At 42.9% G+C, this 65,666-nt stretch overlaps 1 long non-coding RNA gene across 1 annotated transcript; it reads left to right on the top strand.

Moving 5' to 3' along the window:
- The first annotated feature begins 30,477 nt into the window (after positions 1–30,477).
- Positions 30,478–36,810, top strand: LOC119325210. The gene is made up of 3 exons (XR_005157397.1): positions 30,478–30,606; positions 30,877–31,018; positions 36,749–36,810. It is a non-coding gene; the product is annotated as an uncharacterized LOC119325210 (long non-coding RNA).
- Positions 36,811–65,666: the final 28,856 nt, after the last annotated feature.

Below are 65,666 nucleotides of genomic sequence, written 5' to 3'. Positions count from 1 at the left end.
CGGAGCCGCCCCGCCACCGCCGCGCCTCGCCGCACCGTCGACGGGCTCCTCCGCCCCTCGCCGCGGCGCCCGTCGCCGGAGTCCGGTCGGGTCCGGATCTGGTCGGCCTGGACCAGATCCACCAAACCCCGGATCCAAACGCCTCCCCCGATCCACTCTGTCCCGGTACCGCGTTGTCCCGGTTTGATTTTTCCGGAGGGTTATATTTCTCTAAGTCCCCGTTTTCAGACATTTTCATGCCATGTTCATGCCATCATATCTCTGCATCCGTAGATCCGTTTTGCGCGTGTAATATGTCAAATTGTTCGCCTCAACGAGTACTTCATTTCATTCCATTGCATCATTCTCATTTCAGCTCATCTTGATGCCCGAAATGCTGTTGGAAGAGTGCATGTTGATGTTAACCTGCTGAAACTGTTATAACATGCCCATTTGTCATTTTTGCCATGTTTAATGTGTGCATCCTATGAGGTTGATGTCTACATGTGTTTTGATCTATGCCATGGCATCTTTCCAGTGGTGTATGCCATGTATTTTTGTGATCAATGTGGTGAATAGCACAAGCATGCAAACTAGGCTTCGTGATATTGCTGATTTTAGTCCATGTTCTGCTGTTATTTTGATGCCATGTAACCTTGATGCTACAGAGAGATCCATGCATATTTTGAGATACTTCAGTAAGGGTGTTTTGAACATATGGTTGTTGTCTATCCATCCCTGCCCTTGGTTGCAATTATGTAGTAGTCTAGCATGTCATTTGAGTGCTCTACTTTTGCTTCAAAATGTTTCCTGGCAGATTGTTTACTTGTTATTCAATTTAGCCAAGCTTGCTATAGTTGACCCTTGCATGCTATGGACTTGTTCTTGCCTTGGTTTGTTTCACAAACATGTCTTCTTGATGATGCTATGCTTATCTTGTCATGCAATGACTTGTGGTGAGTGAATCGAGCTTGTTAAGTAGTGTACTTGTTGTTGCTGTTTTGCTAGGCTGAATCTGTTATTTCGTGATGCTATATAAACATGTTGCTACTTATCATTCTATGCATAATCTGGAGATGTTCTAAAAACATGTTTTGATCTACATGTCTTGCTCTATCCATTCATGCCCCTGGTTGCATTTATAGCTTGTTGTAGATTGTTCATATCTTGCTCCAAAGTTGCTTGATAATGTTGCTATCAGCCTATTAACATTAAGTTCCATGTTTCCATGATTGTTTGCTAGTGATCCATGCACCCTATGACCTTGTTCTTGCCATGCTTAGCTTCAAAAACATGTCTTCTTACTGTTGTTTGCCTTGCCATTCCATGTATTTCTCTTTGGTGAGTGGTACAAGCTCACCAACATGCCTACTTATTGTTGTTCCTGCCATGTTTAAATCTGTAATATAACTTGTCATGTTTACATGGGTGCCATCATATTTTCTATGCCTTTTTTGGCTTATTGTCAGTAAGGGACTTTTGATCTATGCAATTAGTAGATTCATGCCATGCCTTTGTTTGCCATGATATGTTCCTGTAACATGTTGTTTGATAGCTCTAAACATTGCAACCTGATGTATTTTCTGATAAGTCTGAAACTGTTATTATTTGCAATCTTACCATGTCCTTTTGAGCATGTTCTAGTTGTTTCTGGAGATAGCTCAGTGTTCATGTTTTGTTATGCTTTACCTGTACTTCATGCCCATGCCTTTTTTTATTATGTTGGGATGTTGTAGCATGTTGTTATGATGCTTGTAAGATGCCTAGTTGCTGTTATGGACAGATTGTTGCTATGACTTGTATAGAGTGTATGTGTTACACCGTTGCTCCGTTTTGAGTGTGCTCTATATGAAACTTGCTTGATTTTGCATGTAGTTTTATATTATCATGTTGCATCCTTGCTTTGAGGTGTTTGCTTGATGTTTGGATGCATTTTGCATCAATGCCATGTTTAACTTGTTTTGCTCATATTTTCTAGACCGTAGCTCCGAATCTAATGAACTTTATATGTAACTTGACTAGAATTTTGTGTAGATCGTCTTGGTGCTCTTTAAAATTGCTGTTTAACAACTTGAACATAAGGTTTATTCAGTTCTGGACCCATTTCGAAATCTGCATATGAGGACTTCCCGGAATTGTTATATGATGTTTCCGGCCTCATTTAAACTTGCTCTGATGCGTTGTTCTTGTTTGCATCATCTCTTGCCATGAGTAGCTTCATGTAGCCTTTGTCATGCATCATGCTTGCTGTGCATCATGCCTTGTGCATGTGTGGTGTGTTTACCATGTTGTGTGCTTCTTTCGATAGTTCCCGTTTCGTTGCGATCGTGAGGATTCGTTCGTCTACGCTTGGTTCGTCTTCGTGGCTTCATCTTCTTCATGGACTCGTTCTTCTTCCTTGCGGGATTTCAGGCAAGATGACCGCTACCCTGGATCTCACTACTATCATTGCTATGCTAGTTGCTTCGTTCTATCGCTATGTTGCGCTACCTATTACCTGTTTATCAAGCCATCCCATATTGCCATGAGCCTCTAACCTTTGACAGCTTTCCTATGCAAACCGTTGTTTGGCTATGTTACCGCTTTTGCTCAGCCCCTCTTATAGCGTTGCTAGTTGCAGGTGAAGTTGAAGATTTCTCCATGGTGGACAGGGTTTTTGGTTGGGATATCACAATATGTCTTATATTATTAATGCATCTATATACTTGGTAAAGGGTGGAAGGCTCGGCCTTATGCCTGGTGTTTTGTTCCACTCTTGCCGCCCTAGTTTCCGTCATACCGGTGTTATGTTCCCGGATTTTGCGTTCCTAACGCGGTCGGGTGATTTATGGGACCCCCCTGACAGTTCGCTTTGAATAAAACTTGTCCAGCAAGGCCCAACCTTGGTTTTCCCATTTGCCTCACCGCCACCTACTTTTCCCTTGGGAGTCGCTCTCTCGAGGGTCATCTTTATTTTAGCCCCCCCCCCCCGGGCCAATGCTTGTCTAAGTGTTGGTCCAAACCGAGCGATGTCCGGCGCCCCCTGGGCAACCAGGGTCTATGCCAACCCGTCGTCTTGCTCATCCGGTGTGCCCAGAGAACGAGATATGTGCAGCTCCTATCGGGATTGTCGGTGCATCGGGCGGCTTTGCTAGTCTTGTTTTACCATTGTCGAAATGTCTTGTAAACCGGGATTCCGAGACTGATTGGGTCTTCCTGGGAGAAGGTCTATTCCTTCGTTGATCGCGAGAGCTTGTCATGGGCTAAGTTGGCACACCCCTGCAGGGTTTAAACTTTCGAGAGCCGTGCCCGCAGTTATGTGGCAGATGGGAATTTGTTAATGTCCGGTTGTAGATAACTTGACACCAGATCCGAATTAAAACGCATCAACCGCGTGTGTAGCCGTGATGGTCTCTTCTCGGCGGAGTTCGGGAAGTGAACACGGTTTCTGTGTTATGTTTGACGTAAGTAGGTGTTCAGGATCACCTCTTGATCATCGTTAGCTTCACGACCGTTCCATTTGCTCTCTTCTCGCTCTTATTTGCGTATGTTAGCCACCATATCTTGCTTAGCCGCTGCTGCAACCTCACCACTTTACCCCTTCCTTACCCATTTAAGCTTTGCTAGTCTTGATACCCATGGTAATGGGATTGCTGAGTCCTCGTGGCTCACAGATTACTACAACAACAGTTGCAGGTACAGGTTATGCGATGACCATGACGTGAGAGCGATGCTTGCTTGCGTTGAGTTTCTTCTTCTGCTTCTTCGATCAGGGGATAGGTTCCAGGTCGGCAGCCTGGGCTAGTAGGGTGGATATTGTTTGAGTTTCTGTTTATGATTCATCCGTAGTCGGATGTTGTTCTTGTATGTTGTGTTGTTGTATTCAGGTGACATTGTATGTTTTGTATGTATCCCCATCTATTATGTAATGTTGATGTAATGATATCCACCTTGGAAAAGCATTTCAATATGCGGGTCTATCCTTGGTGGGACCTTCGAGTTCCTTTTGGATAGGGTCGCATATTGGGCGTGACACCCCCCTCCACCATATTCCACCTCGGTCATATCGTCGCGGAGTTTAGGCGAAGCCCTGCGCCGGTAGAACATCATCATCGTCACCACGCCGTCGTGCTGACGGAACTCATCTCCGGAGCTTTGCTGGATCGGAGCCCGGAGATCATCATCGAGCTGAACGTGTGCTGAACTCGGAGGTGCCGTACGTTCGGTGCTTGGATCGGTCGGATTGTGAAGACGTACGACTACATCAACCGCATTATGCTAACGCTTCCGCTTACGGTCTACGAGGGTACGTGGACAACACTCTCCCCTCTCGTTGCTATGCCATCACCATGATCTTGCATGTGCGTAGGAATTTTTTTGAAATTACTACGTTCCCCAACAGTGGCATCTGAGCCTAGGTTTTATGCGTTGATGTTATATGCACGAGTAGAACACAAGTGATTTGTGGGCGATACAAGTCATACTGCTTACCAGCATGTCATACTTTGGTTCGGCGGTATTGTGAGATGAAGCGGCCCGGACCGACATTACGCGTACGCTTACGCGAGACTGGTTTCACCGTTACGAGCACTCGTGCTTAAAGGTGGCTGGCGGGTGTCTGTCTCTCTCACTTTAGCTGAATCGAGTGTGGCTATGCCCGGTCCTTGCGAAGGTTAAAACAGCACCAACTTGATGAACTATCGTTGTGGTTTTGATGCGTAGGTAAGAACGGTTCTTGCTAAAGCCCGTAGCAGCCACGTAAAATTTGCAACAACAAAGTAGAGGACGTCTAACTTGTTTTTGCAGGGCATGTTGTGATATGATATGGTCAAGACGTGATGCTATATTTTATTGTATGAGATGATCATGTTTTGTAACCGAAGTTATCGGCAACTGGTAGGAGCCATATGGTTGTCGCTTTATTGTATGAAATGCAAACGCCCTATAATTGCTTTACTTTATCACTAAGCGGTAGCGATAGTCGTAGAAGCAATAGATGGCGTAACGACAACGGTGCTACGATGGAGATCACGGTGTCGCGCCGGTGACGATGGTGATCACGACGGTGCTTCGAAGATGGAGATCACAAGCACAAGATGATGATGGCCATATCATATCACTTATATTGATTGCATGTGATGTTTATCCTTTATGCATCTTATCTTGCTTTGATTGACGGTAGCATTTTAAGATGATCTCTCACTAATAATCAAGAAGTGTTCTCCCTGAGTATGCACCGTTGCGAAAGTTCTTTGTGCTGAGACACCACGTGATGATCGGGTGTGATAGGCTCTACGTTCAAATACAACGGGTGCAAAATAGTTGCACACGCGGAATACTCAGGTCATACTTGATGAGCCTAGCATATACAGATATGGCCTCGGAACATGGAGACCGAAAGGTCAAACGTGAATCATATAGTAGATATGATCAACATAGTGATGTTCACCATTGAAACTACTCCATCTCACGTGATGATCGGACATGGTTTAGTTGATTTGGATCACGTAATCACTTAGATGACTAGAGAGATGTCTGTCTAAGTGGGAGTTCTTAAGTAATATGATTAATTGAACTTAAATTTATCATGAACTTAGTACCTGATAGTATTTTGCTTGTCTATGTTTGTTTGTAGATAGATGGCTCATGCTGTTGTTCCGTTGAATTTTAATGCGTTCCTTGAGAAAGCAAAGTCGAAAGATGATGGTAGCAATTACACGGACTGGGTCCGTAACCGGAGGATTATCCTCATTGCTGCATAGAAAAGTTACGTCCTGGAAGCACCGCTGGGTGCCAGGCCTGCTGCTGATGCAACTGACGACGTTAAGAACGTCTGGCAGAGCAAAGCTGATGACTACTCGATAGTTCAGTGTGCCATGCTTTACGTCTTAGAACCAGGTCTTCAACGATGTTTTGAACGTCATGGAGCATATGAGATGTTCCAGGAGTTGAAGTTAATATTTCAAGCAAATGCCCGGATTGAGAGATATGAAGTCTCCAATAAGTTCTATAGCTGCAAGATGGAGGAGAATAGTTCTGTTAGTGAACACATACTCAAAATGTCTGGGTATAATAATCACTTGATTCAACTGGGAGTTAATCTTCCTGATGATAGTGTCATTGACAGAATTCTTCAATCACTGCCACCAAGCTACAAGAGCTTCGTGATGAACTATAATATGCAAGGGATGAACAAGACTATTCCCGAGCTCTTCGCAATGCTAAAAGCTGCGGAGGTAGAAATCAAGAAGGAGCATCAAGTGTTGATGGTTAACAAGACCACCAGTTTCAAGAAAAAGGGCAAAGGGAAGAAGAAAGGGAACTTCAAAAAGAACGGCAAGCAAGTTGCTGCTCAAGAGAAAAAACCCAAGTCTGGACCTAAGCCTGAAACTGAGTGCTTCTACTGCAAGCAGACTGGACACTGGAAGCGGAACTGCCCCAAGTATTTGGCGGATAAGAAGGATGGAAAGTGAACAAAGGTATATGTGATATACATGTTATTGATGTGTACCTTACTAATGCTCGCAGTAGCACCTGGGTATTTGATACTGGTTCTGTTGCTAATATTTGCAACTCGAAACAGGGACTACGAATTAAGCAAAGATTGGCTAAGGACGAGGTGACGATGCGCGTGGGAAATGGTTCCAAAGTCGATGTGATCGCGGTCGGCACGCTACCTCTACATCTACCATCGGGATTAGTTTTAGACCTAAATAATTGTTATTTGGTGCTAGCGTTGAGCATGAACATTATATCTGGATCTTGTTTGATGCGAGACGGCTATTCATTTAAATCAGAGAATAATGGTTGTTCTATTTATATGAGTAATATCTTTTATGGTCATGCACCCTTGAAGAGTGGTCTATTTTTATTGAATCTCGATAGTAGTGATACACATATTCATAGTGTTGAAACCAAAAGATGCAGAGTTGATAACGATAGTGCAACTTATTTGTGGCACTGCCGTTTAGGTCATATCGGTGTAAAGCGCATGAAGAAACTCCATACTGATGGGCTTTTGGAATCACTTGATTATGAATCACTTGGTACTTGCGAACCGTGCCTCATGGGCAAGATGACTAAAACGCCATTCTCTGGAACTATGGAGCGAGCAACTGATTTGTTGGAAATCATACATACTGATGTTTGTAGTCCAATGAATGTTGAGGCTCGCAGCGGATATTGTTATTTTCTCACCTTCACAGATGATTTGAGCAGATATGGGTATATCTACTTAATGAAACACAAGTCTGAAACATTTGAAAAGTTCAAAGAATTTCAGAGTGAAGTGGAAAATCATCGTAACAAGAAAATAAAGTTTCTACGATCTGATCATGGAGGAGAATATTTGAGTTACGAGTTTGGTCTACACTTGAAACAATGCGGAATAGTTTTGCAACTCACGCCACCCGGAACACCACAACGAAATGGTGTGTCTGAACGTCGTAATCGTACTTTACTGGATATGGTGCGATCTATGATGTCTCTTACTGATTTACCGCTATCGTTTTGGGGTTATGCTTTAGAGACGGCCGCATTCACGTTAAATATGGCACCATCAAAATCCGTTGAGACGACGCCTTATGAACTGTGGTTTGGCAAGAAACCAAAGTTGTCGTTTCTTAAAGTTTGGGGCTGCGATGCTTATGTGAAGAAACTTCAACCAGATAAGCTCGAACCCAAATCGGAGAAATGCGTCTTCATAGGATACCCAAAAGAGACTATTGGGTACACCTTCTATCACAGATCTGAGGGCAAGATTTTCGTTGCTAAAATCGGATCCTTTCTAGAGAAGGGAGTTTCTCTTGAAAGAAGTGAGTGGGAGGAAAGTAGAACTTGATGAGATAACTGTATCTACTCCCTTATTGGAAAGTAGTTCATCACAAGAACCGGTTCCTGTGACAACTACACCAATTAGTGAGGAAGCTAATGATGATGATCATGAAACTTCAGATCAAGTTTCTACTGAACCTCGTAGGTCTACTAGAGTAAGATCCGCACCAGAGTGGTACGGTAATCCTATTCTGGTAGTCATGTTACTTGACCATGATGAACCTATGAACTATGAGGAAGCGATAATGAGCCCAGATTCCGCAAAATGGCTAGAGGCCATGAAATCTGAGATGGGATCCATGTATGAAAACAAAGTGTGGACTTTGGTTGACTTGCCCGATGATCGGCAAGCCATTGAGAATAAATGGATCTTTAAGAAGAAGACTGACGCTGATGGTAATATAACTGTCTATAAAGCTCGACTTGTTGCAAAAGGTTTTCGACAAGTTCAAGGGGTTGACTACGATGAGACTTTCTCACCCGTAGCGATGCTTAAGTCTGTCCGAATCATGTTAGCTATTGCTGCATTTCATGATTATGAAATTTGGCAAATGGATGTCAAGACTGCATTCTTGAATGGATTTCTAGAAGAAGAGTTGTATATGATGTAGCCGGAAGGTTTTGTTGATCCAAAAGGTGCTAACAAAGTGTGCAAGCTCCAGCGTTCCATTTATGGACTGGTGCAAGCATCTCGGAGTTGGAATAAACGTTTTGATAGTGTGATCAAAGCATATGGTTTTATACAGACTTTTGGAGAAGCCTGTATTTACAAGAAAGTGAGTGGGAGCTCTGTAGCATTTCTAATTTTATATGTAGATGACATATTATTAATTGGAAATGATATAGAATTTCTGGATAGCATAAAGGGATACTTGAATAAAAGTTTTTCAATGAAAGACCTCGGTGAAGCTGCTTACATATTGGGCATCAAGATCTATAGAGATAGATCAAGACGCTTAAAAGGACTTTCACAAAGCACATACCTTGATAAAATTTTGAAAAAGTTCAAAATGGATCAGGCAAAGAAAGGGTTCTTGCCCGTACTTCAAGCTGTGAAGTTGAATCAAACTCAATGCCCGACCACAGCAGAAGATAGAGAGAAAATGAAAGATGTTCCCTATGCTTCAGCCATAGGCTCTATCATGTATGCAATGCTGTGTACCAGACCTGACGTATGCTTAGCAATAAGCTTGGCAGGAAGGTACCAAAGTAATCCAGGAGTGGGTCACTGGACAGCGGTCAAGAACATCCTGAAATACCTGAAAAGGACTAAGGATATGTTTCTCGTATATGGAGGTGACAAAGAGCTAGTCGTAAATGGTTACGTCGATGCAAGCTTTGACACTGATCCAGACGATTCTAAATCGCAAAGCGGATACGTGTTTTTATTAAACGGTGGAGCTGTAAGTTGGTGCAGTTCTAAACAAAGCGTCGTGGCAGGATCTACATGTGAAGCAGAGTACATAGCTGCTTCGGAAGCAGCAAATGAAGGAGTCTGGATGAAGGAGTTCATTTCCGATCTAGGTGTCATACCTAGTGCATCGGGACCAATGAAGATCTTCTATGACAATACTGGTGCAATTACCTTGGCAAAGGAATCCATATTTCACAAGAGGACCAAGCACATCAAGAGACGCTTCAATTCCATTTGGGACCAAGTCCAAGTGGGAGACATAGAGATTTGCAACATACATACGGATCTGAATGTTGCAGACCCGTTGACTAAGCCTCTCTCACGAGCAAAACATGATCAGCACCAAGACTCCATGGGTGTTAGAATCATTACTATGTAATCTAGATTATTGACTCTAGTGCAAGTGGGAGACTGAAGGAAATATGCCCTAGAGGCAATAATAAAGTTATTATTTATTTCCTCATATCATGATAAATGTTTATTATTCATGCTAGAATTGTATTAACCAGAAACATGATACATGTGTGAATACATAGACAAACATATAGTCACTAGTATGCCTCTACTTGACTAGCTCATTAATCAAAGATGGTTATGTTTCCTAACCATAGACATGTGTTGTCATTTGATTAATGGGATCACATCATTAGGAGAATGATGTGATTGACATGACTCATTCCGTTAGCCTAGCACTTGATCGTTTAGTATATTGCTATTGCTTTCTTCATGACTTATACATGTTCCTGTAACTATGAGAATTATGCAACTCCCGTTTACCGGAGGAACACTTTGGGTACTACCAAACGTCACAACGTAACTGGGTAATTATAAGGAGTACTACAGGTGTCTCCAAAGGTACATGTTGAGTTGGCGTATTTCGAGATTAGGTTTTGTCACTCCGATTGTCGGAGAGGTATATCTGGGCCCTCTCGGTAATGCACATCACTATAAGCCTTGCAAGCAATGTGACCAATGCGTTGGTTACGGGATGATGCATTATGTAATGAGTAAAGAGACTTGCCGGTAACAAGATTGAACTAGGTATTGGATACCGATGATCGAATCTCGGGCAAGTAACATACCGATGACAAAGGGAACAACGTATGTTGTTATGCGGTTTGACCGATAAAGATCTTCGTAGAATATGTAGGAACCAATATGGGCATCCAGGTTCCACTATTTGTTATTGACCGATAATAGTTCTAGGTCATGTCTACATAGTTCTCGAACCCGTAGGGTCCGCACGCTTAACGTTACGATGACGGTTTTATTATGAGTTTATAAGTTTTGATGTACCAAAGTTTGTTCGGAGTCCCGGATGTGATCACGGACATGACGAGGAGTCTCGAAATGGTCAAGACATAAAGATTGATATATTGGACGACTATATTCAGACACCGGAAGTGTTCCGGGTGATTTCGGAGAAAACCGGAGTGCCGGAGGGTTACCGGAACCCCCCCGGGAGAGTAATGGGCCTTATGTGCCTTAGAGGGGAAGAGAGAGGGGCAGCCAGGGTGGGCCGCACGCCCCCTCTCCCTCTGGTCCGAATTGGACTAGGAGGGGGGGCGGCGCCCCCCTCTTTCCTTCCCCCTCTCCCCCTTCCTTCCCCCTCCTAGTAGGAGTAGGAAAGGAGGAGTCCTACTCCTACTAGGAGGAGGATTCCTCCTCCTTGGCGCGCCCTCCAAGGGCCGGCCGGCCTCCCCCCTTGCTCCTTTATATATGGGGGCGGGGGGCACCCCATAGACACACAAGTTGATCTACGGATCATTCCTTAGCCGTGTGCGGTACCCCCCTCCACCATATTCCACCTCGGTCATATCGTCGCGGAGTTTAGGCGAAGCCCAGCGCCGGTAGAACATCATCATCGTCACCACGCCGTTGTGCTGACGGAACTCATCTCCGGAGCTTTGCTGGATCGGAGCCTGGAGATCGTCATCGAGCTGAACGTGTGCTGAACTCGGAGGTGCCGTACGTTCGGTGCTTGGATCGGTCGGATCGTGAAGACGTACGACTACATCAACCGCGTTGTGCTAACGCTTCCGCTTACGGTCTACAAGGGTACGTGGACAACACTCTCCCCTCTTGTTGTTATGCCATCACCATGATCTTGCGTGTGCGTAGGAAATTTTTTGAAATTACTACGTTCCCCAACACCTACACGTCAGGGAAAGGAGTGGGACATGAACAACGTGGTAGAGGGTCTTCACTTCTTCCACTTCTAGGCCGGAGACCACACGTAGTACTAGTGGTAGGAACGATACAAAGTGCGACCCGGAGAGAATGACATGTCTAGTTGGAAGGCCTTGGGCAAGACTACTAGCAATGCATGCATGCGTGACCAAGACCAATAAAAAACTAGTACATGCACGCAACAATTTAATGGACACTGTAATCTAAACATGGGATGGGGAGCTCTAAATTTGAAATTGAAACTTATAATATGAAAAATTTCAAAACAAATGAACAGGAAGAGAGGGAGTATACCGTAGGACATCCCATACGAAACAAGTCCCCTGGTTGTCACCGCGAAGATGCGGTTAGAAAGGAGCACAACGTCTTCGTACTCGTACGACAACAAATCGGCCGCAGACAACATGGTCCACCTTTTCCGCCATGTGCAGGGTTCGTGAAAGCAATCGCGATGTTGAACACCACGATGAGAGTGTAATTTTGGTTGGTGGATGACCTTATCAGGGCTTCCGAGATTGCTATCAGCTTCAATCTCACCGTGGTTCCATCATACCAATTAAGGCGATGGCCCGTTTCATGGCTGATCCCAATGTTGGACAAAGCTTCTATGGGAATGGTGTCACCGTTGTAAATGTTGTGGAAATTGATGTTGGTACCCTCCCGTACATATGCAAGCCAATCTCCACTCGCACCAAGCCTAACCTATGAAACAGTGGGCAGCGGGGGAATTAGGAAATGGACACGGAAGTAGTATTTAGAATGCATTTACTATGTGATCAAACTCATCAATTACCTGCCCATCGGACAAAATCCGAGTGCCCCTCAACATCGGCATCTCAAGGGGCGTCAACTTGCAACTATGGCCACGCTGCGCTGGAGAGACCCCCAAGGAAACAACCTCATGTGTTTCACGTAACATCAAGATGCATTTGTATGAGTAGTTTATCTTGTGAGATAAAAGGATGAACGAGGGAAGGCCTTATTTGCAAATGTGGAGAGAGGTGTGGGTATCCTTTTGCAAAATTGCCATAGTTTTCTTGGAAGGTGGCAGGCACACCATCATCACCAACTTTGTTTTTTATAATATAAATACTAGTAAGATGCCCATGCGTTGCATGGAACATCAAAGATGCATTTGTATGACACTACAAAAAAAGACACATCCGTGACATTTTGAGCCGAACGATTTTTTTTCTGTCATACTTATGACACTTCTATGACGATAACTGTCACAAAACCCCGTATCATCATAGATGTGGTGGGCTCCTACTTCTTTGACAAAAAATCATGATAGAAAATGGGCTTTTCATCCTGGGCAGGACGGAGACGCAGCTGCATGACATTCTTTGGGTCATGCATGACGAAAAAACCGTGGTAGAAGCGAGGGCGAGGAAAATATCGGGGAGTTCCCGGTTACGGTGGGTGGTCTGGGGAAGAGCAATGCGCGTTTCTCTCGTACACGTACGCGCGTGGGTGCGAGGCGTTGGGATCTAACTGAACCTGAGCGAGGCATCACCTAATTGAACCCGAGCGATTGCACTGCAGGCTACGCGTTACTAAACCCGAGCGATTGAACGATTCCTTCGCTACTGCTGCTAACTGAAGCCGGTCGATGTTGCCTCTGGATGAACAGCAAGCGTTGTTGGGGGGTTTGGATGAACAATTCCCGGTGGGGGTTGGATGAACAGGACCCCATGGTGTTGCCGCTGGATGAACAGGACCCCAATCAATCGAGCCGGTTGGGCGTGGATGAACAGGACCACATGGAGGGCTGGATGAACAGGACCCCGTGGAGGGAAGGTTGAACAGTAGCCGGTGGAGGGCTGGTTGAACAGTACCCAGTGGAGGGCTGGATGAACAGTAGCACATGGAGAGGTGGTTGAACAGGACCCTGTGGAGAGGGCTGGTTGAACAGTAGCCGGTGGATGAGTGCGCGGTGGAGGCTGTATGAACATGAGACTGTGGATGAACAGTTGCAGGTGGAGGCTGGAGGAGGTCGACGGTGGATGAACAGTAGCCCGTGGAGGCTGGAGGAGGTCGACGGTGGAGATGAACAGTATCCCGTGGAGTCTTGTTTTGCGGTATGCCACACCCCTCCCGATGAACAGGACCCCCGTTTCGACCGTAGCACTCCAACACAAGTTCGTTTAATCCGTTTTGCGGTACGCCAAACCCATCCTGATCAATAAGACACCACTTCGACCGTAGGAGGTCCAACATAAGTCCGTTTCCTCCGTTTGCGGTACGCCAGACCCCTCCCGATGAACAAGATCCCGTTTCGACCGTGGCCGGTCATTCACAAGGCCGTTTCCTCCATTCTGCGGTACGCCAGGCCTCATTTCCATCGACTGTTCCGTCCAAGACCTCCCGATGAACATGACGACGCATTTCGTTCTAACGCAGCCGGTTGGCTCCTCATGAACACGACGATGCACTTTCTCCGTTCTGACCCAGCCATGTACACGAGCCCTAGCCATACGTATGCGCGAGTAGGCGTTCAAGACCCCGCCGTATGTACGTACGTGGCTGTATTTACTTTCTTGCACCCTGGCCGATGTACGTACGTGTACATGCTATGTGCGCGCCTCTACTACAACACGTGCGCACATCTATATTGATACGTGCGTGCCTCTACATCGACCAGCATGTACGTACACGTTCGCGACCAGAATGACAACGCTATGTACGCTTCGACCAGGTGGGTCCCGACTGTCAAGCACTTCCTTGCGTGCAAAGATGTAGCTGGTGGGTCCCAGCAGTCAGGGGCGAATCATTTTTTTGCCTGTAATATGGACGCACCTCCTTGCGTGCAAAGATGTAGCTGGTGAGTCCCAGCAGCCAGGGGGAAACATTTTTTCGCGAAATACGGTGGCCCGTTGCTATGTCTCGAGCTTGCGTTGGTTTTCCCTGAAGAGGAGAGGATGATGCAGCACAGTAGCGTAAGTATTTCCCTCAGTTTTTGAGAACCAAGGTATCAATCCAGTAGGAGGTCACGCGCAAGTCCCTCGTACCTGCACAAAACGATAGCTACTCGCAACCAATGCGATTAGGGGTTGTCAATCCCTTCACGGTCACTTACAAGGGTGAGATCTGATAGAGATAATATTTTTGGTAATTTTGGTATAAAGATGCAAAGTAAAAAGTAAAGGCAAAGCAAGTAAATAAAGTGATGGAGATTGATATGATGAGAATAGACCCGGGGGCCATAGGTTTCACTAGTGGCTTCTCTCAAGAGCATAAGTATTCTATGGTGGGTGAACAAACTACTGTTGAGCAATTGACAAAATTGAGCATAGTTATGAGTATATCTAGGCGATGATCATGTATATAGGCATCACGTCCAAAACAAGTAGATCGAAACGATTCTGCATCTACTACTATTACTCCACTCATCGACCGCTATCCAGCTAGAGTTAAGTTAAAAACAGAGTAACGCCGTAAGCAAGATGACATGATGTAGAGGGATAAATTCATGCAATATGATAAAAAAACCCATCTTGTTATCCTCGATGGCAACAATACAATACATGCCTTGCAACTCTTTCTGTCACTGAGTAAGGACACCACAAGATTGAATCCAAAGCTAAGCACTTCTCCCATTGCAAGAACTACCAATCTAGTTGGCCAAGCCAAAAAGGATAATTCGAAGAGACTTGCAAAGATAACTCAATCATACATAAAAGAATTCAGAGAAGAATCAAATATTTTCCATAGATAAGTTGGATCATAAACCCACAATTCATCGGTCTCAACAAACACACCGCAAAAAGAAGATTACATCGAATAGATCTCCACGGGAGAGGGGGAGAACATTGTATTGAGATCCAAAAAGAGAGAAGAAGCCATCTAGCTACTAGCTATGGACCCGAAGGTCTGAAGTAAACTACTCACACTTCATCGGAGGGGCTATGGTGATGATGTAGAAGCCCTCCGTGGTGGATGCCCCCTCCGGCGGAGCTCCGGAACAGGCCTCAAGATGGATCTCGTGGATACAGAAGGTTGCGACGGTGGAATTAGGTTTTTGGCTCCCGTTCTGATCGTTCGGGGATACGTAGGTATATATAGGAGGAAGGAGTATGTCGGTGGAGCTCCGAGGGGCCCACGAGGTAGGGGGCGCGCCCTCCACCCTCGTGACCTCCTCGGAAGCTTCTAGGAGTAGGGTCCAAGTCTCCTGGATCACGTTCGGTTGGAAAATCACGATCCCGAAGGTTTCATTCCGTTTGGATTCCATTTGATATTCTGTTTCTTCGAAATACTGTAAAAGGCAAAAAACAGCAATTCTGGGCTGGGTCTCTTGTTAATAGGTTAGTCCCAAAAATAATATAAAAGTGGAAAGTAAAGCCCAATATAGTCCAAAACAGTAGATAAAGTAGCATGGAGCAATCAAAAATTATAGATACGTTGGAGACGTATCAGGCATCCCCAAGCTTAATTCCTACTCGTCCTCGAGTAGGTAAATGATAAAAAAGAATTTTTGATGCGGAGTGATACTTTGGCATAATTTCAATGTAAATCTTCTTAATTGTGATATGAATATTCAGATCCGAAAGATTCAAGACAAAAGTTCATATTGACACAAAAATAATAATACTTCAAGCATACTAATCAAAGCAATCATGTCTTCTCAAAATAACATGGCCAAAGAAAGTTCATCCCTACAAAATCATATAGTTAGGCTATGCTTCATTTTCGTCACACAAAGATGTTCCCAACTTCTATACCCCCGATGACAAGCCAAGCAATTGTTTCATACTTAAATAATCTCAAACTTTTTCAACCTTCACGCAATACATAAGCGTGAGCCGTGGATATAGCACTATGGGTGGAATAGTATATGATGATGGGGATTGTGTGGAGAAGACAAAAAAGGAGAAAGTATCAAATTGACGAGGCTAATCAATGGGCTATGGATATGCCCATCAATTGATGTCAACATGAGGAGTAGGGATTGCCATGCAACGGATGCACTAGAGCTATGAATGCTCAACAAAAGAAAACTAGTGGGTGTGCATCCAACTTGCTTGCTCACGAAGACCTAGGGCATTTGAGGAAGCCCATCGTAGGAATATACAAGCCAAGTTCTATAATGAAAAAATTTCACTAGTATAAAAAGACAACTTATGAGACTCACTACATGAAGAACAAGGTGCTACTTTGAAGCACAATATATGAGACTCACTACATGAAGAACAAGGTGCTACTTTGAAGCACAAGTGTGGAAAAAGAGATAGTAGCATTGCCCTTTTTTTTAATTTTTTGGGCCTTTCTTTTTTTGGCCCTTCTTCTTTTTTGGGGCAATGCTCTAATAATGATGATTATCACACTTCTATTGATTACAACATAAGGATTACAACTCGAAGCTTAGAACAAGATATGACTCTATATGAATGCCTCCGGCGGTGTACCGGGATGGTGCAATGAATCAAGAGTGACATGTATGGAAAATAATGCATGGTGGCTTTGCCACAAATACGATGTCAACTACAAGATCATGCAATGGCAATATGACAAAAGTAATGCATGTCACGATGATGATGGTGGAAGTTGCATGGCAATATATCTCGGAATGGCTATGGAAATGCCATGAAAGGTAGGTATGGTGGCTGTTTTGAGGAAGATAAAAGGAGGTTTATGTGTGATAGAGCGTATTGTATCACGGGATTTGGATGCACCGGCGAAGTTTGCACCAACTCTCAAGGTGAGAAAGGGCAATGCACGGTACCGAAGAGGCTAGCAAAGGCGGAAAGGTGAGAGTGCGTATAATCCATGGACTCAACATTAGTCAAATGAACTCATATACTTATTGAAAAAATTTAGAAGTCATCAAAAATCAGGTACTACGCGCATGCTCCTAGGGGGATAGATTGGTAGGAAAAGACCATCGCTCGTCCCCGACCACCACTCATAAGGATGCACAAGCCAGGTACACTTCATGTTTCAAATTTGTTACATAACTTTAACCATACGTGCATGCTACGGGACTTGCAAACTTCAACACAAGTATTTCTCAAATTCATAATCACCCAACTAGCACGACTTTGATATTATCACCTCCATATCTCAAAACAATTATCAAGCATCAAACTTATCTTAGTATTCAACGCACTCAAAAGAAAGTTTCACATATCTTGAATACCAAGTATATTAACATTAAGCAAATTACCATGCTATTAACGACTCTCAAAATAATCTAAGTGAAGCATGAGAGATCAAGTTTCTTTAAAACAAATCCTCCACCGTGCTCTTAAAAGATTTAATTGAGGCACTAGAGCAAAAATTATCACGCTCAAAAGGATATAAGTGAAGCGCTATGAGCAAAACTATCAAGCTCAAAAGATATAAGTGAAGAACATAGAGTATTCTAACAAATTTCAATTCATGTATGGCTCTCTCAAAAGGTATGTACAGCAAGGATGATTGTGGTAGACTAACAAGCAAAGACACAAATAATACAAGACGCTCCAAGCAAAACACATATCATGTTGGTGAATAAAAATATAGCTCCAAGTAAATTACCGATGGAAGTGGACGAAAGAGGGGATGCCTTTCGGGGCATCCCCAAGCTTTGACTTTTGGTGTCCTTGGATTATCTTGGGGGTTCCATGGGCATCCCCAAGCTTATGCTCTTGCCACTCCTTGTTCCATAATCCATCAAAAGAATTCACCCAAAACTTGAAAACTTCACAACACAAAACTCAACAGAAATCTCGTGAGATCCGTTAGAGAAAGAAAACAAAAAACTACTTCAAGGTACTGTAATGAACTCATTATTTATTTATATTGGTGTTAAACCTACTGTATTCCAACTTCTCTATGGATCATAAACTATTTTACTAGCCATAGATTCATCAAAATAAGCAAACAACACACGAAAAACAGAATCTGTCAAAAACAGAACAGTCTGTAGTAATATGTAACTAACGCAAACTTATGGAACTCTAACAATTCTACCAAAATAGGAAGTCCTGGACAATTTGTTTGTTGATCAGCAGCAAAAATAATCAACGCAAAATCATGTTCCTGTGATTTATCATAACTAAATTCGTGTGCGCAAAGTTTCTGTTTTTCAGCAGAATCAAATTAACTATCATCGTAGGTTATCCTATAGGTCCTACTTGGCACAAACACTAATTAAAACATAAAACCACATCCAAACAGAAGGTAGATGGATTATTTATTCCTAAACAGAAGCAAAAACAAAAAAACACAAAATAAAATTGGGTTGCCTCCCAACAAGCGCTATCGTTTAACGCCCCTAGCTAGGCATAAAAGCAAGGATAGATCTAGGTATTACCATCTTTGGTAGGCAATCCATAAGTGGCTCTCATGATAGATTCATATGGTAATTTTATTTTCTTTCTAGGGAAGTGTTCCATACCCTTCTTTAAGGGAAATTGGAATCTAATATTCCCTTCCTTCATATCAATAATTGCACCAATCGTTCTAAGGAAAGGTCTACCAAGAATAATAGGACATGAAGGATTGCAATCTATATCAAGAATGATAAAATCTACGGGCACATAATTCCTATTTGCAACAATGAGCACATCATTAATTCTTCCCATAGGTTTTTTAATAGTGGAATCCGCAAGATGCAAGTTTAGAGAGCAATCATCAAAATCACAGAAATCTAGCAAATCACATAAAGTTTTGGGAATAGTAGAGACTCTAGCACCCAAATCACATAAAGCTTGAAACTCAAAGTCTTTAATTTTAATTTTAATAGTAGGTTCCCACTCATCATAGAGTTTTGTAGGGATAGAAACTTTCATCTCAAGTTTTTCTTCATAAGATTGCATCAAGGCATCAACAATATGTTCGGTAAAAGCCTTATTTTGACTATAAGCATGAGGAGATTCTAGCACGGATTGCAACAAGGAAATACAACCAATCAAAGAGCAATTTTCATAATTAAATTCATTGAGATCCAAAATAGTGGGTTTAGCAACATCACGGTTTCTATTTATTTCAATCCCACTTTCATCAATTTCATCATCAAGATCTAGAAACTCCAAATTCTTAGAACGCCTTCTAGGTAAAGGAAGATAATCTTCAGATTCATCAAGATTCATTTTGCAAAACAAAGATTTAATGGGGGACACATCAATAACTTTTAGATCTTCATCTTGATTTTCATAGGAATTCGGTTTAGTGGCCATCTTATTGACTAAGGTAGCTTGCATATCCGAAATTTCAGCGGTCATCTTTTCAAGACGAGCAATTTGGGCCCTTATACCATCAAATTCTTTAGACATATCATCGAGTTCTTTATTCATAAAGCTCATAAAACTTTTTTGTTCCTTAAGTTCGTTTCTAAAGAAATTATTGTGCTCAAATTGCAAAACCATAAACTTTCTAACATTGCTTTCGATATCCTCTAGCCTTTTAAGGTGAAGGTCACCAAATCTAGGTAGAGCCATCGCAACAAATAGGCAAACTAACACACGAGCAAACAAAGGACGAGGAAAAGGCAACGGAAAGAGAGGAGGAGATTGGGAAAGAGAGGGCAAATAAAACGACAAGGGTGAAGTGGGGGAGAGGAAAACGAGAGGCAAATGGCAAATAATGTAAGCCTCCCCGGCAACGGCGCCAGAAATCCTTCTTGCTACGTCTCGAGCTTGCGTTGGTTTTCCCCGAAGAGGAGAGGATGATGCAGCACAGTAGCGTAAGTATTTCCCTCAGTTTTTGAGAACCAAGGTATCAATCCAGTAGGAGATCACGCGCAAGTCCCTCGTACCTGCACAAAACGATAGCTACTCGCAACCAACGCGATTAGGGGTTGTCAATCCCTTCACGGTCACTTACGAGGGTGAGATCTGATAGAGATAATATTTTTGGTAATTTTGGTATAAATATGCAAAGTAAAAAGTAAAGGCAAAGCAAGTAAATAAAGTGATGGAGATTGATATGATGAGAATAGACCCGGGGGCCATAGGTTTCACTAGTGGCTTCTCTCAAGAGCATAAGTATTCTACGGTGGGTGAACAAATTACTGTTGAGCAATTGACAGAATTGAGCATAGTTATGAGTATATCTAGGCGATGATCATGTATATAGGCATCGCATCCAAAACAAGTAGATCGAAACGATTCTGCATCTACTACTATTACTCCACTCATCGACCGCTATCCAGCATGCATCTAGAGTATTAAGTTAAAAACAGAGTAACGCCGTAAGAAAGATGACATGATGTAGAGGGATAAATTCATGCAATATGATAAAAACCCCATCTTGTTATCCTCGATGGCAACAATACAATATGTGCCTTGCAACTCTTTCTGTCACTGAGTAAGGACACCGCAAGATTGAACCCAAAGCTAAGCACTTCTCCCATTGCAAGAACTACCAATCTAGTTGGCCAAACCAAAAAGGATAATTCGAAGAGACTTGCAAAGATAACTCAATCATACATAAAAGAATTCAGAGAAGAATCAAATATTTTTCATAGATAAGTTGGATCATAAACCCACAATTCATCGGTCTCAACAAACACACCGCAAAAAGAAGATTACATCGAATAGATCTCCACGAGAGAGGGGGAGAACATTGTATTGAGATCCAAAAAGGGAGAAGAAGCCATCTAGCTACTAGCTATGGACCCGAAGGTTTGAAGTAAACTACTCACACTTCATCGGAGGGGCTATGGTGATGATGTAGAAGCCCTCCATGGTGGATGCCCCCTCCGGTGGAGCTCCAGAACAGGCCTCAAGATGGGATCTCGTGGATACAGAAGGTTGCGGCGGTGGAATTAGGTTTTTGGCTCCCGTTCTGATCGTTCAGGGATACGTAGGTATATATAGGAGGAAGGAGTACGTCGGTGGAGCTCCGAGGGGCCCACGAGGTAGGGGGCACGCCCTCCACCCTCGTGACCTCCTCGGAAGCTTCTTGGAGTAGGGTCCAAGTCTCCTGGATCACGTTCGGTTGGAAAATCACGATCCCGAAGGTTTCATTCCGTTTGGACTCCGTTTGATATTCTGTTTCTTCGAAATACTGAAAAGGCAAAAAAACAGCAATTCTGGGCTGGGCCTCCGGTTAATAGGTTAGTCCCAAAAATAATATAAAAGTGGAAAATAAAGCCCAATATAGTCCAAAACAGTAGATAAAGTAGCATGGAGCAATCAAAAATTATAGATACGTTGGAGACGTATCACCCGTCCGGTGGGTCCCTGCTGTCAGGTGGAGGAATAATTATTTTGCGCGTAATAAGGAGGCACTTCCTTGCGGCTGCCGTGGACACAGCTATCAGCCTCTCCACATACAGTACTCTTCCGATGGAAGTCGTTCCTTGACCATGTTGACCACGCCGCGCCGAGAGCACCAGGGCGGCGGACGACGGCCAGACCTAGGAAGGGGGCGACGCGGAGCCGGGAAAGACACGGCAGAGGATGCTCACGCAGAGAGGAGTATGAGGGTTCACTGGTTTGGCTGTGGTGTGAGGTTGCCATCACCGCAAAGGGGGTGTGGGTGAGTAGAGGGATGGCCTGGCCAGCGGTGGGAGTAGTAGGGGGCGGTGAGGCCTCCGCGGCATCACAGTCGGCCACGCGAGGCAGGAGCACGTGGCACGACCAGCGCTAGTTTTGGCGGTTGGAGCAAGAAGACCAGAGGTTGAAGAAGCACTACGACCGTTGGATGGACATCGTACGGTCACTGGAGCTAGAATCGTTCATATTGACTAAGTTGACAAAGCCCCCCGTCCCAGTCAACTTAGTAGGCCCACAAGTTAGCCTCCCACTATGGTGGGTCCTAGCTAGCAGGGGGTATTCGTTTTTTTCTGCGTAATAAGGAGGCACTTCCTTGCGTGCGAAGATATAGCTGGTGGGTCCAACCTGTCAGCGGGGGGAACTTTTTTTCGTGAAATACAAAGGCCCTTCCGGTGGGTCCCAGCTGTCAGGTGAAGAAATCATTATTTTGCGCACAATAAGGAGGCATTTCCTTGCGTGCGGCCGTGGACCCAGCTGTCAGCCTCTCCACGCACAGTCTAATTATGATGGATGTTGTTTGTTGACCACGTTGACCACTCCGCGTCGAGCGCATCCAAGGTGGTGGACGACAGCGAGGCCCCGGACAGCAACGTGCCGGAGATGGGAAGACGCGGGAGTAGAGTCGCAGACGAAGAGGTGTACGAGGGTTAACCGGTTCTGGTGCGGTATGGTTTGGCAGCCGATGGAAAAGAACAGGAGGTGTGGAGGGGTGGAGGGATGGCCTGACCAACCGTGGGGTAGCGCTTCACAGCGAAGCGTGCTAAGCAGAGTTGCTAGCAGCAGGAGGCGGGAGTAGGTGGTCCCGGCGGCGCTGGAGGAAGAAGACGAGGGATTGAAGATGGATGTCGGTCGTTGGATGTAAATCCAATGGCTAACGATGTCAGAATCATTTGTTGACTAAGTTGACAACGACTTGCGTTGGCTTCGACCTATTGGCCCACATTTCAGGCTCCAAAACTGTGGCACGTATTCAACCCATTTTTTCCGAATTTACAGTCTTTTTTTGCAGGGTAGAATTTACAGTCAATTTGATCTTTTTTTAGAATTACAATCCATTAGCTGGGATGGGTGAACAAATAATGTAGCGTCCATGCGTCCCATTCAATTTTTCCTAAAAAATTACAGGCCATTTGCACTTCCTCGAAAAACACGAGTTTGCTTGGCCGATTCTAATTATAATGTTGGGTTGGGCACAACAATGTTATCAAAAAATAAAAAAGGGCTTAGTATTTTGTTATAAATATATTTAAATAATAAGTGATTTATTATTATATTGGTCCTTAAATCTTACCAAGCTTTTGTACACAATCACCAGGAATGTTGTTGCCAAAAAAATCAATGATTTTATTGTTAAGAAATAATTTTTATAAGTTAATAAGATGTGGGATATTGTTTTCTTACATATTTAAGTATCTGTTAAATATACTAGTGGACCCGTTGCGCCAAATGGCGTAGAGGCACACTAAAACCATGCCCGCGATGAAAAAAATTCCATGGTTAATTGTCGTCTAATAGAAAACACGGTGGATTGTTGTGTGCAATGATATGAATATACACATTTTAACTTAATAGTACAGAGTCTTATTTAAAACAAAATATATGCCTTGGCAAGCACGTATGATAATAAATGAAATATCATTTAGCCAAAAATATGGTGTGTTGTCGTGTACAATGATATATATATAGACACACACACATTCTTATTTGGTGGTATAAAGTCTCATTTTAAATCAAGTTTCCGACCGGTGCTGTTGATCCCATGCTCCCTGACTAGCACTCGGTGTTAGGCAAGGGAAAGTGGAGGAAGAAGGATCCAGGAGTGGATCGAGGCGCCACCAACCACCAGGTCGCACCTGACCTCGCCGGTGGGAAGTGGAAGAAGAAGGATCCAGGAGTGGATCGAGTCGCCACCAACCACCAGGTCGCACCTCACCAACACCGGCCAGTGACCCTCTCCTGTCCGCCGTCGGGCCTCTAATGTGCCCGTTGCGCCAAATGTCATAGAGATCCGCTGAATCCATGTGCACATTAAAAAGAAAACCAATGACTTAGTTGGTTTAATTGTGGGCAAAGAGATGGTAACAAATTTAACTCCCTTTAATAAAAAAAGAATGGTGGGATCTATGTTGTTTCCATTCTTAGGGGTCTATTCAGAACTATGCAATCCGTGTGATCCTTGTTGTTTTCGTCATCTTTTAAATCTCGATTTCTTATATTATCATCATTCAATTTCGAGTCCACTAAAATAATGATAGCCAATTTTGTTATAAAATCTATCATATGATCATGTAACATATTAGTCAGAGTTAGTTTTGAAACTTAGAGAAAATACCTCCTATGAAGTACTCCATAAACTTTTTTCACATACCACAAGATGACCTACACAATTATGGAACTTAAATATATTCAATAATTCTTTTTATTAATTTTTATAGATACTTATTTTTTTTAAATCATCAAATGACCATGAGCCCTGGTGATAAAAGATATCGCACCCACAAAGGTGAATGGAACATGCCCGATAATAAATAATGGATATTTTTATAGAAGAAAAATTAATGGATTCTTTTTATTTGGTATAGAAGGATTTGGTTTGGCTCCAGCCGACCAGGTACTTCCCACCGCCTAAGCCAGTTTTAGAGGGAAAAGTAAATCGGACTACTCTCACTCATAATCTGGTCACTGCCTAATCTATATCTATATTTATACTTACTAGTAAAGCAAGTTGCGTTTCTTTAATTTTTTTATCCGTTCACCACTAAAATATTTTTTGTTTCTATTCGAGGTGATACTAAACTTTTGTGCTCCGTCTGTTACCAAACAAAAAGTGATTTGTGGAGAACTTCGTACGTGGGCCGCGCGCCCAATGGCCCAGTAAAGTCAGCCCTTTTTTCCTGGCCACGCAGCAATAAAACAAAAGCTATTTTACGCTCAATGCGGCATATAGTTATAGCTACGCACAGGATGACCAAGACACAGTGGCCCATTTTCGTTCGTGTTTTCTTTCAAATTTTCCTTTTCTGTTTCTTATTCTTTTTATTTCCTGTTTTCTTTTATTTTTTCCCATTGCAAGTATATTTTTAATTGTTTTCTGAAATTCCACAATTTTCAAAAATGTTTGCAGTTTCAATTTTTATTCACAATTTTGTAAAAGTTAAGAATTACAAAAATTTGTTCCTATTTAAAAAAATGTTTCTATTTTGTGTCGTGCCAAAATATGTTCAAAGTTTAAAAAATATTCACATTTTAGTAAAATGTTCGGATTTTCAAAAAATTCATGATTTAAACAAATGCATTTAAAAAATGTACCAAATTCGAAAAATATTCTTGATTTACATAGAGGTTAAAAAATTGAAAAGAATGTTTGCATTAAAGAAACACATTTTCTAAAATTCTTTTGCATGTTTAACACATCTTCCCATTTAGAAAAATTGTTCACGACGTAAAAACATTCATATTTTTATAAGAATGTTCATGTATTTAAGAAATATATGCAAATTTCGGGAAATGTTCTTTTCAAATTTTTTATTCTTGCTTGTCCAAAAATGTATGGAATTTTCAAAAAATGTTCAAAATTTGGAAAATGGTTCAAGTTGCCAAGTATATTTGGTAGTTCATGTTATGAATTCCAGAATTGCGTTCCTATTTAAAAAATGTTTGAAAATTTTAAAATTTTGTCATTCTAATTTATTTTCAAAATTTTAAAAATTATTCGCATTTTTGGAAAATGTTTGGGTTTTCTAAAATTTGTTCAAGATTTAAAAATGTTACAAATTTGAAAAATATTCTTGTTTTAGTGATATGTTCAAAAATTAAAAATAAATTTTGCATTACAAGACACATTTTCTCAATTTCTTCCATATGTTTAAAACATGTTCCCGTTGCCAAAAAAATCACAACTTAAAAAACGTATTTTTATAAAACGTTCATGCTTTTAAGAAATGTTTGTTAATTTCAACAAATGTTCCGTTCATTTTTTATTCGTCTTTCTAAAATGTGTGGAATTTAAAACAAAATCATAATTTGGAAAATTGTTCACGTTGCCAAGTATATTTGGCATTTCATAGTTATTAGTTTTTAAAAGTTCAAAAAAAAGTTTTGAATCTGACATTGCATTAGCTTCTTTAATATTAACGCTAACCATTGGTTAGATAAGCGCATTTGTTTGAGTGTCTCGAAACATGTGGTCGGGTCTTTGAGGTCGTCAGTTCGATCAGTCCCATACTGGGCCTGCTCCGCATCCGATGCATCAAGCTAAGTCGGCTTGTTTAGAATAAGGAACACCATAAATTATTGACAGTGGTAGCTTCCATGCGTCAATAAAAGAGAATATGATGATTAATTATAACTGAAACAAATTATGGGCACGAAGCCAATAAAAAAGAATATATTGGTTTGGTTCTAATTAAAGGGTGCCATGTTGAACTAGAGAATATGAACATGTGGGGGTCTTGATCCATTCTTATATTAAGCTAGTATAGTATTAAAAATACATCAGTTATCCTCTCCATCGCCCCCTCACATCTCTCCCATTCCCCATTCTCACATCGCCAGCTCCCTCCCTTCATAACCGATGGTCCCATGTCAGGCCGCCCCTTCCCTTTGTCACCGTAGCCGGCCCGAGCTTCGCAGCAACTAATCCTCCCGTTCATGTCGAATCTGGACGCAAAGGTGGTCGAGGAGGCTCTCGAGCTTGGCATGCTCGCGCCAGCTCTAGGTGCCGTCGGGGGGCAGACGCGGAGGCGCGGGCCTCACACGCCCCTCCTCTGCCCTGCTCCTTCTTCGAATCCAGTCGCCGAACTGCTCGAGGAGGCGCTCGAGCTTGGCATGCTCGCTAGCGACTCCCGACCCCTCCGTCCTCCTGATGCCCTCGCTGTCGCAGCCATGAGCCTCTCCTCCCGCACGATCGTTCGGGTCCAGGTAAGTCTCTCTCTCCGACCCCGCAGCCTGCTCCTTCCGGTAAATTCGGTTTATCACAGGTGCATCGCCTCACTGAGAAATCGCCATGAATGTTCCCTTTGAAGACTGCAAAACTTGTTCTGTTATAGGTCTTTGTTAGATAAGCTGACTTAACTGAGTACTCCCTCCGTTCCAAAATAGATGACTCAACTTTGTACTAACTTTCGTACAAAGTTAGTATAAAGTTGGGTCATCTATTTTGGAACGGAGGGAGTATTATTCTGCTCTAGATTGCTACATCTTCTCTTCAAAGTCATGGTTCTTAATTTTGCATCATGTGTGTGGCAATCTGGATTCATCAAAAGCTCTGAATCCTTTCCTGATAGTCTTAGTGTTACCATACAGTCTTCCCTGCCAAACAATAATCGTTGGAAACAAGAAACATAAGAGGTTTTAGATGCTAATAATAATAATATGCTACAGGAATACAAGAACTGAAAAAATAACCGAGATGAGATGAACCGACTAATTATTGAGCTTGTAGTACAAATACCAACTACAAACGCCTTGTCACAGATTATAAGGAAATATTTCGTCAAACGTATAGTACAAAACCAAATACTCTATAGAAGCATATAGATAGAAAGGCTCAATGGCAATGGGCATATCTGCAGCGGAGCCGCAACCTCAAGCATTGTTGCTATACTTATTTGCACTAAAAAGGATAGAGAGTAACCCTTGTGCATTGAGGGATACACTAAAGTCAATTATGTGCCTCGGCTTGGTTTGTGAAAAAGGAAAAACCAATTATTTATGTGCTTAACACACCAACAAAGCAAATGCAGACTCCACTACATGTCAATAGTTCCAGAAAAAACAAAAATCTAATACGATATTTAATTGTAAGCATACAACAAATAGTATCACTCAGAATTTGGTGTTGACTTTTCTCAAAACAGAAATTTCCAACCTTTCAAACCTTTTAAAATTACTACAAAGAGTATCACTGTTTAAGTTTCTAAGAAAAGTTGAGAACTGTGGGTTCAACATGAGAATAGAACTTACAAACAGCCACCATGGCAAGGATAAGGAAGTGATCATTTCAAGGAGAAAACTTTGTCTAGCCTTATATTTTATCATGTTGAATTTTGAAAAGGTTTTTTTGTTATTATGTTTTTCACTATGACAGCATGTTAACGCCAGGATAAAACCAACACGACCAGTGAAGCAAGGATCATGACATCACATATTTACATAGGATATAAAACAAATACAGAAGAGGCAGCTACAAAGGAAAATAAGAAACCTTCATCCGGTACAAAGAAGCAGCAACCTCCAAGATATACGCCCTTCAAAACAAAATAGAACTCATTAGGACAAGGAACCATGAAAACTGTTCAGATGCTCTGCAGCTAGCATATTAGTCTATTAAAAAGCCATCAATCGTGCTTCTCAGATGCTCTGCAGCTAGCATATTAGTCTATTAAAAAGCCATCTATCATGCAATGAGCAGTCTAGTTGATGGTCAGAACATGAGCTTCGTTTCTTATGAGACATCAAGTCCATCTTTGTAGATGCCTGACAGAGTGGCCTCCTTAATCCATAGGATGAGCATTTTAGGATTATTTGGAAACCACCTTCACAAAATTCACCCATGGATCTGTAGGTTCAGGGTGTTAACTACTTTTATATTTTTTTACTTTACTTTGTGCCAAAAAGGACCATTAAAACTGGACAGGACGAGCGATATTGGATTCAAGCAACCACTTACACAAAATCCACCTTTCACAAAATACTGGACCAACGAGCGGTTTGTAATTTTAACCGATAGATTGAGTGATTTAACTACTTATATAGCCTTTCTGACAAAACCTTGTGATGAAAACGACCATTAATACTGACCAGACACGAGTGATATTGGATTCAAGCAAAACACATTTTCGTAGCTATAAGCAATGCCACTCACCTTAACTTCAAAGGTAGCACCGACAAGAAATACATGCAAGATCAACAAGAGCACCAATTTCTAGCAGCAGCAAGAACAAACCACCAGTTTCTAGCAGCAGCAAGATGAATGAGAAGAAAAGGTGCTCGTTATGAGATAGGCATTTCATCAAATAACAGGAAAATGCGGGAAAGGCACCTCACCTCAAGGATGAAGGCAAGAACTCGTAAGAGTGGGAATGCAGAATACACGAGCAACAAAATAAACCCACAGATGGAGAAAACAAAGTTAACAATGTGAAGTAAGAAGATGGCGATGAAAAGAACAGCCAGGTAAGAGAGGACCAGGAAAGAGTCCGATCCTCAGAATGTAATTACTGGTTTCGAGGAGGGTTCACAAATGAAGTGATTCTCTCCTTATTACCGATTTCAAGTGTGGGCCAATGAACCCCACCTGCAGTTGTTCTAGGCATGCTCAGCTGTGGAGTGTCCACGCTCCTCCTGTTGAGAGCCTGGGAGGAGGGAGATACAACGCACAACAGCTCTAGGACAAAGGAACAAAAACCTCTTTGTTTCAGCAAAACCTCTGTGTAAACAACTTCGTTTCCAAAACACATCATGCCTACACTAACTAATCAGGTAGCATATGCAAATTTTTAAGCATACTATATTCAGATATGACATTTGAATATAAAAACTGAAAATTCTGTACAGTAGACAGTTTCTAAGAATTTCTGCCTCGGAGGCTTGTATCTTCAATTCTTAAATCAATTAGTTGTTAATTTGTTGTTTTATAACTAATTCAGTAAGAGTTTTTTTTTTGAGTTGACTGGATTATCTGCCGATGATATGATCGTAGTAAATAATATATGTTGCCTATGTACTCATGAAACTAAAAAGTATTAAAAAGGTGGTTTTCCTCTGTAAAGTAACCTATTGCATCATTTTACTTGTGTCTTAGTTCTTCCAAACGTATAGTTTTTAAATATAGAGGACGTTATTTATTCAATTCTACAATTTTCAAAAAAGCATGGTATCAGAAAAGAACGAATAGGGGAAGAATCAACATGGATGTTGTCCCAGTTTTATCCCATCCTGGAGGTATAATTTTTTCATCCGATTAATGATAGCAACAAATGTTTGAAATTATTCATACTTTTATGAAATGGACTTTTTTGCATTCAGTAATTTTAAATGTCTCTGAGATTCCAAGAGAACTTATCTCCACCAGTGTTTCTTTGTTCCCAAATTATCTTTTTTATGCACTGTTCTCCACTTGTTCTGATCTGTCATCTCACCTCATGTTGTCAAATACTCAAGTGCAAAAAAAAAAACTATCAACAGATAATCTCATGCTTAATCCAATGGAACGTAAATAATCTAGCTAGATCCAAGTATGGAAGGAAGCAATTCAACATTATCACCTATTTCTTTACATTGCATGCCAGAGAAGCACAATCCTATTTCTTTACATTCAGATGTTTGTTTAATACTTGAAACTGCAAATGAAATTCCATGAATGCTTTGTTCAAGAACAACTATGACTGATCCTTGAGAAATGTGCAGGTACATATGCCAGAGCTACACTTACTATTTCCTATTACCATATCCTTCACTAAGGAAAAATTCCCTGCATAAGCTTGACCCAGCCAAATGACTAACAGACATGTGCCATGGCCAGTACGGCATGATTTAGTCAGGAACTTCTCAGCACAAGAACTTACATTGGAAGGAGGCACAACAAATCTGCAGCATGCTCCAGAAGCAACTGCAAGGCGACCGAGCGGACAACAACAGCTTGGACTGATGGACGATGACGAAAAAAGCATAGGCCTATAGGAGGCAAAATGCAGCAGTCAGCGAGTGGGTAAATCCAAACCATATCAGGTAAAAGCTTCTGGGTATGTACTAAAAAAACAAATGGCATGCATATATTTAGTAAAGTGTATATGCACATAAGCATGACTATCAACAACATATGAGGATCTGTTAAATGGGGGATCCCACAACCATTTTTAAAATTTGCATACTACTTGAGAAATTAAATAATCAAACGACACTCACAGAGAAGTTGTAGAGTTCTACCGTTTCGCTTTACAATCCCAATAAGACAATATAGTTGTGCTATAAGTAATTACGTGACATGATGGTCTACAGCCACAAGAAGGCTGGGTGGAGTCTACGACGGGTTCTTTTCCAAGCAAGGAGAAGGCCGAGGCGGCATTGGTCTACAGCTACAAGAACACCATCAGCAGGTTGGAGGCGAAGCTCACACTCGCGCAGGTCGCCGTGCTGAGGAGTGAGTTCCCCTCTTGATGCTTTGCTCTGCTCTCACAGTCAACTGAATCCCTTTAGTTAGCAGTAAAACTACAGTTGCAAGAGCTTTTTTTAGTTGCACGATGCACAGTTGATAGTCAACTAAGGCAAAATTTAGTGGCTTTCTTAAAAGATGAAGGTACCAAACAAACTAAGAAAGCCAACAAAGAAACTTTTAGGGACATAGCTAGATCTGAGAGCATCTCCTGAGCAGGAACAAACAAATATCCACTTTGCAGAAACTTAGCTGAGGTACCCAACAAACTTAAAAAGAAAACAAAATTTCTATATGGAAGCCTAGCTATATCTGAGCATCTGGTCGGCTAAAATAAACCCCACAAAAAATCCCCTCTGTAGGAACCTAGCTGGACATAAGATCTCCTTGACAAGTAGGGTGAAGAAGCTCACCCATCCTCTTTGATAAGGAATAACAATCTGCACACTTCGTAATGGAACTTATTAGAAATCTAGACGAGGGAACAAAAAAAAACCTCAGATGTGTGCATTCATGGAAAAAGTAGGAATTACACACATAGGTTGAAGGAGGAGCTCACCTGGACCTGGTGCTTCACCGTAGCTGAGGGCACGACAGCCCCCGATGCACTCACGACAGGGCTCACTTGATTTGTATAGGACAGGAGGCGGCGGCTGCTGAACTCGCCGCCAGCTACGGCCTAGCGCCCCTCTCGATCGTGCGGGCCGCAGCAGAGGAGGCGGGGCAGAGGTGGTGTCTCGGGCCGACCAACGGCTGCAGTTGCTCCTGCTGCTACGGCCAGTGAGCCTCCTTCCATGGCCTATCCCGCCTCCTTGCTCCGGCTGGCGAGCCTCCCTCCACGGCCGACCCCGCCCTCATTTGCCGCTACACCAACCCCCGCTGCTTTCCCACCGCACGCGCTGGCCTTCTTGTTTCGTGGCTTCTTGCTGTGGCGGCTGACGAGGGAGAGAGATCGAGGAGGGAGGGAGGGGATTGGGTGAGGGGATTTCGAGGACACGGCCTGCTCACGCTCCCGCAAATGGCAGGACGCACGACGTGGCCAACTGCTCTGTGGCTCCCCCATGACGCAGTACGCGGACTCGCGTGAAGCGAAGCCTCAGGTGTGGTTCACCCGAGAATATGCAACCCAGCCAATGGAGGATCAGATGAGCGGGACCAGGAGTAGCAGCGGCCCACCCGTCATGGCGCCAGCACAAACACGGTGAACATGCTTCGGCCCACCCCTCACAGCTGATGCTGATACAGCAACTCCCACGACGCACGCCGCGAGTAGCGCGTGAGGAGGGTCTCTCCAAAAGTGGTTGACCGAGAAAACTCTAACCTACACCATGAGACCTGCAGGCACGGCAACCGACGAGTGGGAGTAGGAGCAGCACTGGCCCACCCGTTGTAGGCAAAGCACAGACGCGGGTGCAGAAACTGGGTGCATATGCACCGGCCAACCCCGCCGCGGCTTGCCCATGACGCATGCCGCGGTCACCGCGGACAAGCCAACTAACGCGCGAGGAGTGGTTACCCAAGATTTTTGAACCCAGCCAACTAAAGAACTCAGCGAGCCCACCAGTCATCGGATTCCATGCAGGATTGCTTGGTCAAAACAGGCAGTCAAAATCGAACGGTCCACACGAGCGCGTTGACCAGACCAGAGGCGATCGAACGGGCAGAACGAGGTGAAATCGAGGGAGCCCTCAGATGGGCGGGTTGGCCAGCCTTCTTATATGTTAAAATGATGACAATAACAATAATATACAATAACATACAAAATAATTTAAATATATATAATATAGTTAGAAAGGAAACATAAGTTGGACTAGGCGTTCCTATTCTTATATAGAAAAATAGAACATACCTCTGTTTTTCTTCAAAAAAATACATAAATTGGGATGCCGATGTTTCAGGAAAAATAAAACCTCGGATGGGAGGTCCATAGGCCGGTTGATACATGACGGCCCTCAAGAAAATACAAACCGGCATGTCGTGGGTTGCGCATGTTAAAAAAGAAAGCCTAGACGGGGCAGCCCAAAACCCAGCTGATACTTGCTACCCCATCGATAATAAATGATACCTGCCAGCTCCCCGGCTTCGTTGTGAATTTATCTCCGATAGTAACTACGTTGAAGCAACTAAAAAAAGTAACTATGTTGACAAACCCGTGGGCCCCAACGTCAGTTTAGCATTAGGAGGAAGTATTTTTTCGATGAGGCACTTGCTTGCGTACGACCATAGACCTGGTGGGTCTCGACTGTCTGCCTCTCCACGTACAGTGCTCTCCAGATTCCTCTCGTTTGTTCAGCATGTTCACAACGGTAGAAAGCGGTGGCGCGGTGAGCGCACAAAGGCGTAGGAGGAGATCCGACCACCTGAGGAAGTGCCTTACTTGTAACAAAAGTACTGAACTAGCCTAGTGTCCAAGTGACACTACCCGACAGCTGTTCCACCCGGGTTTGATTTCACCTGATGCAGGGAAAATATCTCCAAATTTTTTGCCTCTGCCATTATTGACATGTGGGTCCCCATTGTCATCTACGCACACCACGTCCAACACTTGCCAAAACTTTGTCCCTCATTTTTGCTGTTTTTCGCACACTCGACATTGTGTGGGCATTTTGAAAATATCATACTTTTTGACTGTGCATCATATGAAGATGTGCTATGCATGAATGTTGATCAGTACGATGTTAACTGGCTGGTAGTCCCATTTTCGACTATGAATAAAACTTCCAACATGATGTTAACCCTGTTTGAAAAGGCCGTGTTAATATAAATGCTCTACCTCTGAAAGTTGCAGTTTCTTATCTGAAACTGAACTTGCAGTTTCTTATCTGAACTAAAACTTGCAGTTTCTTCTATGAGAATCACATTGTCTGCATTTTTATACTCCTATGAAACTACATTTTTTTAAGTGCTATAAATAGATCTCTAGAATTCATAAAATACTTCATATGCTCAATACTGCAAATCTGAAATTCAAAAGACATTCATATCTGAAAGTACTCTCAAAATACACAACACAAAACACAATTCACAACCTGCAAATACTGACAGCCCTAAGCTCCTCCTGACAATTCACAACCTGCCCGACTATTGGGCCGGGGGGCAGTCCCCTCCTATTCCTCAGCGGTAGACAGCCGCCCCGTGAGACGATGTGAACGGCGAGGGAGAGGATGTCGGGGAAGCATCATTGGGCCAACTGCTTTTCTCCTTTTGCAGTTGGGTTCGGTCGACGAAGACTCCACCGGCTTGCTCTGGCATGACACCCTCACAAACGGCACCCTATAGATGCTCGATCCTTCAATCTCTGGTGGATGCTCCATCTCGGATCGATACTCCCACCACCGCTCCCTCACGATCGGATTCGGCGAATCTGTTTGCTCCATGGCCCAGAGGAGCAGCTCTATGTACTCCCACGCAACTCCCTTCAAGAGTATCGCTACCTTTTCGCTCTGTTGCAGATATTTGGCTATGGATGTCGCCATCGCCGCTAGTTGGTCCTTGTTGTCAAACCAAGAATGTATCTCCAACATCCTAGCTAGCTTCACAGGGTTGCCGTCTGCGATCCTCACGTATCGGTTGTACTCCTCCATCGATCTACTTCTCCACAGCACCTTCACTCGTCGGCGGTGGTTTTTGAATGGAAGAGGAGAGGATTAGCGCTAGTTTTCGATTAGAACGGGAGAGGAGTGACACTGGTTTTGGATTGGAATAGGATAGGAGGGGCGGTGGTTTTGAAATGGAAGAGGAGAGGAGCGGCGCTGAATTTAAATTGGAACAGGAGAGGAGTGGCGGTGGTTTAAGAGAAGAAGAGTGGAAGAGCGACGTTGGTCTTGGAAGTATTTTTTGTTTTGCGTATTTTGGGTCAAAGTTTGACCACGTACTGTATTTGACAAGCAAAATGTGAATGTATGTCACCAAAAATTGTATCGTTTGGTTCATATCTGAATGTACTTTCAAATTATATTATTTTTTGCAACGTATAACATATATTTTATATGTGCAAATCATGGTCAATTATGACCCATAATAAAAGGGAGACTAGTTAATGTGGGCTCACTTTCTTAATTGAAGGGTAAATTGATTTTGATTTTGATCCAGTCACAACGCGTCGGTCCTCTGTCCAATCATAAATTGCTGCCGCACACTCCTCTCCTCCTTTCCATTGCAAAACCACCTCCTCTCCTCTCCATCATCTCCATTCCAAAACCACCATCTCACCTCTCCCTCTTCTTCATTGCAAAACCACCTCTCCTCTCCATCATCTCCATTCCAAAACCATCGTCTCGCCTCTCCCTCTTCTCTATTGCAAGACCATCGTCTCTCCTCCCATCTTCCAAAGCTAGCACCGGACCACTCAAAAGGACATCTATGAAGAGGATGCAGCAGCGAATCAGGAAGATCGCCAGCGGCTACCAGGCACAGTTTGCCAGGTTGAAGGAGATACTTACTTGGTTTGACAATGAGTGCGAGATTTCGAGGACGGTGAGGGCCATGTGGCAATGTATGCGAAAGAGCGAGACGCCGGCGATGTACTCCTCGGTGGCAGTCACACCGCAGTCCTTCGAGTTCATTGAGTATCTCCTTTGGGTGATGGAGCAGACAGATTCGCTCAAGGTGAAAGAGAGGCGGAGGTGGTGGGCGTACAGGTCGAATGTTGAGCACCCACAGGATAACGAATCGGTCGAGTACGGTGTGCTGTTCGTGAGGCTGCAGATCCAGCCGGAGCCACAGGAGTATTCGTTCTCCCACTACAAGAGGTGGCCGGATGGTGCGACGTCGCTTTCCCACCATTCTCCACGGTTCCCTCGACGCTCGCCTCGTTTCAACGATGGCGGTAGGGTTTAAGGTAAGCTTCGCACTAACCTAATCTTCCATCTACTCATGCTTACAATGAGTGTGATAGCTAATGAAAATCATGCTTACAACCAGTCTCTGAGTACTATGCCAATCACCCTAAAATAGCTATGGACCTTTGGGTCAAAGTTGTGACACTGTGTACAAATAAAGAAATATAGATTGGTGCTTCCGTCAGAAAAGAGTACTCCCTAGAAAACTGCCAATATAAGCTACTAGTATTTGGTTAGAGGATTTGCTGCCGAGAAATATCCATCCACAGAGAGCGCCACACATCCCACTGGTGATGGTGGATGCCAATGCGTGCATGGAGCATGGTTGGTGTCGGTAATTTTTACTTGGCACACCTCGTACTCTGCATATATGCCGGTTCCATCCGTACATTTGTGCAGTTCCACCAAAATGCAGCTGAATAACCTTGTTTGCACAGATGATGAAAAAGCATGATTACATTATAGTGGCACTAGTTGATGAAACATACACTAATAAATAGAAGAAAATATTGTGATAGTATCATAGTATGCCATGCTGCGAGGGCGAGATGGGCCCTACGACGCCTCATACGGTATGCCTCATACTGGAAATCGACCCAAGTCTCCCCGATACACCTTCTGCTAGTGATGAACATCAGTGTATAGAGGTAGTACAAGGACGGGCCTTGAGACATTCAAATCTCTATTTTTGTGCAGATCAACTAAAATTAAGCACCCCAGTTTGCAGAAACGCTTAAACATTAACAATGGGACTAGTTGATGAAACATACACTAACAAAGAGAAGCACTTTTTTTATCTACATTGGAAATAAAATGATAGAGAGGACACTTGCTCTATTTTAACTGTATTATTACTTCATTTTATCAATGACACTAGGGTCGAGTAGGTCGCAAACGAGGTGTACCGTGCATCGCAAGGATGGAGGCCGGGGGTGCTTAGACTGGGATGCTGAAGCTGGATCTTTCAGTCTCTATCTTCCCCCCTGATGTTTCTGTGGTAGCATTTGGGTTGTAATCCAAACTTGGTCGAGCTGGTGCTGCGTCACCCTACCTGCCTAGCTTATGCGGCGAACTTGTCTCCTGCTAGTACTCAGTCTGTTCTAGTAGTAGTTGCATAACTACCCATTTACACTGAGATGTTGTCGGATAATGGTTCTCTATGGTTGGGTTTCTTTAATGAAATAGGAGGAAACCCCCTCTTTCGATATATATAAAAAATCAGTGGCACTAGCGGTGCCAAAACATTGGCTCAAATTAATAGTGCCACTAGATTAAGGTGCAAAATAATAACATTACTACTTTATCCTGGCAGTGCCAAAACAGTAGCACCAGAGTAGACTCAACATGCAGGATCTTTCGCAAACAGTTAGAGCAAAAAGGAACATACTTCATGATGGGAACCATATCTGCAGTCAACACCATCGTAGAAGGGATGACACCAGTCACCAACATGTATGATTCAATTCATGGGACCTTTTGGTGCAGTTCACAAAAAATGAAGCAATGTCTCGTGAGCTAGCAACTTCTTCATATTTTTTAAGAAAAGGGCTCCAGCCCCGGTTCTATTTCCATCAGAAAACAAAAACCACAGAGCTTCTTCTTCATTAGTTGCAATAAAATTGAGCAACATCAAGGTTGGTTGTGAAACTCCTGGAATGTTCAACTACAATTTGGATATCATTTGTGCAGTTCAACTAAGATCAAGTGTGAAATGCATATCTCTGTTTGCACAAAAAAGGTGGAAAGGAGGGTGACTAACAAGTGATGAAACATGCATCAAATGAAAAGAAGCATGTTCCTTATCTGAATGGCAATCCTACAAGGACAGCAACAATTTCTAAAGCAGCAACATTGCTAGATATTAGTGTGGGCATTAGGATTAACTATGACAACCATTAAGTATGCCATTACTTTAATGGTGCCATTGCTTCATTTTACCAGTAAAATTACATTAGCATCTGCTACAGAGTCGGTATTTGGGCACGGGAGAGTAGGCGGACCAGGACAGCTGCATTTCTAACGAAAAGAAGCAACTTATCTTAATGGGAAATTTAGCAGGACATGAAAAAAGTGCCATTGATTCATATTACTAGAGGCATTACATTGAAAACAACATTGGTTTAATGTGTCCTTACTTTTAACAGTGCGACTGCTACATTTTACCAGTTGCATTACATAAAAGTGGCTCGGGGCAACAAACATCAGAACAAGATATCTGGGTTGGTCCCATTTTTGTTTGGTATAGCCACCTTATACTATGTGAGGCAAGCAAATCTAGTGTTAGACTTACTCTATTGACTTGTCCCCCAGTCCCTACTTTCTTTCCTTTTTCAACCAGTAGATCGGGTTTATATTGACTTTGTACTACATTTCCCTTTATTTCCTTATTAGACCTAGAGAACAGTTGGATAGCCAATCTCTGCTACTTTTCGCCTCCATTATTTCCTCTTTCGACCAAGTCCTAGATTCAGGTAACAAATCTTCCCCCACCCCCACCCCCTTTCTTCCTTGTTTGAACCAATAAGTACTAGATTTGAGTGCATGAACTAGTTTTACCTCTTAACAGTAAAAACTTAGGTGGTTTTCGAAGAGCCGATCGATCCTATCTATGAGGGGGCCTGAGAAATAGTAAAAGATATAAATGCAGCGACGTCAGGAGCTCGGGAAGTAGAGCAAGGCCATTTTTGGAGGAAGTTATACCTGAGGGTCCCCGGAATGTCGCTAGGTGGGCAGCAGGAGGCCGGATCTGCCCAAACTATGGCAGCAAGGAAGAAGGGGTCGGAGGCCCTCCCTAGCCAGCGGTGCTTGGGAGAGAACGACAAGGCGCGCTGATCAGGATGCGCCGCCAGTGGGTAAGATCCATCACCGAGGACGACCGCATGAACGTTGCACCTTCTCACCTTCCCTGGCGGAGAGGATCCAGCTGGATCTATGACCAGTGGTGAGCAGAGAGAGAGAGAGAGAGTGTGTGTGGCCATCGCTATCGTGTTTAGATCTGGAGAGGACGAGACAATTTGAAGAGAGCAACACTAGCAAGCAAGCGCGGAGGCTCCTGCCTATATAGTGGAGTACTAGTTTTATTTTGTCTACCAGAGCCGGCTTGACCTCGTCAATGACTATCGAGAAGCCTTCATGCATGTGCCCCGGAGGTGCAGTTGTCGTCATTTTGATCTGAAGCACCGGATTATAACATATAAGACAAAAAAATGCCACATGACAAGAAATCATGACCTCACTGCCCAAAGGAGACAACATGAATCCCGACTAGACGAGGATCAAACCTCAAATTAAAGATAAACTCGTAGAAAAGGGGTCCATCGATAGATGTCCTAATTAATATAGCCGGCTTGACCTAGATGGCAGCCGAGTAGTCTTCGTGCATGTGCCCCCAATGACTAGCCCCTTGGAGGAACTCAGTTGTCGCTGTTTAACCCTTGTAGTGATTCGAAGCACATGACACCTAATTTTGCGAGATGACAAGAAATCGTTTTTTAGATTTCTCACCAGAACTAGAGCCATGTACAACACAGCCTGCACGATATGTAGACGATAGCCAATCCAGGTGTGTCTGCTGGAGTCTGGTCACATGCATGGACGAACTGATCTTCTGTTTCTTGCAGGGATCGTCCAGGCACCAACATACATACAACACTTCTCTAGTAGTACTATCACTCGTCTCTCTCTTCTATTAACTCACCCGACTTGCGGGGCCGGGTAGTGTGCCTATGGTCGGTTCTCAATTGCGGTCCCACATGTGTGTGCGAACACAATATAACACGCGTTCCATTTGGAGAGCAGCGTGCCAGACCAACCAACCGTCTGGGATGCAACGCGAACGCGACGGGCGTGCTGTATACTCCGTACATGTGTACCGCCGTTTTCTTGAGGCTTTGCTCCATGGCGCAATCCAGGGATACAAAATTAGTATACTGTACAATTTAAAAGTCAAGGGCGGGGCTTTTCCTGCATGGTAGGCGGGGCAGTTCCGCCTAGTCGGTTCGACAGAGACGTGAGAAGATGAGGGAGTAGGCTGTTGCAAACGTAGGGTTGTGTGATTTGACAACGAGTTACTGCTGGACAAGTGGGGCCCCGTGATTTGACTTGCCATTATCATTTTAACTGCGGCGCTACGACCAGCGTGAGTCTCCCGATTCCTAACCACCTCCATACAGGTGCCTCTTCCAAAGCTCCACCATGTAGAGGCTAGCTCTTGCATGAGAGCCCACTCCTCCACTTTTTCCTTGACTCTTCCTCCACATATGCAAAAATGCCATGTAAAGCGGGCTTATAGCCCACTATTGTACTACTTACTTGCTCCTAGAGGTGCTAAGCCTGCCAAATAGGCATAAAGTCTGATGTGGCAAGTTAATTAAGAAGAGAGAGACTAGTTTGGTGACCCAAGGAAGAAACGGTGCCAAGCGCGTGTACCTAGGTGAAAAGACAATTTTGAGTCTATAGCTAATTAAATGAAGCAAACTTAACAACAAACAACTAAGCACCTATGAATTGGGGACTTGATTGCTAAGCCATTTAATGGCCTTAGCACCTCATCTAAGCACCATTTCATTGGAAGAGGGTCACACCTTGGCAAATGCAATAAATACTATGAAGAAAGAGATAGAGGGAAGTAAAAAAATACTCTTATAGCAAACCTTATAGCTAACCTTGTTGTAGTATGAGTTACTAAGTGATGACTATGTATGACATGCCAACATCTGATAGCCTAATGCACCGTGTTAAATCTTCAAGGGCGCGACCGTGCGAGCAAGGCGACGGTCGTGGTAGGCACGACCATGATACGGGCTGCTGGCAGCCCTTGGATCTGAGATCGAACAGTCGCATGCAAGTTGCTGAAAAATTGCAGAATAACCCTCTAGGATAGGTATTCACCCATAGGTCTAGAATCATGCCATGCAACCGTTCGATCTCAGATCCAAGGGCTCTCGGAAGCCCGTATGATGGGAGAATGGAAAGCTTCGTATCACTTGTAATTTTCCTAACGCTTGACATGATATCGAAAGCCATTTAATTGGGCGTCGGGTAGACATGACATCTAATTGGGCCCCCATAGTACTGTGCATGAATCCATTTATTCACCAGGCAAGCCACTACCCTGCCATTCGCACGCCCACTCAGTATTTTTACAATCGAAAAACCGCTGGCAGTTCGCTCCTACTCATCCCCGGACGTCCTTTAACATTACGGCAGTTCGCTCCTAGTCGTCCCATCCTTTCACATTACGACAGTTCCACTAATCCTAACCCTCCTTCCAAATCCATGGCATCCCAAATCTCCATGATCGGTGGTGAGTACAAGGTTAGAACCATCACCGGTGATGAGTTCGACATCATCTATACCCGTTCTTCCGCGACGGTGAAAGGATGCCTTGCTCGCTTCAGACGCTTGTTCGTAAACTCAAATGATGAGTGGGTCGCTAGGCTAATATTGAGTACACCACAACCCTAGACAAAGAGAAGAATCTAAAGGTGGAAGAGAAGATGATGCCTGCCGTGATCCAGGTTTGCGTGCATGACTTATGCTTGGTCTACCACATATACCATGCCGACGTTGAGTGTGAGGAATCTAAGAACTTCCTCAAGGACGGCCTAGTCAAATTTGTTACTGTAGACTTTATGAACGACAGAACAGTCCTCGGTCAGATAGGCCTCGTTGTAGGCAACCCCTTCGACCTCCAGAAGAATGGGCCGCTGCCCTCCCGTGACCAGCCTTCAATGCTGACCCTAGCAGGAGCCATGGTTCATCCTTCGTATGGTAAACTGAAGAAACCTCCGCACATGTTTCATCGTCATGCATGGCAGTGGAATGTACTAGATATAGACCACATCCAGTACACTGCAATGGATGGCTACCTTTGTTTCAATATCTACAAGGGTTGGATGAAGAGCAAGAGCCAAGTGTGCGGTTCAAGTAAAGAAGTATCGGCCAAGAGGAAGAGGGACAAGGACGAAGTCGAGGACGTGGACGAGGACTCCGAGTAAGGTGGCAGTGTCGTTGCTCATGGTGGTTCTAATGCAGTGTCTACCGGATTAGTTGCTTAGTTTAATTTCAGGTGTGCTTAGTTTTATTTGAGGGGTGTGTTGTGCTGAGCCCCCAGCATAACTATGTTATGTTTCTTCTCGTTATATTTTTTACATTTCATCTTTTAGTTGGTATAGTACTACCACTCGTTTCTCCACATTATATACGTACAATATATATGGCCAACATCATATAGCCAGCAGTTTAGTTGTCAAAGAATTTCAGGGTCCATAGTTTTGTCAAAGAATTTCAGGGTGCTTAGTTTTACTTGAGGGATGTGTTGTGCTGGACACCATTATTGTGACTCAAATCTCTTTTGCCATGTTATAATGACATAAATACCGATGGACCAACATGCCAGCTCTCCCTCTATCTCACTACAGTAAAATAAAGTGTGGGGCCTACTTGATCCTGATACGTCTCCAATGTATCTATAATTTTTGATGTATTCATGCCATGTTTATAATATTTTTACATGCTTTTGGTAAGATTTGGTTAGAACTAACCCGGACTGACGCTGTTTTCAACAGAATTACCGTGGTGTTGTTTTTGTGCTGAAATAAAAGTTCTCGGAATGCGCTGAAAATCAACGGAGATTTTTTCTGGAAAATATAAAAAATACTGGAATAAAGAGTTACCGGAGAGGAGGCTCGTGGGGCCCACGAGGGTGGAGGGCGCGCCCACCCCCGGGGTGCGCCCCTTGCCTCATGGACACCCCGTGTGTCCTCCCGACTTGTTCTTGACGCCAAAGCCTCCTATAAATACCCAATCCTCCAAAAATAAACCTAGATCGGGAGTTCCGCCACCGCAAGCCTCTCTAGCCACAAAAAACCAATCGGGACCCTGTTCTGGCACCCTGCCGGAGGGGGGATCCCTCACAATTGGCCATCTTCATCATCTCGGCGCTCTCCATGACGAGGAGGGAGTAGTTCACCCTCGGGGTTGAGGGTATGTACTAGTAGCTATTGGGTTTTACTTTTGTTAGTCTAAGTCGTTTGCTTGTTTCGTGTTTGATTTGGATTTTTTCTCGGTTTTGTCGTTGTTTCATTTGAGTGATTGCTTATGTATGCTGCTGTTTGTCTACGCTAGATTACCCGGAGTGCGAAGCTTGTTACGACGAATCTCTAGAGTTTGCAGATCGTCAGCAAGGCAATTTACACTTTGATCATACTCTTCTATACCCAGTTTTTACTATGCATTAGTATTATCCCTCAAACAATTGCATGAGTATGATTGGGAACATGTGGTTTGGTTGTAGTGCTTGAGGTAGGAACCTAATACCTTTTGATCACCCTGGGAATATACGTTATGCTTATTTATTGCTTAGCCATGCTCGTAGACGGGGAGTGGATCGTGATTTACACATGGAAGTCTGAGAGTTATTAATCAAGGATAACATTAAGGTGGCGACTTTAATATACATCTTGGTGGATTGGTTGAGGCACCCGGGGAACGCAGTGTTGCCTATTTGAGGAAATCTCGGAGTGCCCGTGGGATTTTTCCTTTGGTTCGCCACCCAGGCTCAAAGGGATCATAAGATTATTCATGCTAGAAACTTCCGTGTGCAGCCACAAGCCATTATGGGCTCTGGCATAGTTGAGTAAGTTGTGTGAGCTCTTGAAGAGGTGGACTAGTAGATGTAGGGAGATTGTAGGTGTACCGGTCCACCCGGAGTAGAGATTAAATGCTTCAGAAAGACTGTGTTTCGGTCATCCCGTTCTTAAACACCAAGCAGTGCGAGGACTTCAAGGGAGGCGATCGAGTCTTATGGGGAAAAGTGCTCAACCTCTGCAGAGTGTATAAACTAATCATGGTTAGCCGTGTCCCGGGTTATTGACATCTCGAGTATCTGGTGCTTGAATTATTGATTTGATCTCATCACTCTTTAATTAATTGAATTGGGTTTAATGATGATACTTTTAAATTGGGATTTGAGTTGGGGTTACCTTCTCAAATATTGGGCAACTTGGGAGTAGTTAAATAAATTTATTCCTTTGTTGTAGGGAAAAACCAGCTTTATGCAAAATTATAAACTTTGAGCCTCCACCAGCCAAATATTGCATGTAGATATAGTTCTTGCACTTTATTGCTTTACAGTGTAACTCTGCCAGCATATTCCATGTGCTGACCTATACGACTGCAACGTCTCATATTGCAGACTACTCAGACGACGAATAAGGTGTGATAGGTCATTGTTTTGCACACATCCATGCCATTGGAGTTGATGGACTCATTTACCTTCGAAGCTTCCGCAGTTATTTAGTTTAGATGGCCTTCAACCATGATATTTTGTGTAATCATACTCTTTATAAGGACTCGATGTAATAAGTGTGTGATTGAACTCTATTATAATTCCTCGAGTATTGTGCGTGTCAGCATTACTGATCCAGGGATGACACTAATGCACAGAGACTTTGGTCCATTCGGATCGTGGTCGCTACACTGTGTATAACTGCTCTACAAGGGTGTAGGCGGCTTTCAACTTCTTGTGCATATTTGTGCCAAGGTGTGCAACTCTAGAGCCTGTATCAACAAGAAATTTATAAGCCAGATGAATAAATGCATTTAAAGCAAGTACTAAGATGAAATTACTTACCAAAGATGGTAGCGGTCATGGCATCAATTTGATGTTTTAAACTGGCAAGCTCTTCAGCTACCAGCTTAAGAGTTGCTCCAGCATCTTCCGCTCTCTTTAACAGAGCTGACTTCTCTGTTTCCTAGCCAGCCTGATCATCTTTGAAATCTTTCTTCAACTTCTCCATATTTGCTAAGGCAGTGGTCAGTTCAGCTTTGGCTTTGGAAGTTTCTGCTTGCTGGGATATAATGTTTTCTTGAAGATCATCAACTTGGGATTCTTTGCCATTAAGCTCAGCCTGAAAGATACAAACAATGAGTAAGGATGGTTATGAATTTATGATGAAGTCCCAAGCATAATACAAGTATTTTACTTGGCACTTGGGGGCTAATGCACCTTGCTCTTTTCAAGAAAAATTTATGATGAAGTCTCGATCATAATACAAGTATTTTATTTGGCACTTGGGGGCTAATGCACCGTGCTCTTTTCAAGACAAATTTATGATGAACTGATTGTCATATATTGAGTATGGCTGATTCATGGGGGCTATATAATTAAGTTTCTGCATCTGTATAGTGTTGAGACCCGACTTATCTACACAAATTAAGCCGGCCCTTGGGGGCTGCAAACCGAAATCAAATTATTATTTAGAGACCTGACTTATCTTGACAGATTAAGCTGGCCCTTGGGGGCTACACATGTGATAAGTCTCCAATGTATCTATAATTTTTTATTGTTCCATGCTATTATATTACCTGTTTTGGATGTTTTTGGGCTTTATTAAACACTTCTATATCATTTTTGGGACTAACCTATTAACCGGAGGCCCAGCCCAGATTGTTGTTTTCTTGCCTATTTCAGTGTTTCGAAGAAAAGGAATATCAAACGGAGTCCAAGCGGAATGAAACCTTCGGGAGAGTTATTTTTGGAACGAAAGCAATCTAGGAGACTTGGAGTAGACGTCAGGGAAGCTTCGAAGAAGCCACGAGGCAGGGAGGCGTGCCCTACCCCCTGGGCGCGCCCCCCACCCTCGTGGGCCCCTCGTGGCTCCCCTAACCGACTTCTTTCACCTATATATATCCATATAGCCTAAAACATCGAGGAGCACAATAGATCGGGAGTTCCGCCGCCGCAAGCCTCTGTAGCCACAAAAACCAATCGGGACCCTGTTCTGGCACCCTACCGGAGGGGGGATCCCTCACCGGTGGCCATCTTCATCATCCCGGCGCTATCCATGACGAGGAGGGAGTAGTTCACCCTCGGGGCTGAGGGTATGTACCAGTAGCTATGTGTTTGATCTCTCTCTCTCTCTCTCTCTCTCTCGTGTTCTTGATTTGTCACGATCTTGATGTATCACGAGCTTTGCTCTTATAGTTGGATCTTATGATGTTTCTCCCCTCTACTCTCTTGTAATGGATTGAGTTTTCCGTTTGAAGTTATCTTATAGGATTGAGTCTTTAAGGATTTGAGAACACTTGATGTATGTCTTTGATACGTCTCCAACATATCTATAATTTATGAAGCATTCATGCTATTTTATTATCTGTTTTGAATGATTACGGGCTTTATTATACACTTTTATATTACTTTTGGGACTAACCTACTAACCGGAGGCCCAGCCCATATTGTTGTTTTATTGCCTGTTTCAGTATTTCGAAGAAAAGGAATATCAAACGGAGTCCAAACGGAATGAAACCTTCGGGAGCGTGATTTTTGGAAAGGATATGATCCGGGAGACTGGGAGTTCAAGCCAGGGAAGGCTCGAGGAAGACAGGAGATAGGAGGGCGCGCCCACCCCCTGGGCGCGCCCCCTGTCTCCTGGGCCCCTCGAGTCTCCCCCGACCGACTTCTTTCGCCTATATAAGTCCACATACCCTAAAAACATCGAAGACGAAGATAGATCGGGAGTTCCGCCGCCGCAAGCCTCTGTAGCCACCAAAAACCTCTCGGGAGCCCGTCCTGGCACCCTGCCGGAGGGGGAACCCATCACCGGTGGTCATCTTCATCATCCCGGCGCTCTCCATGACGAGGAGGGAGTAGTTCACCCTCGGGGCTGAGGGTATGTACCAGTAGCTATGTGTTTGATCTCTCTCTCTCCCTCTCTCTCTCTCTCTCTCGTGTTCTTGACTTCGCACGATCTTGATGTATCACGAGCTTTGCTATTATAGTTGGATCTTATGATGTTTCTCCCCCTCTACTTTCTTGTAATGAATTGAGTTTTCCTCTTGAAGTTATGTTGTCAGATTGAGTCTTTAAGGATTTGAGAACACTTGATGTATGTCTTGCCGTATTTATCTGTGGTGACAATGGGATATTACGTGATTCACTTGATGTATGTTTTGGTGATCAACTTGCGGGTTCCGCCCATGAACCTATGCATAGGGGTTGGCACACATTTTCATCTTGACTCTCCGGTAGAAACTTTGGGGCACTCTTTGAAGTACTTTGTGTTGGTTGGATAGATGAATCTGAGATTGTGTGATGCATATCGTATAATCATGCCCACGGATACTTGAGGTGACAATGGAGTATCTAGGTGACATTAGGGTTTTGGTTGATTTGTGTCTTAAGGTGTTATTCTAGTACGAACTCTTGAATAGACTGATCTGAAAGAATAACTTTGAGGTGGTTTCGTACCCTACCATAATCTCTTCGTTTGTTCTCCGCTATTAGTGGCTTTGGAGTGACTCTTTGTTGCATGTTGAGGGATTGTTATATGATCTATCTATGTTATTATTGTTGAGATAACTTGCACAAGTGAAAGTATGAACCCTATGCCTTGTTTCCTACCATTGCAATACCATTTGTGCTCACTTTTATCATTAGTTACCTTGCTGTTTTTATATTTTCAGATTACAAAAACCTATATCTACCATCCATATTGCACTTGTATCACCATCTCTTCGCCGAACTAGTGCACCTATACAATTTACCATTGCATTGGGTGTGTTGGGGACACAAGAGACTCTTTGTTATTTGGTTGCAAGGTTGTTTGAGAGAGACCATCTTCATCCTACGCCTCCCACGGATTGATAAACCTTAGGTCATCCACTTGAGGGAAATTTGCTACTGTCCTACAATCCTCTGCACTTGGAGGCCCAACAACGTCTACAAGAAGAAGGTTGTGTAGTAGACATCAAGCTCTTTTCTGGCGCCGTTGCTAGGGAGGTGAGTACTTGAAGGTATATCTTTAGATCTTGCAATTGAATCTTTTTGTTTCTTGTTTTATCACTAGTTTAGTTTATAAAAGAAAAACTACAAAAAGAATGGAGTTAAGCTTGTCTCGTACGGTTCATCTTTTTAATATCTTTCATGAGTATGATGGAAAGGAAAATTATGCTCAAGTGCTAGAATAAGAATGCATTAAAATGCTTGGTACTAAATCTTTGAATGATGAGCATGATTGCAATGTTTTTAGTATGAATTCCTTGAATATCCATGATGTTAATGATATGCAAAGCCACAAGCTTGGGGATGCTATGTTTGATGAAGATGATATTTTTTGTCCCCCAAGTTTTGATGAGAAAATTTATTATGATGAAAGCATGCCTCCTATTTATGATGATTATATTGATGAAAGTGGATTTGGAAGAGTGTCAACTTTATTTAGTGATGATTCCACTATTTCGGAAGAGGTTCCAATTGATTATGAGAACAAAGTTGCTATCTATGATGATTATTGTGATGAGTTGTATTCTATTAGGAATAATGATAACCATGAAACTTGTCATCATGATTTTAGTTTTCAATTGGATTATGCCTCACATGATAATTATCTTGTTGAGTTTGCTCCCACTACTATTCATGAGAAGAAATTTGCTTATCTGGAGAGTAGTAAATATTATATGCTTGTAGATCATGAAAACAATGCTTTAGGTTCTGGTTATATTGTTGAATTCATTCATGATGCTACTGAACATTATTATGAGGGAGGAATATATGCTCGTAGGAATTGCAATAATGTCAAGTTTTCTCTCTATGTGCTTAAAATCTTGAAGCTATGCTTATGTTACCTTCCTACGCTAATTTATTATTGTTCCCATAAGTTGTTTGCTCACAAAATACCTATGCATAGGAAGTGGGTTAGGCTTAAATGTGCTAGTGATAATCTTCATGATGCTCCCGTTATGTTTCAATTCTTATCTTTTATGTGAGCATCATTGTCATCATCATGCCTAGCTAGAAAGGCATTAAAGAAAAGCGCTTGTTGGGAGACAACCCAATATTTATCCTTACTGTTTTTGTGTGTCCACATGATTATACTACTGTAGTAATCATGTTTTATAGCTTTTTCTTCAATAAAGTGCCAAGTAAGACCTTTAGGATAGCTTACGGTGATAGTTGTGCTGATCCTGTTGAGAATCAGAAACTTTTGCACCCAGTAAATTAGTTTGGTTAATTCACAGAAACGTGCTTATTATCTGATTCTTTTTTCTCTGGATTGGTACACAAATTTCTTAGGACTTCCTAATTTGGTAGGATTGTTGGAGTTTCATAAGTATACGTTTGATAGAGATTACTACAGACTATTCTGTTTTTGACAGATTCTGTTTTCTATGTGTTGTTTGCTTATTTTGATGAATCTATGAGTAGTATAGGAGGGTATGAACCATAAATAAGTTGGAATACAGTAGATATTACATCAATATGAATTTAGAATGAGTTCATTACAGTACCTAAGTGGTGGTTTTATTTCTTATACTAACGGAGCTTACGAGTTTTCTGTTGAGTTTTGTGTTGTGAAGTTTTCAAGTTTTGGGTAAAGATTCGATGGACTATGGAATAAGGAGTGGCAAGAGCCTAAGCTTGGGGATGCCCAAGGCACCCCAAGGCAATATTCAAGGATGGCCAAGAGCCTAAGCTTGGGGATGCCCCGGAAGGCATCCCCTCTTTCGTCTTCGTTCATCGGTAACTTTACTTGGAGTTATATTTTTAGTATTTGCTTGCTGTTATTTAGAATAATGTTTTGCATCTTTAGTTTCAATAAAAATGTCAAGGATAGCCTTTGCCATGCTTATTTTGCTAGTATACATGTTGCTGTTTGAAAACAGAAATTTTACCGCTATTGCAAAAATTCCTCAGAAAAGTCAGAGAATGGTATAATGTTGAGACTTTTTGCATAATGATCTCTGATAAATCTTCTACAGCGTAAAATGTTTTTCATAATTTTTGGAGTTAGGGAAGTATTGATACTCTTGCATTCTTTATAGACCGTACTGTTTTGGCAGATTGCTGTTATGCTTGCGTTGTTTGCATATGGTTGCTTGTTTAATAATTCTATTTGAGGATAGGAGTATTAAATATGCAGAGACATTTAGTATGCAATGTCGAATAATAATTTTAGTGATTTGTTACAGTAGTAAATGATAAGGTTTTGCATTGGTTTATACTAACCTATCTCACAAGTTCTTGTTGAGTTTGGTGTGGATGAAGCTTTTGATAAAAAGAGAAACCATGATATGAGAGGAATTAAGGAGACACAAAAGTTCAACTTGGGGATGCCCAAGGCACCCCAAGATAATATTTCAAGAAGTCTCAAGCATCTAAGCTTGGGGATGCCCCGGTAGGCATCCCACCTTTCTTCTTCAACAATTATCGGTTAGTATCGGTTGAGCCTAAGTTTTTGCTTCTTGACATGAGTTGTGCTATCCTTGCAATGTATTTTTATTTTGTTTTGCTTGCTGTTTGAATACAATACCAAGATCTTAAATTCTTTAATGAGAGAGAGTCTTCACTTAGTTACATAATTATTTAGCTACTCATTGATCTTCACTTATATCTTTTTGGAGTAGTTTTTCATTTACTCGTGTGCTTCACTTATATCCTATGAGTAAATGGTTGAATGAGTTGAATGTCATAAATCTGAAATTATATATGTCTCATTTGCTTATCCCATGGGGAGTAATGACTTCACATCTAAGAAGTAGAGGTTGTAAATTTATTGAAGGTTAGCAAGCATTATATTGGTCATTTGAACAATTCATGAAAGAATATTGAAGGAAGAGACATTTCACATATAAATATACTATCCTAGACATCTTTTATAATTGTGAGCACTCATTAAGTATGACATGCTAAAGAGTTGATGTTGGACAAGAAAGACAACGTGATGGGTTATGTTTTCTCGCATCTCGGTTATAGTATATTGTCATGGATCATTCAAACATGTTGAGCTTGCCTTTCCCCCTCTTGCTAGCCAAATTCTTTGCACCGAGTAGAGATACTACTTGTGCCTCCAAATATCCTTAAACCCAGTTTTTCCATTAGAGTCCACCATACCTACCTATGGATTGAGTAAGATCTTTCAAGTAAGTTGTCATCAGTGCAAGCAATAAAAATTGCTCTCTAAATATGTATGATCTATTAGTGTGAAGAAAATAAGCTTTATACGATCTTGTTATGGAAGCAATAAAAGCGACGGACTGCATAATAAAGGTCCATATACAAGTGGCAATATAAAGTGACGTTCTTTTGAATTAAGATTTTGTGCATCCAACCATAAAAGCGCATGACAACCTCTGCTTCCCTCTGCGAAGGGCCTATCTTTTACTTTATGTCTTTTACTTTATGCAAGAGTCAAGGTGATCTTCACCTTTCCCTTTTTCATTTTATCCTTTGGCAAGCACCTCGTGTTGGAAAGATCCTGATATATATATCCAATTGGATGTAAGTTAGCATGAACTATTATTGTTGACATCACCCAAAGGTGAATACGTTGGGAGGCAACACTATAAGCACCTATCTTTCTCAGTGTCCGATTGAAACTCCATAACCATTAGTATTGTGTGAGTGTTAGCAATTGTAGAAGACTATATGATAGTTGAGTATGTGGAGTTTGCTAAATCAAAGCTCTGACATAGACCCTTCCTGAAAATAAGATGAATTGCAATTGTTTGATGACTAAGGAAGAAGTTTGCTAGTTTTCAAGAAAGTTTATGGTCTATGCTTTAACATGTGAATTGCTTGTTACTTGTTCGTGAGAAGTTTTATGAGATGAACTACTGTTATGACATATAATGATGCTATAAAAGGTGATTGAAATTATCATTGATCAAACTTGTGCACCTTCTAGCATTCACACTTCATAAATTCTTTCTTTTATCATTTACCTACTCGAGGATGGGCAGGAATTAAGCTTGGGGATGCTGATACGTCTATAACGTATCTATAATTTATGAAGCATTCATGCTATTTTATTATCTGTTTTGAATGATTACGGGCTTTATTATACACTTTTATATTACTTTTGGGACTAACCTACTAACCGGAGGCCCAACCCATATTGCTGTTTTATTGCCTGTTTCAGTATTTCGAAGAAAAGGAATATCAAACGGAGTTCAAATGGAATGAAACCTTCGGGAGCGTGATTTTTGGAAAGGATATGATCCAGGAGAGTTGGAGTTCAAGCCAGGGAAGGCTCGAGGAAGCCAAGAGATAGGAGGGCGCGCCCCTTGTCTCCTGGGCCCCTCGAGGCTCCCCCGACTGACTTCTTTCGCCTATATAAGTCCATGTACCCTAAAAACATCGAAGACGAAGATAGATTGGGAGTTCCACCGCCGCAAGCCTCTGTAGCCACCAAAAACCTCTCGGGAGCCCATTCCGGCACCTTGCCGGAGGGGGAACCCATCACCGGTAGCCATCTTCATCATCCCGGCGCTCTCTATGATGAGGAGGGAGTAGTTCACCCTCGGGGCTGAGGGTATGTACCAGTAGCTATGCGTTTGATCTCTCTCTCTCTCTCTCTCTCTTGTGTTCTTGACTTCGCACGATCTTGATGTATCGTGAGCTTTGCTATTATAGTTGGATCTTATGATGTTTCTCCCCCTCTACTCTCTTGTAATGAATTGAGTTTTCCTCTTGAAGTTATCTTGTCGGATTGAGTCTTTAAGGATTTGAGAACACTTGATGTATGTCTTGCCGTGTTTATCTGTGGTGACAATGGGATATCACGTGATTCACTTGATGTATGTTTTGGTGATCAACTTGCGGGTTCCGCCCATGAACCTATGGATAGGGGTTGGCACACGTTTTCATCTTGACTCTCCGGTAGAAACTTCGGGGCACTCTTTGAAGTACTTTGTGTTGGTTGGATAGATGAATCTGAGATTGTGTGATGCATATCGTATAATCATGCCCACGTATACTTGAGGTGACAATGGAGTATCTAGGTGACATTAGGGTTTTGGTTGATTTGTGTCTTAAGGTATTATTCTAGTACAAACTCTTGAATAGACTGATCCGAAAGAATAACTTTGAGGTGGTTTCGTACCCTACCATAATCTCTTCGTTTGTTCTCCGCTATTAGTGGCTTTGGAGTGACTCTTTGTTGCATGTTGAGGGATTGTTATATGATCTATCTATGTTATTATTGTTGAGAGAACTTGCACTAGTGAAAGTATGAACCCTATGCCTTGTTTCCTACCAATGCAATACCGTTTGTGCTCACTTTTATCATTAGTTGCCTTCTGTTTTTATATTTTCAGATTACAAAAACCTATATCTACCATCCATATTGCACTTGTGTCACCATCTCTTCGCCGAACTAGTGCACCTATACAATTTACCATTGCATTGGGTGTATTGGGGACACAAGAGACTCTTTGTTATTTGGTTGCAGGGTTGTTTGAGAGAGACCATCTTCATCCTAAGCCTCCCATGGATTGATAAACCTTAGGTCATCCACTTGAGGAAAATTTGCCACTGTCCTACAAACCTCTGCACTTGGAGGCCCAACAACGTCTACAAGAATAAGGTTGTGTAGTATACATTAGTCTTGCATGTGATTATCTGTGGTGACAATGGGATATTCACGTGATCTACTTGATGTATGTTTTGGTGATCAACTTGAGGGTTCGGTGACCTTGTGAACTTATGCATAGGGGTTGGCACACGTTTTCATCTTGACTCTCCGGTAGAAACTTTGGGGCACTCTTTAAAGTACTTTGTGTTGGTTGAATAGATGAATTTGACATTGTGTGATGCATATCGTATAATCATGCCCATGGATACTTGAGGTGACATTGGAGTATCTAGGTGACATTACGGTTTTGGTTGATTTGTATCTTAAGGTGTTATTCTAGTACGAACTCTAGGATAGATCGAATGGAAAGAATAGCTTCCTGTTATTTTACTATGGACTCTTGAATAGATCGATCAGAAAGGATAACTTTGAGGTGGTCGCGTACCCTACAATAATCTCTTCGTTTGTTCTCTGCTATTAGTGACTTTGGAGTGACTCTTTGTTGCATGTCGAGGGATAGTTATATGATCCAATTATGTTATTACTGTTGAGATAACTGGCACTAGTGAAAGTATGAACCCTAGGCCTTGTTTCCTAGCATTGCAATACCGTTATCGCTCACTTTTATTACTTGTTACCTTGCTGTTTTTATATTTTCAGATTACAAAAACCTATATCTACCATCCATATTGCACTTGTATCACCATCTCTTCGCCGAACTAGTGCACCTATACAATTTGCCATTGTATTGGGTGTGTTGGGGACACAAGAGACTCTTTGTTGTTTGGTTGTAGGGTTGTTTGAGAGAGACCATCTTCATCCTACGCCTCCCACGGATTGATAAACCTTAGGTCATCCACTTGAGGGAAATTTGCTACTGTCCTACAAACCTCTGCGCTTGGAGGCCCTACAACATCTACAAGAAGAAGGTTGTGTAGTAGACAGCAGATCCCAACAGCGTTCTTATTTTCCTGTAAAATTATTCGCTTGGTTACTCCTGACAAGCGGGGCCACACTTATCATTCTGAGAATCGGCTTACTTTTGTCATGTAACATGGTCAATGGGTCTGATGTGAAAATAACAATGTCTAATGGCATTTTTGAGCAAACATCTAACTTAACGATGGCATTTTTGAGATGTCTAATTGCATTTTTGAGCAGGCATCTCACGGATTGATGGCATTTTTGAGTAGTTGTACCTTCTAATGGCAAAACTGAGTAGTGATACACAACTAGTGGCATAAATAATAAGAACCCAAGAATTAAATAGGTATGATAATTTCTTTAATAGAATTTAGCACCCCATTTAAGCACATACTAGCTTTTTTAATAGTACTATATGCATAATTTGGCGACGAGCACTCTCTATATGTACCACCTTTTTTCTTTAATTTCATCTTGTTAGTTTTGCTCCATGGCGCAATCCATCGATACTACTACTGTACAAAAGTATACGTTTTTAAAAGGCTAGAGGACGGGGCAGTGTAGCTTGGTCGATTTCACGAGAGGCGAGGGCCTTTGTGATTTGACGGCTCATTACTGCTGGAAGACGGGGCCTTGTGATTTGACTGCTCGTATAAATGTGCCAACGACATGAGGAGGAGCAAAGAACCATGCGGTATACTAAAGTTTTCCACTGGAGTAGTACTATGACGGAGGAGCACGAAACACAATAGCCCAATGCCATATGGCGATAAAAATGATCTAATTTGCTAGTCATCTCATTGTTAGCATTGTTCTATTCATGCCTCGCAGAGAATGTGACACGTGCGGCAAAACACCCGAAGCAAAAGAAGAAACACAGGAGCAAAAGAAGAAGGAAGATTATCATCCCAAATGATCTAATTCGCCGCGGAGTCGTAACTACTTCTTCATTGCCTCCACGACCTCCATCTCCTTGCGCGTATCCTCCGCCATATTCTTCATTCTATCCATGACGCGGGATTTCTCGACGCGAGCCTTCATCATCTGTTCCACGGCTGCATTACGTACCTTGACAGCAGCCGTGTGCTTGATGCGGAGCTTCGCCAACTCCTCCTTCTGTTCCATGACGAGGTCCTGCATCATCTTCATCGAGGAACTACTATTCTTGTGCAGCTCCTTCCAGCCGGCGTTCTTCTCCTTCAGCAGGTAGAGCTCGTGGTAGAGCTTCGCCTTGTCCTCCTGAAGTTGCAGGATTTTGTTGGTCGCCTTCTTCTTCGATGCAATGCCAAGCCGACGGTCAACTCCTCCTGCTTATTGAGTTCAGCGGGCATGTCATTGAGGCTCTCCTTTAGCAGCTCCACCAAGCTATGGATGAACTCCTTATGCTTATTGAGGTGCTTATTGAGCTGATCGGGCATGCCGTCGAGGGATAACGACTCCAGCGTCGCCAGCTCGGTATGTTTGCCTCCGCTGCTAGGGCGCTCCTGGGAGCCATCGCCTGCCCGTGAGAGATCTTTCGAGGTCTCTGCGTGGCGGCGAGCCCTCTTTTTTTCCGCAGCCTTGGTTGTCGCTCCCTTGTTACGAGTAGTTCGCGACCTAGAGCTCTGCACACCGGCCATGGCAAGGACGGACGAAGAAGAAGGACTTATGAGGAGGAAGGTAGAGTAATTTTCGGTTAGGTAGTTCCCCTTTTTATAACCTAAGTACTATCACTAGTACTAAAACCTACATAGTGGGAACACGTTCAGGTTTGGTACGTACTAGTAGGTGTCAGCAGGCTTGCACTTAATTGTAGCACTAGTACTTTCGAATGTCATGGGAACAAGGTAACGATTAATTTATGGTTTTGGTTTCGAGGCCCGAAACGGCTCCCGATGAGTTTAGTGGAACATAAATTTCAAGTAGACTACACTGCTCAAATGCGTAAATATTATGTTACTTACAAATATGGTCAAAAATTGGCACAAAATACAGAGGAGACCAATGGAAGTACTCCATGATTTAACTACTCGCATGAGCATAGTGGAGTAGTAATGTCTTTCTTCCGCCCTCACGTCCACTCAATTTGCATGCTGTAATGTATACACATTGAACAAGGTCAGACTGATTTGAATTTGAGATACCAATGGCAGACATCGTCTGCCCACATTGCATCTGTGCATGGACACACTATTCTAATTGGATGGGTGGCTTTCGCATCACATATCTATATCTATACCCCTATATATATTATATTTTATATTTTTTATATAGTGTGCGGATAACTTTAACTTTGAAAGATGGTCGTTGGATGAGGCCAATCCGATGGTGCAGAGATGGCAAATTTGAGCACTACTGGCCGTTGGATATCATCTAGATTCCACCAGATTTTGCCACATGTACAACCTAGAAGACTTCATGGTTGAACTTAAGCATAATGAACAAACCTCAAAACACAAGCACTTCTTCTTTGTTCTAGAATCTTCTGTATCAGAATTTCCCAAATGTTTTTCTACATGATTTGCCATTATTTGTTTTTACTTTATGCCTTACAATGCACAATTCCATGAATCTTAAAATATATTAGCTTTCTTATAAAAACTAGATGATTTTGAATGAAATGAACTATAAGAATTAAGCGAACATCTACATCATGCATATATGACTCAAAGCTTACATGCTATAATGTGGTATTTATTCATAATTTGGTTGCCAAATCTCATGCGTGCAATGCACGTGTACCTTACTAGTCTAAATGGTTGTGTCGTGCGTGTTAAACATATTGTACGTAGTATATCATGCATGGTTTAGGTTTCAAACATCTAGATAGAGCATACATGTACTATGATTTAAATTCAACATAAAACAGATACAGATATTTGAATTTGAGATCATATCTACATGTAGTTCATATTTCTATAGGAATTTACTTGTCCTATATTAATGGCATGTGTTGTGAAGATAATATTCAGATGGTTGTATAACTAACCCGAGTACAATCCCATTCAAACAGGGAAAATGTACTCAAATTTAGTCCATATGCTAGACAACAGACATTGTTTTTTATTGTTGAGGGAAGTGCAAATTGTTTTGGTACTGTACACGTCATGTTTGTTGTCCTGATTTTTTTAGTTTTTTTGTTATATTTGAATGCATTTCTAGTAATATAGTAAAACGGGACATGGCTCTCTCTGGGGATGAGGTACGAATTTTCTTTTTTTGGGTACACGTTAAGCTTGTTCTCCCGAAATTTCAAGTCGCGCCTTGTTATGCCAAAATTTCAAGCTAGCATCTCAGTCTATCGTGTTGCGAAACTCCCGCCTCTTCAACCCGCGCCTTGTTAGCCTGAAATATTTAAGATATATCTTTGTCTTGTTGTACTCCGACAACTCCCTCCATCTCAAACCGCGCCTTGCTATTACAAAACTACAACGCGCGCAAAAACTCCCACCTCTTGTCAAATCTCGACATGTGAAATGCCCGTGATACCCCTGAACTGAAAGAACCGCCTCAAATCGGTAGGGGTACTTTTGTAACTTACCCCACATTTTTGACAAGCCCGTCCCTAAGCCATGGTTCCCCACTCCCATCCCATCCGCCCACCCATTCGTACACCGAGGGCGTGAAGACTCATGAAGCTAGCCCTACACCCTCCACCGTCCGCCACCCAGCCGGAGCGTCTTCCCCGACGACGTCGTCCACAGCAACACCTCGACGTCCCTCATCCACCGTACCTTCGGTTCAGCCACCCCGTCCTCCACCTGCAAGGAGCTACCCCGACGTTCCCCTCGTCTGTCGCGCCACCTCCATTCCCACACAGTCGTCTTCACCTGCACCACCGGAAGAGCAGCATCATCACTATTTCCTCAGATGAAGCTGCGCCTAATCGGCGCCACCAAAGAGGTTGTACACTAATCGCCACATTTTCTTCTTGATTCGATCTCACGGTGCTGCCGGCGCTCGGTCCCGAGCCGACACGGTGCGGCTCCATCCATGGCGGCATCGCCGGCCACTTCCTCTATGGCGTCGCTCCCTCGGTGGCAACGTTCACATCAGTAGGAGCTGCTTATGCTTTAGCTCTCGCTCGTGTTGCTGCTCTGCTCTTGCTCTCGGTCCCCTGCTTGGTCTGGTCTTGCTATTGCTCTTGCTCTTGCTCGCACTGTTGCTCTCGCTGTCGCTCTTGCTTGCGATGCTGCTCCGATTTAGCTACACTTCAGTCGACTGAATCGACTTTTGGGTCAGTCGATTTTCAGGGGGTGGGGGGGCTCGCCGGAGTTAAGGAAGAACTAGCTGCAGCGGGGAGGGGGGCTCGCCGGAGAGGTACCCCACTATCTATCTTAGGGTTCCGGGTGGGAGCGGTGGTCGCCGGCAGTGGTGGGGTGGTGGCGTGTGATCGCCGGAGAAAAAGCTCGGCACGGGGGGCCTAGAGGGATGGCCGGGGCGGCGGTGGACCGGCGGTGAGGAGTGGTTTCGGGGCGGGCGGGGCGGTGCACTGCCGGCCGTGGGTGGCGGGGTCAGCTGTTTGGCTGGTGGTGGCTGGCGACTCAGGGGGGTGGAGGTTGAAGATGAACTGCAGGCCCTTGATTTCTTATCCAACGACTAGAAAATCAACTGACCAGAGATGAAAAAGTCAGTCGATTGACGTGTAGCCTCACCTCTAGTTCGTTCAGTTTCAACAGTAAAATTCAGTTTCGATAGCATAATTCAGTTTCGACAGTTAAGTTCACTTTCGACTGTTAAATTCAGTTTTGACAGTTACGTTCAGAGATGAGCGGCTGATGTATTTTACATCTAGCACTTTGTGGTTATGTATTTTATGCCATCTATTGGAGATGCTATTAGAATTCCACTTAGGTTAACGTTGTCTCTCTTGTCCTGCTTCAGCCTCGGCATCGTACAACTCACCGGAGCTGCTCCAACGACGAAACCCTCCATCACAGTGGAGCAGTACCCCGGGCTCCATCTCCAGATGCCTAAGATCTTCTTCCCCTCCTCCGACAGCCAAGTCAGCCGGAGCATCCTCACCGACCAACCCAATCACACTGAGATCGACATGGCTTCGCCAAAGAGGTTGTACACTTGTTGCATCTCTTTTTTACTCTACATGTTATATATATTGTCCACTGAGCACACATAGTAACATGAAATACGATTATTTTATCCTACTATATGACAAGCAGTGAGGTACCAGGCAACTTAGCTATCCGTGATGGACTCTCTTGAATGCCGTCATTATTTATCTCTACGGGTTTGAGCTGTGCATTTGTCGATGGGCCTGGGAGTTGAGCTAGTAGGGCAGTGGCTAGGTCCAAAGTAATAGAAGTAGCACAAAAACATTTTTTAGTGTAGGATTTTCCTTGCTCAAGCCTGCCTACTAGAATTGCTAGTGTTTGAAAGGAAAAGTGAAGGAAAACATAGGAATTGGAAAGTTTCGTATGGTACTACTATTCATGAATTTGGTTCAAAGGAATAGATCAAAGGAAAACTGTAGGTTTGTTCCTTTAGTGTCTCCTTGAAAGAAAAACCGTAGGAATTTTAATTTCCACTTGTCCTCCTTTTGAAATTCCTATTCATGAAGCACAAGACTAAGAGATAGTAGCATAATAGCATTATAACCATACATTTTCATGTGGTTTCACTTAATCTCACTATGCTTCTTTGCATCCTGTGATCTTCCAGTTCTTGTGAATCAAACACCCGGATTGGCAGAAATCCTGTGTTTTTAAATTCTCTGTTTTGCACGTGCATTCCTATCCTATTCCTGTCTATTTCCTATCCCTGCATTGTTAGAAATCTCATATTCAAACATGCCCTTATACAATTACTTCTGTTACAGATATGTGTCAAAGAAAACCTTGTGTGGTTTGTCTTGCTCCTGCGGCGCTGTGTTCCACCCCAGCTCAGCTGCTGCAACGATAGAAGGGTTCACCAAAGTAGGGATATGCTCTCTAGACTATCTTTCACCGCCTCAAATCTTCTTCCCCGCCGCCGGCAACCACGACAACCTAATTACCATCATCAACTGAGCAGATGACCTTGAGGACTACACGGGTCCACAAGAGAGGTTGCACTCTTCCGTGTCTGCTTATGTTATGCATTGCTTAATATGATGACATGCTACTTTATCATCGTGTTCACCTATTAGACTCCGAGTCAGGTCCAAACTAATGCTGAAACCTGTGTTTTTAAATGGTTGTGGGGTACATATTGGGGCAACAATCAGTACTATCTGTCTACTATCTGGTTAATCTCGGGTGTCTACTATGAGTTTCATGTTGGGTGCAAACAAACATTAAATGAGCCATTATCTGTATTTTCTAACTCAAGCTATTATCTGTCTGCAATCATTGGTTTTGGGTCTATCCACAGTTTGCTACCATCACTCTGGATTTGTGCATGCACTCCTTACATAATCTCACTATGTTTTATTCCTATGCATGTCAGTTATTGTACACAATGGAACTAATGTAGAGAAAAAGAGACGAGCCTTGCGTGGCAATAAAATTTGATGCAGACGTCGCTCCATGGTGGGCGCGAAGGGAGCTCCCCTCCACCCATTTCAGATTGTAATCAAGAGGAAGATAACTATTCTGAGGGGGATTCAGAAGGACAAGACCACTCCTATTTACCCCCTGAGGTCTTCGCTCTAACTTGGCATGCAGATGTTGGTAATATCATGCATATGGTGCCTTGCATTGCTTACTGTATACATCAAAGATGTCATCTGCTTAGTTTAGACATGCTTTGTGTCAATGCCATCTGTTTAGTTTCTTTATCGTATATGTGAATCATGCAATGCCATCTTGTTTAGCCAGGCATCATATATGTGAATTTTGCAATGCCACCCTAGTTAGCCATTCATCTTATATGTGAATTATATCATGCCATCATTTTTTTATTACATGTTAAATTTGTCAACAATGTTAGTACATTCAATTACTCTTCCTGTGGATCAGCCATTCAACACGGTCATGGAAAAATCTGGAGTGGAAACAAGGTCTTCAGAGCTGACAATGCTATCTGACGAAGCGCATGTCTTGCTGGTTACGGATAGCTCCTCAGAGGAGGATTCAGAGACAGATGACTAGTCCTATCCCCCCCGGAGGTGCATGCTCTAACTTGGCAGGGTTATGTTGCTCATATCGTGCATATGGTATCTTGCATTGCTATGTCATTTGCTTAGTTTAGACATGCTTTGTGTGAATGCCACTTGTTTAGTGTCTAATTACCATATATGTGAATTATGCAATGCCATCTTGTTGCAAGACATTATATATGTGAATTATGCAATGCTATCTTGTTGCAAGGCATTATATATGTGAAATATGTAATGCCATGCTGTTTAGCCAAGCGTAATATATGTGAATTATATCATGCCGTCCTCAAACTGGATTAGGCCTTTACCTTCACCGCAAGGGGCCAAACCAGTATAAACTCCTGTGTCCTTTGTCCCGTTTAACCCCTTTAAGCTAACCTAGTTGCAATGGCTCCACGACTAAGTCCTTTCACTTGGACATCTGCCATGACTATTCCACGACACATCATATATGCGATTGCCCTCTGCTCACTTCCGTAGTATATAAATCATATATTTGAATTATATCATGCCATGATGTTTACATAGACAACATGTATCTGAATTATGGCATGCCAACCCATTTTCAAAAGACATAATATAGTTATATCATCTCATCCTGTCTATGTAGTCATCGTATTTTGAATTATGTCATTCTATCCGTGAATTATATCATGCCATCAAGTTTCCATCGACGGCATGTTTGTGATTTATGGCATGCCAACCACTTTAATAGACACATCGTATAGTTATATCATGTCATCCTGTTTACATAGTCATCATAGTTTGAAGTATGTCATTCTATCCTGTTTAGTTAGCCATCATACATGTGAAATTGTGTCATGCTATCCTGTTTAATTAGCCATCATATATGTGAAATTATGTCCTGCTATTCTGTTTGGTTAGACAACATAAATGTGAATTATTTCATGCCCTGTTTTCTTCCCTACTATCCATTGCACCTATCTATCTTACAATGGTTGTACATTCAATTTCTTTTCTTGTTTATCAGCCATTTCTATTGTAGGGGGTGATGGCAGTATCTATGGGAGTAAAAACACGGTCTTAAGAAAAAATCGTGCTACCCGTCGATGCAGATAGAACCACGGTTGTACTTGCCCAAGAACCAGCCCCACCACACATAACCCAGACTCACACAGATTGTACCCCTACCCAGTTGGAAAGAGAACCAGCTACACCCCTTCTAACCCCAACCCCAGCAGATAGTAACCCAGTTCTAGTTGACACAGCACCATCTCCACCACAGAGCACCCAACCACGAGCAGTTAATAAGGCAACTGCAGTGCCTAAAGCACGAGGACCACCACTCTGAACCCCAAATCAACACTTAAAGCAGAAGAAGAATTTTTCTCAGGTCATGTTCCGTAGCTATGGTTCATACTACTTTGCTCTTGCATCACTGTATTTACTCATACCAACTAATTTCAAATTTGCAGGATGCAATTAAAACTCCAATGGCACAACAGGTATGTTTTAAACCTGTTTCTTTAACGTGTTTGCTGTTGTAACTTACTCTATGTTGATTTTAGTTTCAATTGAATAAACAATTATGTTCTCATGCCATGCACATTACAAGTGTTGTTATTATTGTGTAGTTTCCAACACTTATATTCTATCTATGCTGCTTTGTCTTAAATAGATATGATTCGAATTGTATCTATCTTGATTTGGCAACATAAACTCGAATGATATAGACCATACAGTGACCATACTACATAGATATATGTTTGTTTCATGTTGTTATCATGTCCACCTTACTACTGAACTGGTTTACCAAAATGAGTTTCATATACTACATTGTAAACATGTGATGTGTTTGTTTGTTTCTCTTTTAGAACACGGATAAAATATTGGAGAAAAGTACCCCGTTATGCAATGGTAAAGGAAGTAATGTAGATAAGGTTCAAGATAGTGAGACATCCCTGTTGGTCTCCAAGAAAGCTGATAAAAACTATATTGAAGACACTGAGACAACCTCAAGTTACTGGCTACTACTATTGGCACCAGCTCTTCGAACTCGCTGCCTGAATCAGTTCGGCTTCTTGAGTCTCAACCTCAAGTTGAAAGACATCGATTAGATGTTATGCGACAGGAAGTCAAAGGACTAAGGAAGTCCCTGCAGAATTCAGATGCATACTTTTTGGTGCAACAACAAGTGCTGGAGGATTTAAGCGCCAAACAAGAGAAAGTTAATAAGCTTGCTAAGCATCTTGCCAACATTATGAGTACCCAGGATATTGTTTCTTGAGCTCTTTTGAAGTGGTTTCAGTTCTGGACTTGTTTTGCTGCGGCGTTTATTTGCACTGGTCGCCAACTTTTACAACCAGTTTATATGATATGCTGTTTTGTTCCCTATATTTGCACTGGTGGCAAACTTTGATGCCCAGTGGATGTAATATGTGTAATAGTCGTGATAGCCTAGCGTAAGTTGCTTGCTTATTTATTTCCTTATTGTCTTGTTTATTTGTTTGCTTATAGTCAGTGCAGTTCTTTTTCCGCGGTTTGCTAGTGGCCGCAATAACCTATTTTTTAAACCTAGGCCACAATAACCATGGGCTACATATTTACTGTAGTTACCATGGGCCTCCTACGGGCCGTAGAAACAATGGGCCTTCTAAGGGCCGTAGAAACAATGGCCCTTCTATGGGGCGTAGAAACAATGGGCTTTCTACGGGTCGTAGGCACAATGGGCCTTCTACGGGCCGTTTCATCAATGGGCCTTCTACGGGCCGTATGATCGATTGTCCAAACATGGGCAATAACAGACCGCATTATGGCCGTAAACGGGCTAGAGTTGGAATCGTCCATTCATGGGCTGACCACAACGGGCCGTCGTTAATCGGCTATATTTGATGATGCTATGAAAACGGCCCAACATATTAACGGGCCACAAACAGGTCGACTGTAACCACGGGCTGAATTTGGCCCACAAGCAGAAAATGACAGTAACGGGCTGTAAGTAAAGAATGCTGGAAATGAGCCCAAGAATAAATGGGCCCTGAGAAGGCCGAAAGATAACATGGGCTGGAAACGGCCCAATGGAATAATGGGACGTTAATGGGTATAAAGTGACACTGTTCATTATGGGGCAGTTTCACCACGGGCTGTTAATGGGTATAAAGTGGTACACTGTTCATTACGGGCCATTTTCACCATGGACCGTTAATGGGCCAAGAGTAACAAAGGGCCTCATATGGGCTGAAAGACGTCATGGGCCATACATGGGCCGGAAGTTAAAACAGGCTGGAATCATATTGGACGGCCCACATGACGCTACTAGGCCTAATTCGGATAGGTCGTAACGGGCCCTGGGTTAGCGGGCTGTAAATGAGCTATAAGCTAGCGAACAGGTCATTAACAGGCTTTCCGTGGGCCGGCCCGCCACCTTTTGACCAAGTCAAACGGGCCAGCCTTTTCATATGAATGGGCCTCTGTTGGGTCGTGCCACGTGTCAACGTATCATAGGCGCCTTCTGTCCAATGAGTGGATGACATCTGTCCCAACGGTGAGCCGACACATGTTTCCTCCAGCCAATGATGATTTTATATGTGGAAAATCCCCATGGGTCGGGGCAGTTAACGAGTTATCGGATCCAAAACTGGGCCCGATAGCTTAACGGCGAGCGGTTATGGTGGATGCCACGTGTGGGTCACCCTTGACGAAAGCACCTCTATGACGCATGATTTATTGTCATGGAAGTGGACACTTCCGTGATGATAATTTTGGTAATTTCATGGAACACTTCTACGACAACACAGGTATGACTATCTTGATTGTGACGCCCGGATAATTAGACTACAGTAATCCCCTGCTAATGATACCACGTCACCTCGATTTCTGTTGATAATCTCGCGTTAGTTCAAAACTGATTCAAATTCAAATTGAATTAAAAGCAAACATCAAAAGTTTTCAAACTTTAAAACTAAAATGTTCAAGTTGTAGAAAATAAATCATAAATAATATTGATGCAGAAACCACATTTTGTAAAGTGTTTAGATGCACAAATTAAACCACATTTTATTTAGCTGTCCAAATTAATGTGGCAGTGTTGTATTCCTAAATACTAAATTAAATTTTACAAAAACTAAACTAAATTAATTATTAAAAGAAACAGAAAAGAAAATTATGAAAAGATAAAAAGAAAGCAAACGAAAAAAAAGAAAGAACGAGCAGCCCCCGGCCCAACTGGGCCATGTCCCAGCCAGGCCGGCCCACCCCGGCGCCCTACTAGGCCACCCCGACCCCCTGGTCAAACCCTAACCCCATCTCACTCCCCACTCGCCCCCACGTCTCTCTCTCGTCCCCCTCCCGATCCGATCTGGATCGGGGCGACGACCCCGACGACCGCGCCCCGTCCGCTGCCGCTCGAGGGCCTCCTCAACTCGCCGGACCGCTCCGCCGTCGCCGGAGCCCTTCCCCGCCGGACTGCGTCCCCTGCGTCG

This window comes from Triticum dicoccoides, chromosome 6B (genome assembly GCF_002162155.2).
Source record: "Triticum dicoccoides isolate Atlit2015 ecotype Zavitan chromosome 6B, WEW_v2.0, whole genome shotgun sequence".
In the NCBI taxonomy this organism is placed as follows: Eukaryota; Viridiplantae; Streptophyta; class Magnoliopsida; order Poales; family Poaceae; genus Triticum; species Triticum dicoccoides.
The sequence above is the reverse complement of the archived record's forward strand: the minus strand, read 5'-3'. Positions and strand labels throughout refer to the sequence as shown.